Source organism: Primulina huaijiensis, chromosome 8 (assembly GCF_012295235.1).
Source record: "Primulina huaijiensis isolate GDHJ02 chromosome 8, ASM1229523v2, whole genome shotgun sequence".
Lineage (NCBI taxonomy): Eukaryota > Viridiplantae > Streptophyta > Magnoliopsida > Lamiales > Gesneriaceae > Primulina > Primulina huaijiensis.
This window is the reverse complement of record NC_133313.1, coordinates 14,282,695-14,343,941: the sequence shown is the minus strand read 5'-3', so window position 1 is coordinate 14,343,941 and position 61,247 is coordinate 14,282,695. Positions and strand designations below refer to the sequence as shown.

Sequence of the window (61,247 nt, the reverse complement as noted above, 5' to 3'; positions counted from 1 at the left end):
ATCAATCTTGTACCTTGGAGATGTGTCTTTTGGCTCAAAGCGCATTTACTTAAGTAAGATTTTGACAATTTCGAACTTCACATGTTGGTAGTATGGCGAGAGAAGAAATTTTTTCTCCATAGTGATAAGAAGAAATCGTTAGCAGCGAACGTTTCCTGGAGCTTATCGATACTACCCGATTGCCGCAAAGCCCATGCTAAAGAGAAAATAGCTAAAGCATTATCGAAGGGAACTACATAGAGGATATGGACGCCGCCTAGCTCTTGAGCACTAAAGCTTAATGTTGATGCATCTGTGAACGAGGAGAGAAAACAATTTAGCATCGGTGGTGTAGTACAAGATAACCAAGGCCGCTTGTTGCTGGTATTTGGTAAACAGATCAATCAACCCCTCTCAGTTGTACATGAAGAACTGTTGGCATTCCGAGAAGGAATTCTCATACTTTATGAAAAAAACTTTACTGATGTCCAAGTAGTATCTGATTCCATATTGACAGTGCAGGCAGTCACTAACAATTAAGATGATCTTGGGTAAATTGGACTTTGTGCAGCTGATATTAAAGAGTGTTTGATGAAACCTGTGATCTCCGAGTGCATTCATGTTTGTCGCTCATCGAATAAAGTTGCTCATAATATTGCTCGTTTTGCTTTTTCTTCCTCTTCATCATTTGTTTGGGTAAATGGTGAGTTTCCATTTTGGTTGGTTAGGCTTGTAATGGATTATTTTAATCAATAAATTTACGAGTTTTACTTTAAAAACAAATATTTAAAGGAAACTTCGAAGAAGTCACGTGCAACAAATAGTAATTAAATGTTAAACAAAAAACAAAGATTATTTCAAATTCAAATTAATATATAAACAAATTTTTTTCCGATGAGTAGTTCGTCTAAATAAGAGCAAATTATTAAAACTCCCATCCGTTTCAAAGACTATGTATTTGATGTTGATCCTCCCACATGATAATTACCTAAAAAGATTGACAAAATATTTCTCATAAATCGATTTTATATCTTTTATTTATCATATAATTACACATTATAAATTTTTATCTCGTGTACGTACTTAAAAATAATGTATGTAGCATCGAAGCAAGTGAGGAAAGTGAAACGAAACTTCCGTAAAAGGAAAAATGAATTGCTTTCCTTGTATATTAAAATAATATATCATACTCTATTTATACACTGTTGTTAAGGGCAAATAAAGAAATGCATAACAAGAGTTTGTTTTTGCTGTTACACTAAAAATCTATCCATAGATTCCTCTAGAATTATACTCATGTGTGAGTTCACATGTGCCACTCTTCCTGACACCATTGTTGATGTGGACCACCATTGCTGATGTGGATCTTTATTACTTAACTTTCCCCCGCAAGGTCACCGTGGGATTGAGTATAACGTTGAGCTTGGTCCGAAAGCAAGTAAATGAGACAGCTGATAGAGGCTTTGTAAGTACATCATCGATTTTATCACAAGAGGGTACATATTGAACTGTCATTTGATTGGAAATAAATATTTCTCGAATAAAGAATAAGTCAAGTTCAAAATGTTCAGTTCTTGAATGCAATATCGGATTTGCACTAAGAGCAATAGTACTGAGATTGTCACACCAGATAACTGGATTGTTAGCTGAACCAATGTTAAGTTCTGACAGAATCGATTTAAGCCAAAGGAGTTCAGCTGTTGCATTGGCTCAGCTGCGTTACTCAGCTTTCGTAATCAAGCGAGAAACAACAGTTCGCTTCTTAGAATGCCATGAGATAGGAGAGTTACCAAGAAACCAACAAAAACCAGAAGTAGATCGCCTACCATCAATTTCATTTTCCAAATCGGCATCGGAATATCCTGTCAATGTAAGCCGAGATGTTGCAGTGAGATAGATTCCATAATGCAGTGTGCCATTGAGATAACGATGTATTCTTTTGACAGCCGCCTAGTGCAAGTGAAGGGGATGATGAATAAACTGACTCACTTTATCCACACTATAAGAGATATCCGGTCTTGTGAATGTCAAGTATTGAAGTGCACCAAAAGTGCTGCGATAAAGAGTGACAGCTTCAAAGGGATCGCCTTCTCGAGTTGAGAGAAGAATTCATAGGAGTAGGAAGGGACTCGGCCTTGTCCATCTTTGTCTTAAAAAGTTGATCTTGAATATAATTCGCTTGAGAAAGAAACAAACTATCCCGAGTTGGCCGAGAGACTTCTATACCAAGAAAATATGAGAGATCACCAAGGTGTTCTAATGAGAACTCAGAATTCAGGCGATGAATAAGGGCCTGAATCTCTATAACATTGCTTCCTGTTACGACAATGTCATCCACATAAACCAAAATATAAATAATTGAGAGTGATTCAAATCGAACAAATAAATAAGAGTCGACCTTGGAAGCATGAAAGCCAATGTGCTGTAGAGTGGTCTCGAGTTTGTCAAACCAAGCACGAGGTGCCTGTTTTAACCCATAAATGGCCTTATGAAATTTGCAAACTGGCATGGTATTTCCCTGTCGTTGTTCAAAACCTGGAGGTTGCTGCATATGAGTGGTTTCATGAACGTTACCGTGAAGAAACACATTATTGGGCCATCCGGATGTTTCTTAAGCTTGTACACCCATTTGCAGCCAATAATGGGAGTGTTCGATGGAGAAGAGACCAAAAACCAGGTGTTGTTTTTGAGTAAAGCATGATACTCATCTTACATTGCATGCTTCCACTCATTATGAAGCAAAGCATCTTGAAATTTAGTGGGTTCAGTAGTAGAAAGATGAAGGGAATGATATACCTTGGGTTTAAAAACTCCAGCCTTGGATCTAGTGACCATAGAGTGAGTATTTCCTGGTATCAGATCTAATGTACTACCTGTGTCACATATAGGAGCAGATACAAATGGAGAAGAAGATAAGGAAGGTAATAAACAGGGGAACAAATTTTATGCGTATCTGGAGAAGTAGTGATTATAGGATAGGAAGAACTGGACTCAGGTGTAACACTCGTGACTAAAATGCATAATCAGTGCGGAAGCTTTTAAATATAATTTGGAGAAAAGATGTAATTTTAAAAAAATTTGGGCAGCATCTCCCCGCAATTAAGACATGCCACCTACCTCAGGCAACACATAAAACACATGCAAAAGATTTTCATATACATCAGATACCAGTTAATCTAGTATCTACACATATTTCTAATTCAAATACAAAAGAAGATTTTCAATGTTTCCCAAAATAACCAAAAGCTTAACACATCAAAAGTAATATCCAAGCACTATCTCCAAAGTTTGACATATGCCCTTCTCTCGCTTCGACAACTCAGGGATGATCAGTCTTTATTACCTATGCCTGCATCGCATGAACAACTCAGCAAATGGAATCAATACTAACAATATATATATATATAATATATATTGTTGTGAAAAAGTCAAAATTTACGGTAAAAAGTAAAAATCTCAAACTCTTAAAATTATCACACTACACACTTTATAATATTTTTCTCCCAACTCAATTGTGATTTTCTTCACAAATGAGAGATCTATTTATAGAAAATTTTTACAAATAATCCAAAAATAAAATACATCATTACCTACATCATCACACATTAATTTTCAATATTCAACACCTAATTTTACGTAATTTTCAACATTCAACATTAACATTTTCAACACAAATATTTTTCACATTTTTAAATAATTTTTCAACACTCCTCCTTGTGATGATGATCATAATGATTGTCTTCATTACGTGTTTTTATACTGCCTCGTTAAAAACCTTACTAGGAAAAACCCATTGGGATAAAAATCATAGTAAGGGAAAAAGAGTGCAGTCACGTAAACTCCCCCTCATGTTGACACGAACAATTCTTCACAGATTTCGTAGATTGCGCATCCCAATATTATATATGTGCTTTCTGAAGATTGTCGTAGGAAGTGCCTTTGTGAAGAGATCTGATGAGTTTTCACTTGATTGAAGGTGACGAACATCAACACATTTATTCTTCTCAAGCTCCTTGGTGAATGCGAAGAACTTAGGAGGAATATGTTTAGTTCTGTCGCTTTTTATGTATCCTTCTTTCATTTGAGCAACACATGCAGCATTATCTTCATATAGTATCACAGGCTTCTCGTCGAATGATAATCCGCATGAGATTTGGATATGTTGAGTCATTGATTTTAACCACACACATTCACGGCTTGCTTCATGTAGTGCAATAATCTCGGCATGATTTGATGAAGTTGTTACAAGTGTTTGTTTCTGTGAACGCCAAGAAATTGCAGTGCCTCCACGAGTAAATACATATCCAGTTTGAGAACGTGCTTTGTGTGGATCAGATAAGTATCCAGCATCGGCATAACCAATTATACTTGGATTAGCATCTTTTGAATACAAAAGTCCCAAGTCTGTCGTTCCTCGTAGATAACGGAATATATGTTTAATTCCGTTCCAATGTCTCTTTGTTGGATATGTGCTAAATCTTGCCAATAAATTTACGGCAAAAGATATATCAGGCCTTGTACAATTTGTAAGATACATAAGGGCACCGATAGCACTTAGATATGGTACTTCTGGACCAAGAATATCTTCATCATCTTCACATGGACGGAATGGATCCTTTTCTATGTTTAATGATCTAACAACCATTGGAGTACTTAAAGGATTTGATTTGTCCATATTAAAACGTTTAAGGATCTTTTCTGTATAATTTGTCTGGTGAACAAATATTCCACATTCTTTTTGTTCAATTTGTAAACCCAGACAATACTTGGTTTTTCCAAGATCCTTCATTTCAAATTCTTCTTTCAAGTATGACACAACTTCTTGAATTTCCTTATTTGTTCCAATGATGTTTAAATCATCAACATATACAGCAATAATTACGCATCCGGATGTTGTTTTCTTAATGAAAACACAAGGGCATATTGAATTATTTACATATCCCTTTTTCATCAAGTGATCACTTAGCCTATTATACCACATTCTGCCGGATTGCTTCAACCCATATAATGATCTTAGTAATTTCACAGAATAACATTCTCTGGGTTTTGAACTTTGTGCTTCAGGCATCTTAAATCCTTCAGGGATTTTCATATATATATTACTATCAAGTGATCCATATAAGTAGGCTGTAACAACATCCATAAGACGCATTTCTAAATTTTCAGATACTGCCAAGCTAATCAAATACCGAAACGTAATTGCATCCATCACAGGAGAATACGTTTCTTCATAATCAATTCCAGGCCTTTGAGAAAAACCTTGTGCAACAAGTCGAGCTTTATATCTTACTATTTCATTTTTCTCATTTCGCTTTCGAATAAAAACCCATTTGTATCCAACAGGTTTTACACCTTCAGGTGTAAGGACTATAGGTCCAAAAACATTACGTTTATTTAGCGAATCCAATTCAACCTGGATGGCATCTTTCCATTTTATCCAATCCTGCCGATTTTTACATTCACCAAAAGATTTTGGTTCATGATCTTCATTATCATTTATGATGTCGATTGCCACATTATAAGAAAATATATCATCAATTTCTTCTATATCTTTTCGGTTCCATATTTTTCCAGTATTAATATAATTGATAGAGATTTCATGATTCTCGTCAGTTTGTGGTTCTGACAAAACATTTTCATCATCATGTGTTTCTTCAGGAACATCATTCTCTATTTTGTGATCATTATGTGTTTCTTCAGGAACATCATTCTCTATTTTGTGATCATTGTGTTTCTCTATGAATTTTCTTTTTCGAGGATTTTTATCCTTGGAACCAACTGGCCTTCCACGCTTCAGGCGTTTAATGACATCATGACTATCTTCAATTTGTTTCTTCGGAATTTCAATTCGAGCAGGGGCATTTGCAGCATGTATATATGATTTAGTTACCCCTTTTGTGTCTGCAAATGCATCTGGTATTTGATTTGCTATTCTTTGCAAGTGCACAATTTGCTGTACATCTTTTTCACATTGTTTTGTTCTTGGATCCAGATGTAACAATGATGATACATACCATGTAATTTCTTTTTCGGTATGTTTCTGTTCTCCCCCTAACATTGGGAAGATTTCCTCATTAAAATGACAATCAGCAAAACGTGCTGTGAACACGTCGCCTGTCTGTGGTTCAAGATATCGAATGATCGATGGACTATCATAACCAATATAAATTCCAATCTTTCTTTGAGGTCCCATTTTCTTTCGTTGAGGTGGTGCAATAGGCACATACACCATACATCCAAAAATTCTCAGATGAGAAATGTCTGGTTCTTTACCAAATGCAAGCTGCAATGGGGAGTATTTATGATATGCACTTGGTCTGATGCGAATTAATGAAGCAGCATGTAAAATTGCATGTCCCCATATAGAAATAGGGAGCTTTGTTTTCATAATCATTGGTCTAGCAATCATTTGCAGACGTTTAATCAATGATTCAGCCAATCCATTTTGAGTATGTACATGAGCAACAGGATGCTCAACAATGATTCCCATAGACATACAATAATCATTGAAAGTCTGGGAAGTAAATTCACCAGCATTATCAAGTCTAATTTTCTTGATTGTATAATCGGGAAATTGATTCCTCAATTTTATTATTTGAGCAAGTAATCTTGCAAATGCAACATTTCGAGTTGACAATAAACATACATGTGACCATCTGCTGGAGGCATCAATCAATACCATAAAGTATCTGAATGGTCCACATGGTGGATGGATTGGTTCACAAATATCACCCTGAATACGTTCAAAAAACATTGGTGATTCAGTTTGGATTTTGGCTGGTGATGGTCTTATAATAAGTTTTCCAAGAGAACATGCTTTACATTGAAACTTATTATTTTGAAAGATCTTCTGGTCTTTCAACGGATGACCATGTGTATTTTCTATGATTCTTCGCATCATTGTTGAACCAGGAGACTTCAACATACTGGTTCATTGTAAACGTCTTCTTGACCGGAAGAAAATGAGCCGACTTGGTTAACCTATCAACAATCATCCAGATGAAGTTGTAACCCTTTGGTGTTCTTGGAAATCCCGTTACAAAGTGCATGGTGATGTGCTCCCACTTCCACTGAGGTATTGGGAGAGATTGCAAAGTTTCAGCATGTCTTTGATGCTCAATCTTTACCTGTTGACATGTTAGACATTCGGATATAAATTTTGCAATATCACTTTTCATACCTAGCCACCAGTATAGACGTCGGAGATCCTGATACATCTTGGTGCTACTTAGATGTATCGAGTATGGCGCGGTATGAGCATCTGTCAAAACATCCCATCGAATGTCATTACCACTAGGAACACATATCCGACCTCTCAACATTAACAAATCATCAGTGTTCACTACAAACTATGTATTTCCTTTCTCATCGGCTTTGGATCGCAATTCCATCAACTGATTGTCATTAGGCTGCTCTCGTCGTATCCTATCTGTCAACATAACAAAAGCTGAAAGTCTAGCAATGGTCCCTTGCTCTACCATAGCGATCTCACTCCTCTGAAGATCCAATAACAACGGCTTCTGAATCAATGAGCTCAAAGAAGAAACTGACTTGCGGCTCAAAGCATCTGCAACGACGTTTGCTTTATCTGGGTGGTAGCTAATGGTCACATCATAAACTTTAACAAGTTCTAACCACCTCTTCTGCCGCATATTGAGTTCCTTCTATGAGAATAGATATTTCAAGCTCTTGTGGTATGTGAAAACTTCACATTTCTCGCCATACAGATAATGCCTCCATATTTCAATGCGAAGACCAAAACCGCCAATTCAAGATCGTGGGTGGGATAATTCTTCCGTAGTCTTTCAACTAACGAGAAGCATAAGCGATTACTTTCCCACGCTGCATCAGTATAGATCCAAGTCCCATCTTTGACGCATTAGTGTATACAATAAAATCTTCAGTGCCGCACGGAAGTGCTAGGATAGGGGCTGATGTCAACTTGTCTTTCAACACTTGAAATCCGTGTTGGCATTCGTTTGTCCACTCAAACTTCACCCTCTTCTTCGTCAAATTGGTTAATGGCAGGGCTATTTTAAAGAAATTGACAATAAAACGTCGATAATAACTTGCCAAACCAAGAAAACTACGCACCTCGTAGACTGTCGTATGAATAGGCCATTGTTTAATCGCTTCAATCTTCATGGGATCCACTGCAATGGCATCTCTCGAAACGATATGGCCCAGAAATGATAATTGCTCTAACCAGAATTCACACTTTTCAACTTTGCGTATAACTGCTTTTCCCTCAATAACTGCAATACAATTCTGAGATGCTCGGCATGAAGTTCCCGAGTCTTAGAATAAATCAGGATATCGTCAATGAAAACGATAACAAAGCTATCTAGATATGGTTTGAAGTCTCGGTTCATTAGATCCATAAAGACTGACGAAACGTTCGTCAACCAAAATGACATGACTAAGAACTCATAATGACCATACCTGGTTCTGAATGCAATTTTTGGGACGTCGGCTTCCCTAAATTTTAGCTGATAATAACCAGAACGCATGTCGATCTTTGAAAACACTGTCGTTCCCTGTAGCTGATCAAAGAGATCGTAGATCCTCGACAATGGATATTTATTATTGATCTTGACTTTGTTGATCTCTCTATAATCAATGCACAACCGCAAAGATCCATCTTTCTTTTTGACAAATAGAACCGGAGCTCTCCACGGAGAAGAACTCGGACGAATAAAGCCTTTATCTAATAGATCCTGCAACTGATTCTTCAGCTCCTTCATTTCAGTCGGGGCCACTCGGTAAGGAGCTTTGGAAATTGGAGCAGTACCTAGAACCATGTCAATCACAAACTCAACTTCACAGTCAGGTGGCGATCCAGGCACATCATCTGCAAATAAGTCAGGAAAATCCAGAACTACCTCAATCTCATTTAACTTCATTGTCATCTCAGTATTCACATCTATCACAGCAGCTAAAAACCCCTGACACCCCTTTGATAACATTTCCTGAGCTTTGAGACAAGAAATACAAGGAGTGCCAAGCAAAATATCTGAACTCTAGAATATCCCGCTATCATCATCTTCTGCAGGAAATCGCACCTTCTTAGCCACGCAGTCAATAACGGCATGGTATGACGATAGCCAGTTCATTCTCAAAATAACATCAAACGCCACCATGAGAATAATAATAAGATCAACAAAATAGATTTTCTCATTTACTTGTACTATACATCCTTTAAGAATACTAGAAGGCCGTATTTCATCTCCTGATGGCAACAAAATACTATAGTGGAGGGGTTCATAAGATGGAACAACATTCAAGGAGCGCAAGAAAATTTCAAGCATAAAGCAATAGCAGCCTTACCTGAAATTAAGATAGCAGCCTTACCTGAAATTAAGATAGCAGCCTTACCTGATATAACAGAAGAATCAGGATTTACGCCTTCTTTGGTTATTGTGAAGATTCTGCCTTGAACCCTATCCTTCCCTTTCTCACCCTTTATTGGACAATTTCTGATGACATGTCCAACACCTCCACAACGAAAGCATCGATTACTTCCAACCAAACACTCACCTGTATGCATTTTGCCACATTTGGACATACAGGTCGATCATATGCAGGCGGTGACATATGAGCTTTTGGTCGATGCTCTTTTTTCTCTTAGCCTCTAAACTTGCCTTTACCTTTCCATCCAGATCATTGGCCTTTAGTAGAAAAATTTTGGTGCCTCAAATGTCTTTCTCGTCCTGATCGGCTATCCTTGATTTTTCAACAATCTCTTTATATGAAGTAGCTTTAGACATACGAACGTTTCTTTTAATTTCAGCCCGGACACCTCTCAGAAAATGCTTACCCTTTTCAATGTCATTACTGGCCAAATATTGGGCAAATTAACATATCTCTTCGAATTTGAGAATATACTCTTGCATTGTCATATTTCCTTGCCTCAGTTCTAGAAATTCCTTCACTTTCTGACTTCGAATATCTCGAGGAAAGTATTTGTCGTAGAATAAATCTTTAAACTCCTGCCACTTGAGTGCCGAGACATTATCTGATACTTCAGTGGCGTCCCACCAAATCCTCGCATTCTGGGTCAGTAGAAAAATGGCACAGCCGACTCGATTTTTATCGTCAAACTGAAGATAATCATAAATAGCCTCCAGAGCTTTGACCCATTCCAAGACGACCATGGGATAAGTGCTACCATCAAATTCTGGTGGCTTCATCTTACGAAATCTTTCGTATGCGACTTCACTATTGGGCTCGGGCCTTACTTGCGCTCTCTCTCTCCCTTGCCCTGCATTCAGCATCCTTAAGAGTTGCTGGATTTGCTCGCCGTGTGTACCTTGGCATGTTCTTTTAGTAACTTGCTAAATTCATCAACTACTCTAGATGATGAACTATCCCCCCTTCTGATGTTTTACGTTTAGGCGGAATGATCCTATAACACATATTAGTTTAAAACCATTTCCACACATAACATATCATAATTATTGAGGCTACACATCCATATTATATCAAATAATGCAGGTACATACCGAATTGTCGACAGCAGAGGAAGTCATATGCCAAATCATTGGTCCGAAAATCTAAGATCTGATACCAACAAATGTAACACTCGTGACTAAAATGCATAATCAGTACGGAATTGTTTAAATATAATTTAGGGAAAAGGTGTAATTTTAAAAAAATTTTGGCAGCATCACCCAGCAATTAAGACTTGCCACTATCTCAAGTAATACATAAAACACATGCAAAATATTTTCATATAAATCAGATACCAGCTAATCTAGTATCTACACATATTTGTAATTCAAATACAAAACAAGATTTTCAATGTTTTCCAAAATAACCAAAAGCTTAACACATCAAAAATAGCATCCAACCACTATCTCCAAAGTTTGGCACATGCCATTCTCTCGCTTTGACAACTCAGGGATGATCAGTCTTTCTAACCTATGCCTGCATCATATGAACATAACTGGAATGAGTATAAAACTCAGCAAATGAGATCAATACTAAAAATACACACACACACACACACACACACACACACACATATATATATTTATTGTAAAACATAAAATGTTGCCTCAATTTCATTTTGTTGAAAACATTATCCTCCTCATTTCATAAACGTCGAAACATCATTAAATATCATCCGTCAAGAATCATAATACAACATAAATAGGGATGTTATTCATTTTCATTGATTAACTGAAGAATTGATAGTTCTTACAAGATAGGTAATTCATTGCTAACCTTATGTGTTATAAAAACGAATCTTATAGGAGGGAAAAGTACCTCTGCATAAAATGCATCTTATAAGAGAACAAATATTTTCATCGTTAATTGGCCAATTATATTGAGGATTTAGAATTGCCAGAGGCAACATCACTACTATCACTATCAATCCAATCATTCAACCATATAAAATTTCATTCAGGCATTTTATCAAACACATTAGAGGCATCATTTTAAGTTTAACTCCTTCCATTAAAAAATGCATATAATTGCACTACCATATATACATATTTACACACATATATATATCATGAATAGAAATTGAAAGTAGTTAACGCCATAAAATCATCAAAACACATACATATAGGATCATGTGATGCATTTAAGAATCGATTCCACTTACAATACTTGGAGCAATTGGTTTCCTAAACCTTGACGATGATCCTACAACAATAAACCCAATAACTAACCATCAACACCCAAATAATAACCTTAAATGACCATTTAATCCAATACATCAATCACAACTATCATCCCCCAACTTTACCATCTATCAATAACTCAAGAACAAGAAGGAAAACCACTTACCTTTGCTCCTTTCACTAAAAAGGTGAAATTTTAACTCCGGATTGAAGATTAATTGCTTGGTTCAATTAGAGGCTAAGAAGAAGATGAAGAACCCTAGCCTTAACTCGATGGAGGAGAAAAGAAGAGAAAGAAAACGAGGAAAAGTAAGTCTCATTCGATTTTATGCTTTAAAATACCCAAAACACGCTTTTGCACTGTACAGGGTGCTGAGGCGGTCGAGTTTTACTGCCCTAACACGGACCTTACTGTCCAAAACCAAAAAATACAGATCCAGGCGTGATGGGGCGGTTATAAATTACTGCCCTAGCACGGCACTTTCTTTCACGACGCTCGCTTTGCGCACAGCTTCCCCAAAGATTGCTCTGTAAATGCCTCTTCCCTTCATAATTGGAAAATGTGGTAAACATGAAAGTTGTAGCTCTATGTCTTGGCTTGCATCTCCAATTTGTTTCATGTCATTTAAAGGTCTGAGTAAAACCTTATGCTCATTCCCCCAACATGTATCAGTGCAAGAACGACGAAACACACAATACATTTCGAGCCACTTTTGGATCATCTTCTCTAATGATTTGAACAAAACTCATAACATGAAAATTATAGCCTTATATTTTATCTTTCAAATGTAAGTGGCCTCAAACCATTTGGATCAATATACTAATCATTATGCCAAAAACCACAACTACTGCCATAGTTTTCATATCATTTCTGCATTTTCATTACCTATTTTAATCAAGATTAACTTTCTATTCTACCCATCCATCCTCTATGTATTCTATATCATTCATTACCATTCATATCATAACTTGAAGCCATAAACCATCACCATTACATCACATATCCCAAACGATCATCATAATAAACAATATAAGGAATAATGAACATACTTAATCATAATCATTACCTTACATCATATGGATACGAATGTCTGGGCGTTACATCAGGACAGGTTGGCATATGAAGACTAAGAAAGTAATATGAGGAGAGACAAGAGAAGAGGGAGGTGTACTGATGGATGATGAGGACGTAGTTAACGGACGTTGAGAAAGAAGTAAAGAGAATGAGTTTTCATGAAACTTAACATGTCGTGAAATATAAAGATGGTCATCTCCGCTGAGGCACTTATACCCTTTATATTTCGTGTTATAGCCAAGGAATGTACATGCCTTAGAGCAAAAAGAGAGCTTGTGAGAATTATACACGCGGAGATAAGGAAAGCATAAGCAACCAAAGACACAGAGAAAAGAATAATCATGAGTAATATTAAACAACCTGTGAAGGGGGATCTGTTTATGAAGAATGGAGGAAGGTAGTCAATTAATTAAGTAGATGGCTGTTGAGAAGGCATCATCCCAATAAGTAAGAGGCATATGCACATGAGCAAGTAAAGAAAGACCTGTGTCGACAATGTGCCTATGTTTTCGTTCCACAACACCATTTTTTTGGGAAGTATATGGACATGTTACACGGTGTTCGATTCCAAATTTTTGAAAGAAAAGAACAAATAAACGATATTCCCCACACCAATTTGTTTGAAGAGCTTTGATCTTGTGGTTGCATTGCAACTCTACATTAGTTTTAAACCTTTGAAAGACCTGGAAAACCTCGGATTTATGTTTAAGAAAGAAAATCCAGTTATATCTACTAAGCGTAACAACAAAGCTAACATAGTATTGAAACCCATTATTGGAAATTTGGTGAGTTGGACCCCAAACATCAGAAAAGACAAGTTGGAGTGGTGTAGAGTAGACTGTGTGAGATTTAGGAAATGGTAACTTATGATTCTTACCCAACTCACAAGCAGAGCAAAGAGCAATAGTGTCATTACTTTGAAAAGAGACATTACAACTGGTTAAAACTTGCTTTACAGTAGGAAAAATGGGATGACCCAACCTATAATGCCATCTAGCTAATGTGGATGATTCCACTTGGGGAGGATGGTGTGCCGACTGCACTTGATTTAAAGGAGAAGTGAGACTGAGGCAGGAAGCTTGAGTGGATGAGGAACGATCAAGTTTGCCAAGATGAAATCTGTATAGTCCTTCATGTAGGATGCCTTTGAGAAGCTGAACCTTGGTTGCTAGATCCTTCACAACACAAAATTGTGGGTGAAATTCAAAGAAAACATTGTTGTCTTGAGCAAATTTGCTTGCACTAACAAGGTTTTTGGTACGATGAAGAACTCAAATCAAATTATTTAGATGATATATGCGAGAGTTGCTATGTGAGCAAGAGTGAAAACACGTGATGCTCCTATATGTGAAATAGGTAAACAAGATCCATTATCCATGTAAACTTTACCTTCACCTGTGTGCTCAGACCCAATGGTGAGATTACCAAGATCATTTGTAAAATGATGAGATGCTCCATAGTCAGGGAACCACCAATCTTCATTGAGCATCTCTGGTTGTTTCATAGCTACTGCAGTAGAAGGAGGATATGATTCTCTCGATTTGGATTAGCAGTAGGTTGGAAGGGAGGACCTGAGTTCTTGTGTAGTGGAACAAAGACTTTATCAAACCAATAATAGCATTTTTCAGCAACATGTCCAAATTACCCACAGATTTTACATGTTGGGAGATTGTTGTTGTTCCAGCTCTTTCTTCCACCTCTAAAGAAACGGCCACGTCCACAAGGAGTGAAACTTTGAGTCGAAGTATCATGGTGAAACGTCCACTAAATTTAAAATCCTACTGAAATTTTTTTTTAAAAGGGTACGACCGAAAATACTCACACACAACAACATTTAAATAAGTTAAACATGCGTTTTAAAAAGTCATCCAGCCTCTGAATAAAAATAACTGCAGTTAATTAAATCTTAAACTGAAATCAATCTCCCAGTCTACTGATTTAAAAGAAAAACTCGAACAGATAACAAAAGCATGATGAATCGACATCGTATAACAAGATTCAAAAACATGATCAGGGCGCTGCCTGGACTGCTAACTCGACCCGGTGCAAAATGACAATTTTGTCCCTGGAAACCCTAGGTGATCGTTTTACTCCTGGACCTCAAACTTTTGACCCGAAGCCAACCAAACACCTTAAAACACCTCAAAACATATTTGTCATCATTTGCTAGACGTAAAATCGATCCCGTTTCATCACTTATACAATTCGTTTTAGAACCTGGATCGGGATCCTGATTTTAACCCGAATCAACCCAAACCATAAAAAAAACTTTCCCAAACTTATACCACACCTTAAACACACCTACTAGCCCCTAAACAACTTGTTTCTGACCACCTAGGACCCTCGTAAAATGCCATATAGCTGCTGGAAAATTCTTCCCTTAGCCACCATCAAACCCTAGTGCACATAATCCTCAAATATACAAACCTAGCCCACACTAAGCCGGAGCAGCCCCAAAAAAGACCACCCTAGGACCAAGACCAGGCCGTGGACCCTCTTTTGGACCAACCAACCCATGTATACAGCCCCCATACACGCGGCCGTGCATGATACTGCAACAACAACTCACTCGAGCCTTACACAAAGCACGCCTACTCGTTCCACTCTCGGCTCGCAACCAGCCATGCATGGACCTCCCTAGACCATGTCTTTGACCCACCAAGACCCGCACCATGGCTTGGTTCAACCCACACAGCCGAGCCGCTCTTTTTTTTCTCACCCGATCGTCTAAGCATCACCAAACACCCTAGGATTCGATCGGCTCTACCATGACTCGATTCAAATCAAACTCCAGCACCTAGACACCCTTGATCTTAATTTGCACAGCCCTTACAAGCTTTAACCTAGCAGCCCCTTTCATGCATAAAGAAAAACGTGAGCACCCATCCGAGTAAATGCATTCTTTCATGTAAAAATCTAGTAACACCATGTAATTCAATGGATCAACGTAATATCATGCAAAAACTATTAAAAATGCATATCATGATGTGATTGATGAATAAAAGAAGTTATAAGGAGTGCTTTTGCGTAAATACTCTCGACAACTTGGAGTTACTTGCGTAGAACGTGCACCAGAGAGACGAGGAAGAATTTTTCTTGAAAACCTTGGGGGATTTCGAGTTGCTGCTGCATTTTGAATGAAGTTTCTACCGGAAGAAAGGAGGGGGCGGCCAATATTAGGGTAGGAGATTAGGGTTTTAGGATGGTGGGTTTAATATAATAATTAATGAATAATGGTCTCTTAATTAAAAATAATGGGATAAAAAGGATTTTAGGCCCATTATGCAATAAAATAGTCCCATCAAGCCCAAAAACACTCCCGTAAAATATTTTGTTTATGTACGTTTTTGAAAATATTGACCGAGCCCTCAAAAAGTCCTCCGACTCGCTAAATTTTGCGTACCTGTTAAAATATGACCCGACGAGTAAAAATATGACACCAAGGCCCATTTTCAAAAATCACACTTAAATACACCATATATTAAATAACTAAAACTAATTATTTAATAAAAACATTTTTCCTTAATTATCTCCGGTCATTCCTCATTCGAAGGCGAAATTACTAAAAGCCATTATGCATGAAACTTTAATAAACCATGAATTAAAACACATATTCATGCAATAAACATGCATTTAATGCATTAAAACCATTTAATAAAACATACAAGAAGTTTGATAACTTGTATGCATGTGGTTCACGTGGACCTTCAAATTTTCGGGACGTTACACACGGCCTTTTGATTGAGAAAATGTAGTAGCATTGATGTTAGGAGTTCTTCTATCAGTATTGGATGTGTAAGATTCAATTCGTGCCTCATGTGACATTAGTAATGCACTGACATCTGCGGTTGAAAGAGCCTCGACTCTGGACGTAATATGAACCAAAACAACCTCATATTCCACCCCAACTCCACCAAAAATGTACAACACATGATCATCATCAGAAATTGAATGACCACACACGACTAGTAAATCAACATAGCCTTTCATTTTTCTAAGGAAGTCTTTCATGCTAAGACTTCCCTTCTTCAGTGTTTGTAATTGCAACTTATACTGCATCACGCGAACCTTAGATCTGGTGGCAAAGAGGTGCGTGATTCACGACCAGAGTTGAGTCGTGGTTGTACAACCGATCATCTGGGCTTGAATACTTTCGGCCATGGAACCAAGTAAAAAGGAGAATAGAAGCTGATCTTGACGACACCACAAGATGTTAGGATCGGTTGGGAGTGAAAACGTGTTTAGAAGTGGCGGTTGAATAAACACTTGAAAATTTTTACAACTTCTTCGATTGAAGAATCAGTTTAGTGATAAACTGAATTCGCGAATCTTGTTGTCAATGTCAATCAGTTAACTTAATGAAAGTGCGGAAATAATTGAAAGACAGATAGAATATAAATGATAAGAAAGAACACAAGATTTGTAGATGTTCGGAGATTTCAAATACTCCTACGCCACCCTTTCTATCTCGAAGATATGATATTAACTAAAAGACTTTGATCTATACAAAAAATTGTACAAACCCACTTCAGTTTTGACTTAACACTGTCAAGACTGAAACTCTTAGTATCAATAAAATTATCAGTACTCAACTGATATGTAATTTCTTAGCACAACTGATCTCTACAAGATCAAATAATAAAAAAATGAGTGTTTGTGCTTTAAGCTCAAAGTATAGCCTGAAAGATATGAATGTGTATAATAAGTGTGAGCTTTTGAGAGCTTTTAAATTTGAAAGAATATGTGCAGAGTTCTTGACTGTATTGCTTGATAACTTCGTAACTCTGTAACACTTGTTTGCAAAACTAGTAACTTCGTAACTCTGCTTCAGCCGATCTTCTCGGCTATTTATAGGCTTTGCTTCCAACGGTAACAATGAATGCATTTTGAATCTTTATATCCATTGTGTAGCCACATCAACATTCTTCTGACAATCGTACACTGTAGCTTTTCTGAAATGCGGCGTTCCCACTACATGTTGCAGTCTGCTCTTGTACAATTGTCACTTGATATCTACGTTCCTTAACCAATAACGCGTCAAACTGATTTATCAGTTGACATAGCTGATAGGATTAACTGATTGTTGTGTAACTGATCAGTCTTAACTGATCATTGTGTAATTGATCAGTCTCAACTGATCGTTCAGTTGACTACACAGTTCAGTTAGCTTTGCTCAGTTCAGTTGTCTTTTGATTATATATGCATTAATCTTCAGTTCGGACAACTATCAGTTTACGAATCTTCAATTCAGTTACTTTCAGTCTTCTTGATCAGTTGTTCAATATTTTCACGGTCAATTTGTCAAACTCCAAAATTAATTTTCCAACCATTTTTTCCTTTTAGATGTTTGACAAAAATTAGAATTTATGAACTGATCAGCCTGAACTCTTGTAGATAAAATAATCGTTTATTGATAACTCTTTCAATGTACAGATTCGTACAAAGAATGAAAGAATAAAAGATAATTCTTATCCTTGGAAGATGAATTGTCGAATATAACAAATGTGTCTCTTTAGAAGACTCGAAACTAATCTATAAATAAGAGTGAAATGGTTAGTCACAAGATCAGTTGAATATTTCAGCAGATATCACAAAATAAAGTAACAGCAAATGGATGCATCAAGCAGTTCACAGTAACCAGATTTTTCTGAGGAGTTAAAGCAATCCATTGAAGATGTTCGAAGGCTGAAAATAAAAGATCTTGTCTTTGAGAATACAATGTCAACATGGACTAAAATCTAGGAGCTGCAGTCCGTCGGAGAGAATGAACTGGTTGTCACTCGAAGGTGAGTGGCAACTGAAAATAAGTATATGTGGCGTCTTGGCATTGCTCGTGCTTCAGAAATCTTCACAGACGAATGTGTCTACCATCTAATGCTTCTCAAGGAGCAGAGGACTCTGAAAAACATTGCTTTTTCAGATGAGTTCACGAAAAATGCCACCAGCAAGTTATCCGCATGGATGAACTCTTGGCTGAATGCAGTAGAGAATGAAATAAACAATGTAATAGCTAGTCGTTTCAATCAATAAAAAGTTTATTTCAGCCAATGTGTGTGTATTCTTTAATGTTTTAATTTCTTCTGCATTCTAAATGATACTAACTTAAAAGATAATTAGTAACAGCTGAACAACTACGGATTGACACCAAAAACTGACATAACAATACAACTAATATCAAGAAAAATCAATTAAACCAAGAATATTACAAAAGTAAGAAAACTTAGTCTCGGGTAATGGCTTGTGAAAATGTCAGGGGCTTGTTGTTCAGTTGAGATGTACTCCAGCCTGATTGCCTTCTTTAGATCATGGTCTCTGATGAAATGTTGTCTGACGTCAATGTGTTTGGTTTTGGAATGAAGAACTAGATTATAGGTAATCACAATTGTGCTTGTATTATTACAGAAGATTGGTGATTCTTTTGCAAGGACTCCATAATCTTTCAGTTTTTGCTGAATCTAGAGCAGTTGAGCGCAGAAGCTTCTAGCAGCTAGATATTCTGCTTCAGCTGTGGAAGTTGCTATAGATGTTTGCTTCTTGCTGAACCATGAAATCAGTATGTCTTCTAGAAACTGACATGACCCATTGGTACTTTTTCTATCAAGCTTACATCCTACATAATCTGCATGCCAAATTTCTTAAGTAGTTCCTTAGTGTATTTAGTCTGACTGATAAAGGTACTAGTTTCCAGTTGCTTCACATGCAGACCGAGAAAGAACGTCAGTTCACACATTATACTCATCTCAAATTTTTCCTGCATTAACTTGGAAAATTTCTAACATAATTTGGGATTAGTTGACCCAAAAATAATATCATCAGCTTATATTTGCAAAAGTAAAATATGATCATTCTTAGTAAATTTGAACAAAGTCTTATCCACTGTTCCAACAGTGAAATCATAATCGGTTAAGTATTTTGATAAGGTCTCATACCAAGCTCTAAGAGCTTGTTTAAATCTATACAAAGCTTTGTTTAAGTAATGAACATGATCAGGAAGAGAGTGATTAACAAAACCTTGTAGTTGTTCAACCTATACTTTTTCCTGTAACTGACCATTCAGGAATGCACTCTTGACATCCATTTGATAGACCTTCAAGTCTTTGAATGAGGCATAAGCAAAGAACATTATGATCGCTTCTAGTCTTGCAACTGGTGCATATGTCTCAAAGTAATCAATTCCTTCTTCTTGCCTATATCTTTGTGCTACAAGCCTCGCTTTATTGCGCACGACTGAACCATCTTCGTTCAGTTTGTTCCTGTATAACCACTTTGTACCTATAATGATTTTAGAAACTGGTCTTGGAACTAAATTCCAGACATTGTAATGGGTAAACTTATTTAGCTCTTCATGCATAGCGTTTATCCAGTTAGGATCAGTAAGAGCTTCATTAGTTTTCTTTGGTTCCAGTTGGGAAACAAAAGCTGAATGAATAAATAAATTAATTATTTGATTTCGTGTTCTTAACAGATCAGATGAATTACCTATCACCAATTCTCGTGGATATGATTTCTTCCATCTGTATTCAGCATTGGTTAGATCAATATCAGCAACTGTTTCAGTTGGTAACTGAACGTTCTCTTCAGTTTCAGTTGGTATTTGATTGTCATCGTTTTGCTCTACCAACTGATTATCAGGAAAATTTTTATGTTCAACTGATTGATCTAGTATTTCTGGTTCTGGTGTTTGAAGGAGATTTTGATTGATATGAACTTCTTCACTACATCCTCCAAACTTATATCTGTAAAGCGTTCAACTAGCTCAACTGGATCAGTTGGCTTGTCAGTTAGTATTGATTCATCAAATACAACATGAATTGACTTTTCTTCATTTAAAGTGCATTTGTTAAATACTCTATAAGCCTTACTAACTGATGAATAACCCAGAAATATTTCTTCTGTAGATTTTGTATCAAATGCTTTCAAATGATTTTTGCCATTATCGTGAATATAACATCTGCAACCGAATATTCTGAAATAGGACACCACACTTTTATGTCCATGCCAGATCTCATACGGTGTTTTCAAATGATTTTTATTAATCATTGATCTGTTCTGAGTGTAACATGAAGTGCTTACTGCTTCTGCCCAAAATCTTTGAGAAATACCAGAATCAGCAAGCATTGTTCTAGCAGCTTCTTTAAGAGTTCGATATCTTCTCTCAGCTACACCATTTTGCTAAGGAGTTCTAGCTGCTGAGAGCTCATGTTTAATTCCAGTATTTTCTAAAAAATGAGAAAGATTTTGATTGACAAATTCAGTCCCTCGATCAGACATTATTCTGTCAATTCCAACTGATTTTTCATTTAATAATCTTTTGAAAAGCTTAATCAGTTGTGCAACAATTTAGTCTTTTGATTGAAGAAAGATAACCCAAGTAAATCTTGAAAAATCATCAACGACTACCAAGGTGTATTTCATTCTCTCTAAACTCATAACTGGTATTGGACCAAAAACATCCATATGCAACAGTTCTAAGCATCTGAAGGAAGATTTACTACCCTCATTTTTAAATAAAGATCTTACTTGTTTACCAAACTGACATGCTGAACAAATTTTATCTTTTGAAAAATCTATTTTAGGCAGACCAGTTACAAAATCATGGTTACTCAGATGAGCAATAGACTTAAAGTTTAAGTGGTTCAACCTTTTATGTCACAACCAGTTTTTGGAAGATTTTGAAGCTATAAAACAAACTGGTGCATTAGGTTGATCAGTCCAACTGACTTTATATGTGTTACCACAACGATTTCCAGTTATAATGATCTCATCAGTTGAGTTCTTAACTGGTCACGTGTGTTTGTTGAACTGGACTGAAAAATTATTGTCGCATAACTGACTAATGCTAATCAAGTTATACTTCAAATTATCAACAAATAAGATATCTTTAATAATAATGTTACCGTTGATAAGCTTACCCTTACCCACAATTTTACTTTTAGAGTTGTCTCCAAAACTGATGTTTGGACCAGTGTATTTGATCATTTGGGATAGCAAATTTGCATCCCCTATCATATGTCGCGAGCATCCACTATCCAAGTACCAAATTGATTCTTTTGTTGTACATGTTACCTACAATCACACACAGTATATAATATTGGTACCCACATCTATTTGGGTCCTAAACTGATTAGTCTTTTAGGAACCCAGACTTGGATTAGTCTAACTGACTTACCAGTTGATGTGTTCCAAATTATTTTCCTCGGATTGTGTGTGTTAGGTGTGTGATGCGTGGATGAAACAGTATGATTGTTAACCTTCTTCAACTTCTTGTTTACCCGATATCTCTATTGAACTGGCTTACAGTTGTAATAATTGTAATAGTCATCCTTAGAGTTTTGATTCTTGTAGCTGAACCTTTTAGGTGACCAGCTTTTTGAATTAGTTGATCTCTTCGGGTTTTAACTAATTCCAAATTGTTTTTCTTTGTTCATGTTTTCAATCGGTTGAACAGTAAGTTTACTTGGTTCAAAGATTTCATGTGTCACATTTGATTTCATAAAGGTAATCTACGTACTTTCCTTTGTGCTCATTCATCTTGGGCATTGTATAACTCACAGAGGTTTCTTTAATGCTATTGAAGCCTAAACTAGTTTTATCAGTAACTGATTTTTGTAAACTCTGCATTTAAGTCAACGTGACTGATGACTTATTCCAAGCTTGAATCAGATCAGTTTGTTTTGAAATTTCGTTTTTCAACTGATGAATCAATTAATGGCTCTCGATCATATCAGCCTTTGGCTTTGCAATCTTCCTTTTTAGACTCAATAATTCAACTAACTCATCAGTTTCAGTTTTGCTGTTTATGGGATTAGTTTGCTCAGTTTTGGCTTTTTCAAATGAGCGAGCAATTTTGTGATACTCATTCACCATGTAATATAAAGTGTCAATGAGTTCTTCCCGTGTAAAATCAGTAGAGCTGAATTCAAATATTTGTTTATTTGTAGACTTCAGTTATGTCTCATTTGCCATTAAGCATTTAACTTCTTCTTCGTCATCACTAGAGCTGACTGAGCTTTCTGAATCTGACTTTTCACTGTCAGTCTCTGCCCATTTAGATTTGCTCTCTTCAGCTAGAAGTACTTCATGTTTCTTCTTGAATGATCTTTTATCATTCATGTATCTTCTCTTGTATTCAACTGATTTCTTGCCTTTATCTGTTGAATGTCTGCTGTCCTTCTTTGATTTTGGACAGTAAGCAATTAAATGACCTTGCTTTCCACAGTTGAAGCAAGAGTTTGTTCTTCCTTGGAATTACTCTTCTGATAGTTTCGTTTGTAAGAACCTTGATTTCTCCTAATTAATTTTCCAAATTTGTTCACAAATAATGAAATTGCGTCATTACTTATCTGATATGTAGTTTTCTCAGCTGAACCAGTTGGTTCCAGTTTGTGAGCACTAAGAGCGGTTGTAGCTGCTGGTGTAGAATGTTCTCATTATCTTGTTTGCAACTCAAACTCATATGCTTTTAGATCAGCAAATAAATCATGTAGTTCGACCTTATTCAGGTCCTTTGATTCTCTCATGGCCATGGTCTTAACATCCCACTCTTTTGGAAGACATCGGACCACTTTCAGCGCAACTTCTTTGTTTGAATACACTTTTCCAAGTGCATTCATTTCATTTATGATGCCGCTGACTCTCTCATCATATTCGTTCATAGACTCTCCGGTCTTCATTTTAATATTGTCGAATTTCTGTGCAACAACTGAGAGTTTATTTTCTTTAGTCTATTCATTGCCCTCGCACAGCTGAATTAACTTCTCTCAGATTTCTTTTGCTGTTTTGTAGAGCTTGATTTTACTGAATGTAACTTTATCCAAGGTTTTGTACAAAATATCTTTAGCCACATTATCCAAATTGGCTTTCTTTTTATCTTCAGCTGTCAATTCTTCATGTGGTTTCTCGATGTGACGAGGAGCACCATAAGTTATGGCAATTACTGTATTTTCTTTTAGTATTTGCATTGGTCCGTCAGTTATGACGTACCGCATATCATCATCTTGTGCAGCTAGATGAGCCTGCATTCTAATCTTCTAATCGTCAAAGTCCTCTCTGGAAAACATTGAGATTTTATTGAAAGAAGACATGGTAATTAGATTTGTAGATATGGAATATTCAGAAACAAGATTCAACTGCTCTAATACCACTTGTTAGGATCAGTTGGAAGTGAAAAGTGTTTAGAAGAGGGGGTTAAATAAACACTTGAAGATTTTCACAACTTCTTCGATTGAAGAATCAGTTTAGTGATAAACTGAATTCGCGAAACTTTTGTCAATGTCAATCAGTTAACTTAATGAAAGTGCGAAAATAACTGAAAGACAGATATAATATAACTGATAAGAAAAAACACAAGATTTGTGGATGTTAAAAGATTTCAAATACTCATACGTCACCCCTTCTATCTCGAATATAGTATATTCATTAAAAGACTCTGATCTGCACAAAGAATTGTTCAAACCCACCTGTCAATACTGAAACTCTTAGTATCAATACAATTATCTATACTCAACTGATTTGTAATTTCTTAGCACAACTGATCTCTACAAGATCGAATAATACAACAATGAGTGTTTGTGCTTTAAGCTCAAAGTATAGCCTGAAAGCTATGAATATGTATAATAAGCGTGAGCTTTTGAGAGCTTTTAAATTTGAAAGAATATGTGAAAAGTTCTTGACTGTATTGCTTGATAACTTTGTAACTCTGTAACACTTGGTTGCAAAACTTGTAACTTCGTAACTTTGCTTTAGCCGAACGCCGATCTTCTCGGCTATTTATAGGCTTTGCTTCCAACGGTAACAATGAATGCATTTTGAATCTTTATATCTGTCGTATAGCCACGTCAACATTCTTCTGACAATCGTACACTGTAGCTTTTCTGAAATGCGGAGTTCCCACTACATGTTGCAGTCTGCTCTTGTACAATTGTCGGTTGATAGCTACGTTCCTTAACCGATGACGCGTCAAAATGATTTATCAGTTGACATAGCTGATAGGATTAACTGATTGTTGTGTAACTGATCATTGTGTAACTGATTAGTCTCAACTAATCGTTCAGTTGACTACACAGTTCAGTTAGCTTTCCTCAGTTCAGTTGCCTTTTGATTATATACGACTTAATCTTCAATTCAGGCAACTATCAGTTTATGAATCTTCAGTTCAGTTACTTTCAGTACTCTTGATCAGTTGTTCATTCTTTTCATGGTGAATTTTTCAAACTCCGAAATTAAGTTTCCAACACATGATGTAGAGAAGATTCATTGTTTAAGCCATATACACTGTAATCAAAAATTTATGTGAGTGGGAGTTTCTTTCGTAAGCAAATATTCCACACTCAAACCATTAATTCATGAAGAAATTTGACGCTGCCAAAGAAGAAAATTATCATCACCAAGTTTTACATAGGTGATCTGATTTGCTGGGTTAACGAATTGGAGGTGGTGGCGAAATTATTTTGGGAGATGTTGCTGGAATTATTGAATGAGGTATGGCGAGCACTGATACCAAGCGAGGAAAGTGAAGAAAACTTCCTTAAAAGAGAAAGATAAATTGCTTTCTTTGTATAATAAAATAATATATCCTACTCTATTTATACCTAGTTGTTAAGGGCAAATAAAGAAATGCATAACAAGAGTTTGTTTACACTAAAAATCTATCCATAGATTCCTCTTAAATAATACTCATTTGTGAGTTCTCATGTGTCATTCTTGCTGACACCATTGCTGATGTGGACCACCATTGCTGATGTGGATCTTTATTACTTAACTAAGCATAATATAATTTAGATTATATACATTCTGATCGGAAATATAATTTGTATGTATATATCATGTATATATACGAATACGAGAATCGGGTATCCGACCCGTGCCCAACCCTAGTTATAAATGAAAATTTAGGTTAATTGAAAGAATTTTTGTTGCTAAAACAACTTACCATTTGCAAGAAAAGCTCGGATATGTGGATCCATAGGAAGACCAATTTCTTCATACTTATTATCATAAACAGTGTACCTGAGAAAGTCCCATTTGCAATCCACGAAATAATTAGTAATGAAAATTAACATATTAATTATTAGGAAAAATAATAAAAAATAGATTATATAATGTTCCAGTACTATATTTTTGTATTCACCTTTCACCAGAAGTATAGAATACCATGAGATTTCACTACAAGAAAATACACATTCAACAACACATCAAAGGCGACCGTTTTATTAAAACCGTTGTCTTTTTACTTTTAACAATGGTTTTAACAAAAACCGTTGTCGTAGCCTAAAAAAATCCGCTCATAGACAACAGTCTATTTAAAATCGTTGTCTTTGATATATCTACGACCACGGTTTTTATATCAAAGACAACAGTTTTTAAAAATCGTTGTCTATGAGCGTTTTTTTGGGCTACGACAACGGTTTTTAAAAACCGTTGTCTATGAGCGATTTTTTTAAGGCTATGACAACGGTTTTTAAAACCGTTGTCTATATGTGTTTTATAATGGGTCAAAGACAACGGTTTATTTAAACCGTTGTCTTTCAACTGGTTTTTTTAGTTCTATGACAAAGATTTTTGTAAACCGTTGTCTTTTTTTATTGTTTATATATGTTAAAACACAACGGTTTTAAACTGTTGTCTTCGAATTTTTTTTATATAAAATTTGTAGTTAATATTAAATTTTGCAATAGTTTTGCAAACCTGTCGCTAAATTTAGCGACAGTTGTTTACCCAGCTAATGATCACCTATGATCATTAGCGACGGTTTTGGCCAAACCGTCGCTAATTTTAAAATTGCGACGGTTATACAAAACCATCGCAATTTTTAAATTAGCGATGGTGTTTTTTAGAAGAAAATTTATTTGGGATCAAGAGGACAAAAGGACATTTTTAGAACTTAAGTATTATCAGAGTAGCGTAGCGGAAGCGTGGATTTCTGGGGTACTAGAACTAAGTCTAAACTTTGGGTTATTAAGGATAAACAAATTTCGATGACGAAATTCAATTTAAGGGGGGAAGATTGTAAAGCCCCGAAAATTTTAAGTCCACGCAAACCACATGCACGCAATTATTAAATTCTCTTGTATTTTAAGTAATTGTTTTAATTGCATGAATTAATTATGTTGTGCATATTTGCATGTTTAAAACATATTTTTCTACATGATTGCATTAAATGTGATTTTTAAAGGTTATTCAAGTTGCGATCGAGGAACGGAGACCTATGGCTGAAAAAAAAATAGAAAATATTTTTATTAAATAGTTGTTTTTAATTATTTAAAATATGAGTGTTGCTTTTTCATATTTTTGAAAATATGGGGTTTTGAGGTGATTTTATACGCCGGGACGTAAATTTTATCGGTGTTGGTTTTTCAACAAAAATACGAACGTTTTGGCAACACGGCTAATAAATTAACAAAGTTTATTAATCAAAATTATTTTAAATATTTTAATTAAGTACTAATGGACTTATTGGACCTAATTAACCTTGTTAGTGGGCCTAAGCTACCATTAGCCTTTTAATTAGTATTTAAGGTGCAATTTACCCCTTTATTTTACAAAAAACTCACGCCCCACTTTGCCACAACAAATCAAACTCTTCCTTTGCACTCCAAATTACACGGCACACACATCATGTTTTGAAGAGAAAGTGTTCAAAAATTCAAGGGGAAAAGCATCAAGAAAATTCAAGCCGTCGTCTCCTCGTCGTCGTTCTTCGGTTCGTCAACATTTTCGTGCGTTTAAAACGCAAAGGCACGCCATATTCTCTTTTTTCTCATCATCACACCATATTATGTTTTTATGCATCAGAAAATATGGAAAACAAGTGACACTTTGTGTATTTTCGTTTTTGTGTGTCTCATGAAATTTTCAAGCAAAATTTTGATTCCCAAATCATGTTTTTGTATGGTAAAACGGCTGCCATGATTTAAGGTATTATCACACACTGTTTTACACAAGTTTAGACTCCTAAAACACACTAAAAACGTTTGAAATCAAAAAGAGAACAAAGCTGGACCCAAGTGCTACGTTGTGGGGGCTGTGTGTTCGGATAATGGGAAAAGTGATGCATGGCTTGGCGTTGGCTGGACCATGCTGAGCTAGGGTCATGTGTAGGTCAGTGGAAGAGTCCTAGCCACACTAGGACTCGAGACCAGGGGCTGGGGAGGAGTCCTAGCAACCCGAGAGCTTCAAGGGTAGCGCAGGTTTGCTGTGGTACAGGAAGAAGGAGGCTCGGCCAGGGGGCTTTGGGCTGGGCTAGGCTAGGTCCTTAGGGTCCTAATAGGATGCACAAGGGTCTGGGCAGGGGCTGATGCAGCCTGGTTGGTTGCTGGTCGTGTGGGTTCATGAAGGAAGCATGGCAGCTGTGCTACGCGTGAGGATGCTGTCATGGGCAGTGCTTCGGGCATGAGTTCAAGGGCTAGGGCTGGTCTGGGCGTGGTCCATGGTGGTTAGGGTCAGGTTGGGTCGGGGCTTAACCAGCTGGAGGTATCCTAGTTGGCTAGGAGTCTTGGTGATAGGTAGAAGTCTCAACCACACACACACGCACAGAATTGGGGCGAGTTTCCAGGAGGTTTTTGAGCATTCCAGGGCTGGTATTTCTGGCTGGGCTTGGTCAGTATGGTCCCTAGGTGGGTTGGCTAGGTTTTGGCTCAAGGTGGCTTGGACGTGGCTCGAGTAAATTAGGAGATGGCTCGGTGTGTTCGATAAGGTGTCCATTTCAAAAATTCAAAGGCTAAAAATGAACCCATGGGTCCACAGGGGTGGCTCATGACTTGGAAGGGTAGAATAAATCTTAAAAATGTTATATTAAAAATTTGGGATCAAAATAACGAGTTTTGGATTTATTCGTGATTTAATCGCCGCACGAAACGCTAAATAACGAGTTAATTTAAAAGTCTAGTTTTATGCCTTATAAAATTATGAAAAATTAGGTTTAAGCTTAAATAATTATTATAAGTCTAAGTTTTGAATTTGGGAATTTTATATTAAGGTTTGGTTTAATTCGAGATTAAAACGCATTAATACGTCACATTTAAAGATTAATTTAAAAGTTCTCGATTTAGGCTAAATGAAAATATGAGAAAATTCATGTAAGCTTAAATAATTATTTGGGACACATTAGAGTCATGAAATCAAGAAAAAAGTCAAAATCGAAAAATGTCGAGTCTAGGGGTAAAACAGTCTTTTTGCACCTAAAAATTTATAGAGGTCATGGCAGTGCACTAAATGCTATTTTTATGATATCATGATTATTTTTAAATGTTTATGAAATGTTCATGCTTTAATTATGATTTTTAAATGTCCATGGGATTTTTATGATTTAAAGAAGACATTTAAAAGACATGTTGCATGCTTGATTTCAAAAACAAAATGTTATGTTATGCATGATTTTTTTTATAAAGTGATGAGAATATAAATGTTGAAGGAAGTGAAGTAATTGTGACTAATTCGATAATGTTGGAGATGTCGTGAGGGTTATGGTCCCAGTGGGAGCCCGACGATCGTATTTTCATCATTACAAATATGTGGTAACTGTTATGTGGTAACGGTTTTGTGGTAACGGTAAGAATGGGAATATCGTGAGGGGAAAAGGCCCCAGAGGGAACCCATTTATGGGAAAAGGCCCCCGAGGGAACCCTGACGTTCGTATTTTTATTCGATTATGAAAGGCCAGGGCCCAGTTGACCGGTGAGAGTGTTGCTGGTGTCTCCCGCCGCCCAGTACTGTGGTTTTATGTAGATGGATCCATCGATCATGTCATGTCATGTCAGGAAAGTCACAATTAACGATCTCAATTCAACAAAAGAAAAGGAAAATGTTTATGATCATGATAAAATGTTTTATGTCATGTTTTGAGGAAAAGAAAAAGGTTAAGGTTTATGTTATGCATGTCATGAAAATGTTTATGTTTAAAGTTGATACATCATTATGAAAATGTTTTTATGCATCATAAAAAGGTTTACGAAAATGTTCATGTTTGAAGTTTATGCATCTTCATGAAACGATATTTTAAGTACGAGTATTTTTCACGGTTGCGTGTGGTTTTATACGTATTACTTGTTATCAAGAATATGACGTGTTGAGTCTTTAGACTCACTAGGTGTGATTGATGCAGGTGATTATGATAATGATGTTTATGGAGGTCTTGATGGTTGATCTGACTGGACTGAAGGTGCACATAACTTGAGGACCGACGCTAGTTTTCCGCACTAGTTATTATTTATGATTTTAAGTTATGTTAAGAATATTTTTATGACTTTTATTTATTTATGAGTGGTTTTTGAGAGGTAATAGTATGGGCTATACTTTTCAAATGTTATTTATAGATTTAGTAAAATGTTAGTGGGTTGAATTATTTTAAAATGAGGTCAAAAATATTTTATGGTTCGGCCGAATGCTAAGTGAGGTTTGAAAAAAAAAATTCTAGTACTTTTTAAGAAAACGAATAGCAGACGTTTCAGCAGTCCTCTTGGATGTTCTATATGCCCACAAAGTTTCTGATAATAGCCGTGGCCAATCCCTGGGATTCTCTTCCATCATTTTCTGCAGAATCTTTATCAAAACTTTGTTCGATGCTTCGGCTTGTATGCTGGATTGTGGATAATGAGGGGGCGAGTTTATCAACTTGATTCCATAGTCTGCTGCAAATTCTCTCATATCTGAGCCCGTGAACATAGTTCCCTGATCCATGGTTAGTGACTCTGGAATTCCAAATCTATGGGTAATATTCTCTTTCACAAAGTTAATGGCGTCCCCTTGTTCCGCTTTCTTCAAAGGCACTGCTTCTACCTATTTGGTGAAAAAATCTGTGGCCACAAGGATGAACAAGTGGCCTTTGGATGATGCTGGGTAGATTTTCTCTATTAAGTCCATGGTCCAGCCCTTGAACGGCCATGGTTTGACAATGTTGTGGAGTTCATCCGCCAGAATTCTTTGAATGTTCCCATGTTTCTGACATGGCTGGCATCCCTTAGCATATTTGATGCAATCTTTCAGGATGGATGGCCAATAGTAGCCATACCCCTTATCAACCATCTCATCTTTATTCCAGATTGATGAGCTCCACACATTCCCTCATGAACTTGCTTCATGATCTCCAAAGCCTCTGGGAAGCCTATGCATCTGAGGAGCAGACCATCTAACCTTTTTCTGTACAAATCTCCCTCCACTAGAACGTAATTAAGAGCTCTCATTTTTAAACCATGTGGAATATCTCTCCCGGCTGATTCTAGCACCTGCTTCATGTCATCCCTCCAGTCTCCAACTAAGTTTATATCCAAGTTGAGTGTGTCTACCTGAATCCCTCTTTGCTGAATTGAAGGGTGGTTTTTCTTCTGAATCAACACTAGCCTATGTGTAAGTTCTGGAGATATCTTCAATCCCGAAGCAACCTATGCTAACTCGTCTGCCTCCCAATTTTCTTGTCTTGGGACGTGTACCAGCGACACTTCTTCAAAATCATCTAGAAGTTGGGATGCAGCAGTATATTATGGAGCCAATGACAAACTTGTGCATTTAAACTCCCCTGATAGCTGTTTGAGTATCAGCTGAGAATCCACTGATATTAACAATTCTTTCGCCCCTAAATCTTTCAGAATTTCCAATCCAATGACCAGTGCTACGTATTCCGCCTGATTGTTTGTGGGGACCCGGGCTCTAACTCGATTATCTTGGGATTAATTGGATCGTTACTAGAAATTGTGGGTCAAAATTTTTGCTTTTAACATTTATTCAAATGTATATAAACAGGCACAAGACATCAGATAAAAATACTGTCATCTTATTTAACTCCAATTAACATTCACATGGTCAACTACAATTAACATACTAATGTTTAGAAATGCAGTACATGTCTAGTAAGAAACAACTAGTGATCTTCTACGCCCGAAATCTCCACGCTATCTCGATCTCTCATCCTCTGCGTGACCTTGATCATGCCCCACCTGTTGTTATGCACACATACAGACACAACAACAGCCGGAAACTCCGGTGAGAACAAATCCCAGTATAAGACATGTATACATGCATGTCATGCAATTCAATACATAATCATAAAACATGCCATCATGAATAAAATTCAATAACAATATGTTCCAGTCTATGATACAAGATCAATGCAACATAACTCAAACTCATGTCTTGACTCAACTCGACTCTAACTCTAGGGATCCCAGTATGAATAAGACGTCACAGTCTGCCACCTACCCTCCCAATCGGGGTGACGGTACGTCTTATTTCTAGACTTCGGTCCTGTCTGTATCGAATGTCTACAATCGGAGGAAATTTGCTCCTATGCGTCGATACCACCGAACATCTAGAAATTTGACAATTCTACCAATGACTCTCCTATCTTAATTGCTTGAATATAATTCAATAGACAAAGCGTAAACATATAAAAAGGTAAACAATCTAGTATGTGATTTTGGGAAACTCAAATCAAGTCTAATTCGAGTTGTATCTTCCCGCATTCACATGAATTATACCTTTCATTGTACAGTATTTGTCGTAGTCGAAGTCTCGATGTCAAATCTGATAATATCAACTCTGAAATGGCAATGTATAGATATAATATATCAAGACACAACTCAAAGCAAATCTTGTACAACTCATTATTCAATCTCAATACAATTCGACGGCATAACGGCGTGATTTCTCAATACCGATCAACTCAAATCGCAACATAATCCATATTACAACTCACAACCATCACAATCTATATATCAAGATCTCAAAATCTGCATAATTTCCACCCAATACATGCTGGAATTTCATATAAATTGCATACGATATCATTTCTTCGATCCGGTATCGAATATAAGATTACCACTATCATACCAACACATAATAGGAATCATATCACAATTTCCCCAACATCTAAACTTCAAACCATGCTGAAATGTAAAGAAACTTACATCTTTTGATAGCTCTTAAGGTGAGGAACAAGAATCTAAACTCGGATCGAAAATCGGATGGTTGGATTCTTCACAATCAAATGTCTAATATGTGAGGATCTTGAGCTTTTTTGAATGCTTCTCTCGGTGGTGCTGGTTGCAAGGTGGTGGAGAATGAGAGTAAATAACATATATTTATTGCATGCAAATCTCGTACGTGGCTTCTTCAGAATTTTTTTTTTGTATTTCAGGCGGCGCTCGGGCGGTTGAAATATACCGCTTGGGCACGGCATTCTCTGTCCGGATATCAACTTTGTTCTACCCTGGCGCTCGAGCGATTACAAACTACCGCTCGGGCGCGGAATGTTCTGTCCAAGTATTCTTCTTGTGGTGCATTGGCGCTCGGGCGGCCCTTTTTCACCGCTCGGGCGCCACTAGTTCTGTACAACATCTTGCATAATCCACATACTTCGCCCCATTTAGTCCCGGAGAAGTCCGTTTATTCCCTAATCACATCCATGCATATTTAATGATCTCAGATTAACAAAATACAATTTTCGGGCATTACAATTCTCCCCCTCTTAGATATGAGTTCGTCCTCGAACTCGCAAGTAATCATTAAATCAAGTAAAGGAGTAATATAATCAAAACTGAATAAGTACTCACTTCATAAAAATAACTTGGGATATCTCTGTCTCATCTCTGCTTCTGTCTCCCAAGTGGCTTCTTCAATGCCATGCCGATTCCATTGGACTTTCACTAACGGAATAGTCTTTGTTCTGAGCTGTTTCTCTTTGCGATCCAGAATCTGCAATGGTTGCTCAATATAACTTAGTGTATCGTCAAACTCGGCTTCGTCAGGCTGAATGACATGAGAAGCATCAGGCATATATCTACGCAACATTGATATATGAAAGACGTCATGTATCCCATATAAAGAGGGAGAAAGAGCAAGTCTATACGCACGATCGCCAATCTTTTCAAGAATCTCGTACGGACCGATGCATCGAGGAGACAATTTCCCACGTTTGCCAAATCTGACAACGCCTCTGAAAGGAGAAATCTTCAAGAATGCTCTGTCTCCCTGCTCAAACACCAACGGTCTACGTCTGATGTTCGCGTACTTCGCCTGTGTATCTTGTGCCGTCTTCATTCGCTTCTGAATTATCTTTACTTTCTCAGTCATCTCACGAATCATATCAGGCCCAAGTTCTGGTACCTCTGAGATGTCATCCCAGTACAACGGAGATCTGCATTTCTTTCCATATAAAGCTTCGAACGGTGCCATCTCGATGCTAGTCTGGTAGCTGTTGTTGTATGAGAATTCACAAAGAGCTAGTGAATCTTGCCAACTAGTACCAAAATCTAGTACTACAGCTCTCAGCATATCTTCTAAAGTCTGGATAGTCCGCTCTGACTGTCCGTCTGTCTGGGGATGGTAAGCAGTACTCAAGTGTAAAGTCGTACCTAGAGCCTACTGTAGACTGTGCCAAAAGTGTGAAGTGAATCGTGGATCACGATCTGATACGATCATCTTCGGCACACCATGTAATCTGACCACCTCTCGGACATATATCTCAGCCATCTGATCATATCTGTACGTCATCTTGTACGGAATGAAGCATGCGGATTTGGTCAATCTATCTATCACAACCCAAATCGCATCGCCGCCTCGGAATGATCGTGGTAACTTCGTGACGAAATCCATGGAAATGTGATCCCATTTCCATTCAGGAATAGCTAAACTCTGAAGTAACCCTCCGGGCTTCTTTCTTTCGGCCTTCACCTGTTGGCAATTCAAGCACTTAGACACAAACTCTGCAATATCTGTCTTCATCTGTTTCCACCAGAATTGTGTTTTCAGATCATTGTACATCTTCCTGCCACCAGGATGAATACTGAACCGACTACAGTGCGCTTCTGACAATATCTGTTGTTTCAAATCTGAAACATCTGGCACTACAAGATGGTTATTCACATACAAAACATGATCACGTACCTGATACTCAGAAATATGTCCTGATCTGACCATATCAATCGACTTTTGAACACTCTGATCGGTTCTTTGTGCCTCTTTGATGCGAACAATCAAATCTGGTTCACACTGAATATTGGCAAGTCGCAACGGTCTACTATCTGTATCAAATGCTAATCTAGAAAAGCAACAATCTTCTATCATATTCGAAACACCTATCGTCGACAAGGATAAGGAACATACCTTTTGACTCAAAGCATCCGCCGCTGCATTCGACTTCCCTGGATAATACTTGATCTCGCAATAAAAGTCTTTCAGCAGATCAAGCCATCGTCGATGTCTCATATTCAACTCTGACTGAGAAAACAGATACTTCAGGCTTTTGTGATCAGGGTAGATCTCAAATTTCTCCCCATACAGATAGTGACGCCAGATCTTCAATGCAAAAACGATAGCCGCCAATATAAGATCATGAATTGGGTATCGACTCTCGTGTGGCTTCAGCTGTCTCGAAGCGTATGCAATCACATGTCCTCGCTGCATAAGAACACATCCTAGTCCTCTGTGAGATGCATCACAATATACAACGAAATCACCCGTACTTGAAGGTATCGTCAGGACTGGACNCATTCGATTTCCCTGGATAGTATTTGATTTCACAATCGAAATCCTTTAATAAATCGAGCCATCTACGCTGTCTCATATTCAACTCTGACTGAGAAAACAGATACTTCAGGCTTTTGTGATCAGAGTAGATCTCAAATTTCTCCCCATACAGATAGTGACGCCAGATCTTCAATGCAAATACGATAGCTGCCAATTCAAGATCATGAATTGGGTATCGAGTCTCGTGTGGCTTCAACTGTCTCGAAGCATAGGCAATAACATGCTGTCGCTGCTTAAGAACACCTCCTAACCCTCTGTGCGATGCATCACAATATACAACGAAATCACCTGTACCTGAAGGTATCGTCAACACTGGAGCACTAGTTAGTCGTCTCTTCAACTCTAAGAAGCTAGACTCACATGCTTCTGACCAGATAAAAGGCGCATTCTTCTGAATCAACTGAGTGATTGACTTCGCAATACTGGAGAAATCTTTAATAAATCGTCGATAGTACCCTGCTAGACCCATGAAACTGCGTATCTCTGGCACAGAAGTCGGTCTAGGCCAACTAATCACTGCCTCGACTTTGCTCGGATCGACAGATATACCGTCTCCAGATATAATATGCCCCAAAAACACCACCTATCTCAACCAAAACTCACACTTTGACAGTTTAGCATACAATTTCTCTAATTTCAGAATTCTCAATACAGCTCTCAAATGATCAGCATCCTCAATCAGACTCTTGGAATACACCAAAATATCATCTATAAAAACAATTACAAACTCATCCAAGTACCTCTGAAAGACACGGTTCATCAAACCCATAAACACTGCTGGCACATTCGTTAAACCAAAAGGCATGACAATAAACTCGAAATGTCCATACCTGGTTCGGAATGCAGTCTTCGGTATATCTGAATCTCTGACGCGCAGCTGATGATATCCAGATCGCAAGTCGATCTTGGAATGGACAGAGGATCCCTGCAACTGATCAAACAAATCGTCGATGCGAGGCAATGGGTACTTGTTCTTTACTGTTGCCTTGTTCAATAGCCGGTAATCGATACACAATCTCATCGAACCGTCTTTCTTTCGCACGAATAGCACTGGTGCGCCTCAAAGACATACACTCGATCTGATATATCCCTTGTCCAGCAAATCTTCAAGCTGTTCTTTCAATTCTTTCAACTCTATCGGTGCCATTCTATAAGGAGCTCGAGAAATAGGAACCGTACCTGGTACTAGGTCGATGCTAAAATCTACCTCTCTGACTGGATGCAATCCCGGAATCTCATCGGAGAACACATCTGCAAACTCGCAAACCACTGGCACATCTGCCAAGGTAGGACTCGATTTCTGTAAATCAACTGAATAGACAAGGAATCCCTCTGCTCCTTTCTGTAGTAATCGAGTCATAGACAATACTGAAATCAAAGGAATCCTAGCTCTAGACCCTTTGCCGTAGAACTTCCACTCTTCAGCCATCTCTGGTCTGAATCTAACAATCTTGTGGAAACAGTCTACTGTCGCTCTGTACTTGGTTAGCATGTCGATACCAATAATACAATAAAAATCCGATAACCCAAGTACAATACAGTCTAAATCTATCTCATTTCCATCATACTGTAGTAAACACGATCAAACAGATGTCACTGATATCAACCCTATCCCCAAAGGAGAAGAGACGGACACTACAGTAGACAACGACTCAATAGGCAATGCATATGTCAATGCAAAACGCTCAGATAAGAACGTATGTGATGCACCTGTGTGTATCAGTACATAAGCAGGATAACCGCAAATAGAACAGTTACCTGCTACAACGTCATCAAGGGCATCCTGAGCCTGCTCTTCTGTCAGCGCAAACACTCGAGCCTGCTGTCTCGACGGCTGGCTCACTGTCTGGCTACCCCGAGTTCTGGGCTGTGTCGATGTAGGGGCTGGTTGGAATGAATGAACAGATGACGCCTGCCTCTCTGGCTGAGATACAGGGCCAGATGCTCCTACACTCTGAGTCTGCTGTACACCTCTCGGTGGCATGTCTACCTCCACAAGAACTACAGTAAACCCCTGTATACTCTGATCTCTGGCCCGACCCTGTCTGTCTCGGCCCACTGGAGCTCGACGAACTGCTCCCTGATTTCTTGAACTGCTTCCCCTTCGCTTTCAAAATGTCTTTCCTACCGCTGCTGCTACCACCACTCTCGAATCTGGGAGGTGGTTGCTGATACTGACCCGAGAGCTGGGGTGGTCTAGGAGTCTGAGCGGCATAAGAAGTGCTTCGTTGCCTAAGCAACCCAGCTTCTGCTCCCTTCGCCATGTTCAAGGCATCAGAAAAATTGTCGGGTCGTCCCGTGTTCACCAAGGTGAATATCTCCTGATTCAGGCCATTGATAAACTGATCCGCAACGGCCTCGTCATTCCCAGCAACGTGGGGAGCAAATCGGAGCAATGTGGAGAAATTAGCGACATATTCTTCGACGTTCAGCTGTCCCTGTCTCAAGTTGGCAAATTCAGCACCTTTGTCTTTTCGGTTGGATACGGGAAAGAATCGCTGATAGAACTCTGTCTTGAACACCTTCCAAGTGACCTCTGTACCAAGATGTTCCAAGGCTCTCTTCGTGGTAATCCACCAGTTCTTGGCAACCTATTGCAGTTGGTGCCCAATCAACTTCACTCGCCACTCATCAGTATAATCAAGGGACTCAAATAACATCTCAATGTCATCTAACCAGCTTTCACACTCAACTGAATTTTCCGTACCCTTCAATGTCGGTGGTCGGAACGACTGAAACCGTTTCAGCTGAGTCTCCATCGGGGTTGCAGTAACATCCATAGGGTCATTCGAAGTACTGCCCTGTTCTGATGCCCGACCTGCTACTGGTTGCGGTACTCGTCGAGGAGGCATAATCTGATTATCACACAGATTAGTAAACAATCGATACAGTCTGTCTCAATCCTCCTCTGATCATATACCTCTGATCCAGACTCGGTTCTGATTCAGTCTTTGTAAAGGCATGCTGTAATTAACTCAGATAACAACACAACATGTAATAAGGACATCAATAAATCATGCTAACACACAAAAGCAAGGAAGAAGATTTATCTACCCCGCTCAATCTATTCTATCTCAGTCTACAGAACCTACTGCTCTGATACCACCTGTTGTGGGGACCCGGGCTCTAACTCGATTATCTTGGGATTAATTGGATCGTTACTAGAAATTATAGGTCAAAATTTTTGCTTTTAACATTTATTCAAATATATATAAACAGGCACAAGACATCAGATAAAAATACTGTCATCTTATTTAACTCCAATTAACATTCACATGGTCAACTACAATTAACATACTAATGTTTAGAAATGCAGTACATGTCTAGTAAGAAACAACTAGTGATCTTCTACGCCCGAAATCTCCACGCTATCTCGATCTCTCATCCTCTGCGTGACCCTGATCCTGCCCCACCTGTTGTTATGCACACATACAGACACAACAACAGCCGGAAACTCCGGTGAGAACAAATTCCAGTATAAGACATGTATACATGCATGTCATGCAATTCAATACATAATCATAAACATGCCATCATGAATAAAATTCAATAACAATATGTTCCATAGTCTATGAAACAAGATCAATGCAACATAACTCAAACTCATGTCTTGACTCAACTCGACTCTAACTCTAGGGATCCCAGTATGAATAAGACGTCACAGTCTGCCACCTACCCTCCCAATCGGGGTGACGGTACGTCTTATTTCTAGACTTCGGTCCTGTCTGTATCGAATGTCTACAATCGGAGGAAATCTGCTCCTATGCGTCGATACCACCGAACATCCAGAAATTTGACAATTCTACCAATGACTCTCCTATCTTAATTGCTTGAATATAATTCAATAGACAAAGCGTAAACATATAAAAAGGTAAACAATCTAGTATGTGATTTTGGGAAACTCAAATCAAGTCTAATTCGAGTTGTATCTTCCCGCATTCACATGAATTATACCTTTCGTTGTACAGTATTTGTCGTAGTCGAAGTCTCGATGTCGAATCTGATAATAACAACTCTGAAATGGCAATGTATAGATATAATCTATCAAGACACAACTCAAAACAAATCTTGTACAACTCATTATTCAATCTCAATACAATTCGACGGCATAACGGCGTGATTTCTCAATACCGATCAACTCAAATCGCAACATAATCCATATTACAACTCACAACCATCACAATCTATATATCAAGATCTCAAAATATGCATAATTTCCACCCAATACATGCTGGAATTTCATATAAATTGCATACGATATCATTTTTTCGATCCGGTATCGAATATAAGATTACCACTATCATACCAACACATAATAGGAATCATATCACAATTTCCCCAACATCTAAACTTCAAACCATGCTGAAATGTAAAGAAACTTACATCCTTTGATAGCTCTTAAGGCGAGGAACATGAATCTAAACTCGGATCGAAAATCGGATGGTTGGATTCTTCACAATCAAATGTCTAATATGTGAGGATCTTGAGCTTTCTTGAATGCTTCTCTCGGTGGTGCTGGTTGCAAGGTGGAGGAGAATGAGAGTGAATAACATATATATATTGCATGCAAATCTCGTACGTGGCTTCTTCAGAATTTTTTTTTGTATTTCAGGAGGCTCTCGGGCGGTTGAAATATACCGCTCGGGCGCGGCATTCTCTGTCCGGATATCAACTTTGTTCTACCCTGGCGCTCGAGCGGTTACAAACTACCGCTCGGGCGCGAAATGTTCTGTCCAAGTATTCTTCTTGTGGTGCATTGGCGCTCGGGCGGCCCTTTTTCACCGCTTGGGCGCCACTAGTTCTGTGCAAAATCTTGCATAATCCACACACTTCGCCCCATTTAGTCCCGGAGAAGTCCTTCTATTCCCTAATCACATCCATGCATATTTAATGATCTCAGATTAACAAAATACAATTCTCGGACATTACATTGTTGGTGCATGGAAAATCCAAATTAAAAGATAGAGCAGTTTTCACACCTCTTGGGGAGGTGATCACAATACCAGCTCCAGCTGTTGTTTCTGTACTCGATCCATCGAACTTCAACTCCCACTCCAAAAATTGGAAAGCCAACCTGCTCTCCAATAAACTCATCAAGTGAGGGATGGTCAGCTAAAAAATCAGCTATAGCTTGGCCTTTTACTGATTTTTGGGGGTAGTAAGTTAATGTAAACTCGACTAATGCTAAAGACCATTTACAAATCCGCCCAGAGAGCATGGGTCTATTAAGCATGTACTTAATCAAATCGGTTTTAGCCATCACAAATATTCTTGATTGAATCAAATAGTGTCTTAACTTAGTACATGCATGATACAATGTCAAGCATAGCTTCTCAATTACAGAGTATTTCACCTCTACTGGAGTAAGGAATCTACTCAAATAATAGATAGCTTGCTCATTTCCTTCGTGATTATTTTGAACTAGTAGACATCCAATTGATTCATGAGCAGCAGAGATATATAATTTAAGGGGCATTCCATACCTCGGAGGCATAAGAACATGTGAATTAGATAAATATCTCTTGATCACATCACAAGCTTTCTGATGCGACTCTTCCCATTTGAACTCCCTGGTGTCTTTGAGCTGCAACAACTGTGAGAACTCTTTTGTTTCCCCTGCAAGATTAGAGATAAAACGCCTCAAGTAATTTACTTGCCCAAGAAAACGTTGCAACTCTTTCTTGTTTTTGGATGGGTTTGCTTCCATAATAGCTTTGGCTTTGTTTTTATCCACTTCAACTCCCCTCTGATGAACAAGAAATCCCAAAATGTTTCCCGCTTTCACACCAAAGGCACATTTCAATGGATTTAACTTTAACTCATGTTGCCTCATTCTTTGGAAGCTTTTCCTCAAGTGTTCAATGTGATCAGCAGCTTGTTTGGATTTCACAACAATATCGTCTATATACACTTCAATATGATGTCCTATCATATCATGAAAGATCGAGTTCATAGCTCTTTGATACGTGGCTCCTGCGTTTTGTAGCCCGAATGTCATGACAAGCCACTCAAACGTACCAACAGCTCCTGGGCACCTGAATGCTATTTTGTGAGTGTCTGTTTCTGCTATTTTGATCTGATTGTAGCCCGAGAATCCATCCATGAAAGATAACAACTCATGTCTAACCACTGAATCAATCAACATATCAGGTATCGGCATCACATATGCATCTTTGGGAGTTGCACAGTTCAAGTCTCGGAAGTCGATGCATATTCTGACCTTGCCATTCTTTTTCATGACTGGCACAATGTTTGAAAGCCATTCGGTATATCTGATCGGTTTTATAAACTTGGCCTTTAACAATTTCTCAACTTCTTCTTTCACTTTCAACTCGACTTCTTTTGACATGCGACGAGATGGCTGTTGAAATGGTTTAAAACCTTCTTTGAGTGGAAGTCGGTGTTCGACCAATTTTCGGTCCAACCCTAGCATGTCATCATAACTCCATGCAAAACAATCTTTGTATTCTTTCAGCACATTGATCAAATATTACTTCAACTGCTATTCCAGTAACTTACTCACATATATCACTTTTGGATTCTCAAGCTCCCCCAACTTTATTTCTTCCAACGGGTCTTGTACTTCGTGTTGGCCATCTTCCATTTGAGATGGCGCCATCAACAATTCATCAACTTGGAGTTCATTCTCTTCGTATTCTTCTTCTTGGACAACCTCAGTTCCATAGGTGCCCCATGCTTCCTCTTCTTCTAGTTTGTCCAGTACTTGTTGCACATGCGCCTTCCATGTAGAGGTTGCAGCTTTTCTTTTTGGTTCATTTCAATCATCAACCTCCTCAATCAGCGGTTGAATCATCGGCATAGGCGGCACGATAACAGTAGGCTTGAGGACTCTTTCCAACACCGAGCTTGGAGTTGGTGTTTGCATGTACAGTGGGCTTTCTTTCTTGTTATTGCTACGAATTTTGATAGGCCCAAAATCCCCGTTGTAATATTTGGCCTCCACTGCACTTGTACTTGTTTGAAACGGCTGCCCATCTGCCTCTACAACCTCCACGTTATGCCCTTTCCAAAATAGCAACAGTTGGTGCATTGAAGATGGGATGCACTGGTTTGCATTGATCCAATCTCTGCCCAACAACGCTTGGAAGTTGGTGGAGGAGTTTACCACAAAAAATGCACATAAAGACGACATGCTCCCCACAGTAATATCAGCGGGGAATACTCCAATGGTTTTGGTGGTTTCCCCTGTAAATGCATCAACCAAAACTTCCGAAGGCATCAAGTCTTCTTCAGTTTTGCCTAGACTTTTTAACATTCTTACTGGAAGAACATTCACAGCTGAATCATTGTCAATCAACACCCTAGACACTGGCTTCCCATTCAAGTGGGCTTTGATGTACAACAGCCTTATGTGCTTGGTCATGGCCGGTGTAGGATTCTCAAGTATCACTTGTTTAGGCTTATTTGGGTGATCTTTCTTTATAATCACTCTTGAACTCCCTTCAGGGAGTTTGTCTGCATGCTCTTTCTTTTGCACTGATTCCTGGGGCATCAACTCCCCATCCTCTTCTTCCATCATCTTAAATCTCTCAGGTAGTATCACCACTCCTGTGGCACAATTCACAGTGATGTTAAACTCTCACACGCGAAAATTGATTGTTTTTCCTCTTCGATCATCCTCTTCACTTAACAGATCATCATCATCATCATCGTCTACGAACTTATCCTCAGTAGCCGATCTTCCAAACTTGAACTTACTCACCACCTGATCTTCCATTACTAGACTGTCAATTGTGGGTTCCTTTCTCAATTTATCTGACTCTTCTCTCCTTGCAATAGTTCTTTCTCTCAACAGCCGTCTCTTCTGAGTCCTAGACAGTGGCCTAGGGAACTTCTTGTGCTTGGCCACTCTCCAAGACTCACTGAACTCCCCTCTAGCTGGAAGGACATACCTGGGCTTTGCTCTCCTGCTCTCAACCATTTTTCCTTTTGAGATTTCATATGCACCCCGCTCTCTACCTTGATCAGCTGATACTTTCCTGGTTTCCACCCTTCGTGACTCAACTTCATATGCATTTCTCATGTCTGAATACCTTTGGCGCTGATTGCGAGATGACTCCCCTCTAAACCATTGATTATCCACCACTGATCTTTCAAGGAAATGTTGGTTCCTCGGCCTAGAGGCCACGGATTTGCCAATATTTATGGTTACACGCTGCTGAAATGTTCTTATTCGATCGGTATTATACCTTCCAGTGGCTATATACAATTGACCCTTAGGGATCTAGCATTTCTTGATTATTCGGTCTTTCTCTTCAAAGGATCGGCTTTTTTTCTCATTGAGAAGATCTCTCAAATCTGTCACATTCACATTGACCAAAGCTACTGGGAGAAAAGGATCATCATCCACCGCCATAGACTCCTGTTTGTTAGGGAACTTCGCGACTCCCTTGTTAATCATGTCTTGCAAAATGTTCTTGAACGCCCTACAAGATTTGGTAGCATGATTGTAGGAGTTGTGGTACTTACAATATTCTCGACCTTTCAGCTCTTCTGCGGGTGGCATCCTGTGATCAGGTGGAAAGGTGATGAATTTTTCTTTTACCAAGAAATCAAAAACTTCCTCGGTCTTTGACACATCAAATGTATACTGCATGTCTTTGGGGAGTTGGGAGCTGTTCTTCTTTTCAGGTTCTGCTGGCTTTTTTTTAGCAGGGGAACGGTGCAAGAACCAGCTGATCGAATCTCTGCCAATGCCACATCTTCCACCTCCTGATAATAAGACCCCATAGAAGTTTTCTTCTTGTACGACTCTTCCCGCAATAGTTCTTCGTATTCAGCCACTTTGGCAGCTAGCTCAAAGAAATCCGTGAACTCCATTCCCTGGAATTTCTTCCTTAATTCAAAATCCAGTCCTTTTTGTGCAATCTTCACGAACTCGGTCTTAGGTAGGAACACCTTGCATCTATTCTTCATCTTTTTGAACCTGTTGATAAAAGACTCCACAGATTCTCCTTTCTTTTGGGTTACTCTGGACAAATCGGTAATACACACTTCTGGCTCTGTTCTATAGAATTGGATGTGAAATTGTCTTTCCATCTCTTGCTAACTCATCACTGAATTTCTAGGGAGTGAGGCATACCATGCAAATGCAGGCCCTGTGAGAGAATTTGGGAATAGCCGCAACTTTAAATTGTTGAAATTCTCCAGGTTGGCTAATTCCCCGCACTGGATGGTAAACCTGGCTATGTGTTCCATGCTGGACTGGCCATCTTCCCCGGAGAATAAACTGAAATCATGAACTCTATAACCCCTTGGGTACGGGTTATTGACTTCTATGTAGCCTGGATAATATTTGAAATTTGCGGGCGTGCCAGGTGCGAAAATGCACTGATTTGTGTGAAAATGATAAAATCTAACTTCTAAATATTCAAGCGACGTGAATTTTAAATTCGACCGTCAGTTATAGTCTTCTGAAACAAATGCAATGCCAAAATAAATAAAACTATTGGAAATTGATGCCAATGAACCCCTGACATGATTTTGAATTTAAAAAACTGTAGGAATTTATCAAAACTTGAAAAATACAATAACTTGTTGCTGAAATCTAAAACGAGAACACGTAGAGTGCTAAAAATATACTGGAAAAACTTGAAGACTATTGCTTGAAGATTGGAAATTTAGTAGAGAGCTTTTTGCATATTTTGTCTGTGTAGAGAGTTGTGTGTTGAGTTGTGTAGCCGATGTCCCCTTTTTCTTCCCAACGCCTATACGGTTTCTCTCCACTCCCCCATGAACACATGATCTTTCTTACTACTCTCTCACGATCTGTTCCAGTCTTCCCACGATCTTTTCTATCATCAGCGCTTTGTGGTTGGTTGGTCTTGATAGAAATTAGGTCGCTCATTTGACGGGCCATAATTTAATTGGGCTTGTAATTAAATTGGGCTTCCATAATTAATTATTTTTAGCCCAAACACTATTACAAACAACTATAATCACCATTTCAAAAAAAAATCACATATATGGAAATAAAATTTATTAAATTTCAAATACCTCGACTTGTACTAGCACTCCTCCCTTCTCAAACTAAAATTCTTCAAAACTGCAACAATAAAATGGAAACGATAGATATAAAAACAAAAGAATTTAAGGATGAATAGATGAGAAGAATAGTGAGTAGTACTTTTGTAAAAGACTTCCCAATAAAATGAATTTTATGTTAGATTCCTCAGAATAATTTATATAGTGATTAATATCAGCTTAATTAGGTTAAAAAATAAATTGAGATTTAATAATTTATATTGACATTTAATTTTGCATTTCTGGTACTCGTTAGGCGTGATCTGTCTGTCAGATAAGCGCCCAAGCAAAAGCACAAAATTATTTATTGCGCCATTAATATAAAATTCAAAATTATGCAAGGAAAATATGCCATTAATTCCAATAATTTAAAATTAATTTCAAAGGTGAATGCATTAATGTTTCCAACCATAATATTGCTTCATACAAATAGTTTGTTTTTTGTTACTAATTATTACCTACTTTAAGTGTAAATGAATACATTGAACTAAGATTATTTGTAATATTTCGTATAGTGTTAGAATGTGTGCTCAACAAGTTAACTTGTGGTTTGAATTTTATTGATTCTAATTTAAAAACAATATTTATTTAATAATATTTTACGATTTTATCAAATTATAATACTACCCTTAATTGTATACCCATGCAAGCTTCATAATAGTATCATGAGGTCTATCTTGCAATGTAGATCATGAAATTCATTAAGAAACATGATGTCTATTCTAAAGAAGTTCATAGTCGAATCAGCCACATAAAATAATGATAAAGGTTGTTCTAGCTCGATACTAGTATATGTGATGTAAACTTTATGTTTCATTGGTAAGCGTATGAAGATGTCCATCCATACAGATAGGTGCTCATTTTATGAAGCACTGAACAACTCTCCCTCATACTTTCTAAGTGGTTATCACTTATCGAGTGAGTTAGTACGTGGTTATGGTTGTACACAATTAATCTTTAGACCCAAGACAACATGGAGATTCTGTGTACTAGCTTGCACTTTGACTTGTTTACCAACTCCATTGGAGGTCATCGGGTGACGCTATTGAGTGTAGTTTCGAAATACGTAGGACCCAATATATTGTAGTCGGGGATTCACCACTCTCCTACGAGTGAAGATATCATTAGTGATATGATGAGTTAATAATGCAAGAAATCATTGGCCAGAGTAAGACATGTGTGTTATGGAAATGTGTTTCATTAGTTGCACATAACATGTCACTATTATTACTCAAAAATACGTAACACCATTATCGAATTCATTTGCAACTCTCGATGTACCAAAGATTGCAGATTTGATCCGGATATATGAGTTGAAGAGACTGTATTGTACACTAACTATAACTTACTTATTTTTGCAGGCAATCTCAGTTATACCTAAGGGATCATATAGCAATACTACTTGACGCTCTTACCATGATTCGATGTGTACAATCAGACTTGAGTTCTGACGTTCTTTATCAAGAAGTTGATGAAAATAATAAGGCTAAATAGGGTAATCTCGAATAAGAACAAACATTGTTTTGAATCACATGAAATTGTGAATTCACGACTAGTTGTATCTTTGAACCATTAAGGGTCACACAAATATTAGACTATGTGTTCCCGTTGAGATAGTTAAACTCAATGAGTTGAATTTGACGATTGTAGTTTGATGTAAATCAAACATATTGATTATGAATGAGTTTATAATAGTTTTCATATTATGAAGTTGTTGAAGTTAGCATAACTGCTAATTTTGTAAGAAGAGTGCAACTGGCTCTTTTAGCGAAGGAGTTCCAAAATAGACAGCTGCAAAAAATGAGTCAGTAAAAAATTTTAACATTCGATATTTTCATTTTTCATTATCATAACAAGATTTATACCCTCGTCACATTGACGTTATCTGATTGTCCATCGATATTATAATAAAATCACGATCATTTAATTAGTACATTGAGAATTTGATAAATAAATATTTATCAAGTATTTTGACTACTATGTAAGAATCCTATGAAATATTATAGAAGGATGTAGAATTAATTGATTAATTAATTATATTATGATTGTCAAATGTTGAAAAATACTACATGATAATGACTCATGCATGGATTTAATGAAAGGATTGAAGAATCCTGATACAACTCTAACTAGTAGGATCAGTAATAATTAGATTATAAAACCTAATAGAGTTTTCGACAAGAAAAATACACAACTTAAGAGTTTAATATTATTCTAATTAAAGAGTTCTCGTAGGATTCTAATTTATTTCAAGAAATCCATAAATATAACACTGGATATCATATTTAGATGTTAGAATTTTTACTCTCCCTCACACAATAAAAATTGGCCCACTTGTTCTTAGAGACCTTACTCTCGGCCAAGCACAACTTCTACCCTGTCGAGTGTCGTTGCATGTTTCTATCGTGATCCTGCCACTTCCAGCGATCTCGTCTCAACATGAATTTCTTATATATTCTAAAGTTCAAATTAAAAGAGGAATTTAGTCTTCAATCATGGACCTAATTTGGATATTGAAGAACAATTGTTAATCTAGTGGATCGTTTGTATGATTTACAAAAAGGAATATATCCACTAATTTCGGATTAGTTTGGTGCAATTGTTTTTCAATGCCAACGTAATTAAACACTAAACACCATATATATGAGATTTGAATCATACGATGCAAAAAAAAAATTTGATTGTCAAATTACATTTCTTTGAAAAATTTTAATTATACGAATTTACAGAACATTTTCTTACTAGTTCTTTGAATTTTTAAGAAGAAAACTTTGGTATCCAAGGATCCATAATTATAGTCATTTCTCTTTTGCTATAAATTTTTTTTGGTTAATGATGTTGGAATACCAATTTCTCATACCTAAACATAGCGAAATTTTTAAATTTTCCAAAAAAAAAAAAATTTGACAATCGAAATATTTTTGAGCGTCATATGATTCAAAGTTATACATACAAAGTTTATAGTTATTTAATTTTGCATGCTAAACTTTGTACATCAAACTATTCCATGATTAACGGAAATGAATTTTATTGCTACGAACGATCTACTTCTCCAAATTGAATCCACGATCGAAGACTGAGTTCCTCGTCTAATTCGCACGAGAAAATTATACGAAGTTTTGCTTTGAGATTAATCACTGGAAGATGGCAATCACCGATGGCAGCGGTGGCAAGCGGTGAAGACGGCGGTGTGGAGGTGGTGGCTCGGCCGTGAATCACAAAGACTAAGCCGGTCGAGTATATAAGTGTTATGAGAAGAGACAAAAAGTCCAGCATGTAAATTTGACATGTGTTGTCATATTTATAATTTTCATGGATTAACGTAGAACCTTATTAGGACTCTTAAGTTAGAATCCTAGGACTCTTACTTGGGAATCTTCACTTTGTCAAAAATCTTCACTAAGTTTTATAGCTAATTAGGACTACTACTAGTTAAGTTAGAGTTGTATTATGATTTCAAGCATATTAATCAAATATTTCATGGATGAGTCATGATCCTACTAGAACTCTTCTATATCAAGTGTCTATCTCTTGTCAAATATTCTGTGTAGTATTTTAAACTTTTGACAATATATGATATTCCATGATAATTTTTACAACTTCATGGAATTCAAGAAAACAATTGTTTTTATTTGGGCTTACTCTAATTGGGCACATTATTTTTATCAACCTCTGATCAAGAACGGCATAACTCAATTCTGATTGCACTCATCATATCATGTTAAAAGAGTATAGTAGCATCTCCCCATGGTCATTTAGGTACCACTTATAATGTCTGCAAGAACAAGTATGTTATGGTTATTGTACAATACGGTCATTCATCTCATATATTTCGATCGAATCTGCAACCATTGGTATATAGACACTTACAAATGGATTCGATAACTATGTGACATATCTTCGTGTGATTGTAGTGGTATCGTGTGTGCAACTGAAAAAACAATTTTTCTTAAATAACAACTCACACATTGGCTAGAGATTTATTATACTATTAATTCATTATATCACATAGGATATCCACACTCATAGGTCAGCGGTGAATCTCCGACTACAATGCATTGTCTCCTAAATATATCAAAACTACACTCAATCTCGCCACCTGATGCACTTCGTGGAGTCGTTAAACGAGTCAAAGTGCAGAATTAGTACGTAGAGCCTTTATGTTGTCTTGGGTCAAAGGACTGATTGTGTACAAATATAATAGTGGACTTAATCTATTTGATAAGTGATAACCACTTGAAAAGACAAAATAATATAAAATAAAATTGGTACAAGATCAAGGCTAAATGCAGAAAAAAAAATTCATAGAAAAATACCACCATGATTAAATTGATTACTTAAGAACACAAAATAATAATAATAATAATAATAATAATAATAATAATAATAATAATAATAATAATAATAATAATAATAATAATAATAAACCCAAAATGAATTGGGAAACAAAAAAGGCATACAATTAGCCATAAACAGGAAGTAGATGATAGCCGATGGTGAAATTAAACGAAGTTGTAATATGCAAATCTGTAAAATGCAAAACACCGATTAGTAATCTGAACAGGCAAAGAACCTATTTGATTGAGAAGAACCGATTTGTAATATGAAAATATTGAAAGGCAAAGCACTTACTTGAGAACAAACATTTTTAGTATAAATAATATATATTAATTTAATTAAATTGAGTATTCGGGTGGGGTATAAGTAGGATTATTTAATACGTGCCTCTATCTCCATACCGATTACTCAATTATTTCATCGGGTAAAAAAATCCCCTTCATTCGAGTCGAGTATCGGATTCTTTGCCGGGTTCAGAGGAAATTGTCATCCCTAATAAAAACAATAATTGATTCATAATATGATAATATCTGGGGATGTGTTAGTCCCCTGATTTGCTTCAAGATCGTGGAGATCCCTCGTCCAAATTTGGTGATCGACAGTTCACAGAAAGAGACAATCTATTTTAATGTATTCTCTTGACAACGACGACTTACACAATATCACAAGAGTATGTCTTCTCAATTCATATTGGAACTCAAAAAATAAAGATGAAATTCTTACGTGGAATTGAAAGTCCAAATAAGTTGTGCAAGATGAACGACATGGGAGGTCAATGCAAACTGATGATTATATTCATTGGTATGAGCAAATAATTATACACATTATATTGCATATAATTCATGGACATTATTTCCGGACATATCCACACGATATGTTTGTTTTCGAATAACATCATCCTCAACAAAATTTTAGTACGCCTTCTCTTGATTTGCATTAGCCATCCAATGGATTTGATATTATTAGACCATCGTGTGGGTTTGATACTACTGGTTCATTGTTAGAGTAGATGCCCTGCAAGCCAACTGTTGGCTAGAGATTTTATTGACTCAGTTGTAATAAACAATCTTTATTTTAATATAATTCATTATTTCATGGTTTGTTATTTCTTTATATGTATACCCATGTGAACAACATAGATAAAAACCTTGATTGTACTTTAATACAAATGAATCGTAATTCGATGCTGAAACTCATTTGTAAACACTGTATGATCTAAATTCGTTCCTAGTCGATTCAGCCGCCTAAAACATGGATAAAGGTCGCTTGAGCTCGAGACTAGCATCTGTGATGTTGTGTACCGCGTTTCTAGGTAAGGGCATAGAGATGTCCAAACATGCAAATGGGTAGTCATATGATGATTATACCGAACAACACTCCCTCGGACTTTCCAAGTGGTTATCATTCATCGAGAGGATAAGTCTGTGGCTATGATTGTACATCATTAGTCCTTACGACCCGGGAAAATATTGAGGCTCTATATGCTAGGGCTGTGCTTTGACTCGTTTACCGGCTCCAGGAGAGTCATCAGGTGGCGAGATTGAGTACAGTTGCGACACATATAAGAGCCAGTGCATTGTAGTCGGAGATTCACCGCTCATCTATGGGTGTGGATATCTTATGTGATGTAATGCCTGAGAAATTGATTATCGTAATCTAATATGATTTATTGATCATGAATTGATGTGAGTATAGTTGGACCACTCCGAGACCAAATTGGTTAAAACATATGAGTTATGTGATTTTCAGGCAGAACCTGTGGCGCCCGAGCGGTAGAAGACGACCGCCCGAGCGCCAATGCATTACAAGCGCATGTTTTGGACAGAACGTCTGGCGCCNTATATATACAAATCCCTTCATCCTTTTGCAAATGGAAACGGGAGAAGGCCGAGGAAAGCTACGAGGAAAGCTCAGAAAAATCCTTACGCCTTTATATTTCGATCCGTCCGTCTGATTTTGAATCTGACTTCAGTACTGTGTTCCTATCCACGCAGGCTTCAACTGGACGTAAGTTTTGCTACGTTTTGATATGTTTTGACATTATGATATTGTCAGAAGTGGATAGGATTCATTTATGATGTTCTTGGCATGTTAGACATCGTAGAATCGAAGTCAGATTGAGAAACGGACTGATTATGGAATCGTTATGAATTTCGGGGGATATTGATTTATACCGGATAGAGTTGAATTGTGACTGGATTATAGATTGTATTGGATATTGGTTATGGTTTGTAACTGTTATCTAGTACTGTTGTAGTGACGGGGATATGGAGATTTTACCGTATGCCGTGGATTTTGAATTAAATCCAGAATAATCAGATTCAGTGTTAAATGGAGAATGGAATAGTGATATTATGATTCTCGATATATCGTTTCAGATATACAGAGACAGTCTTGAGTTCAGAACGGATATTACTTCAGACCGAGACTACAAACGGAAGGTATAAGTCAATGTGGTATTGGGAGATCGACTTGAGTCGGTTTAGACTTGAGTTTCCCTAAATCACATACTTTACTTTATTGCATTGATATTTGCATGGATTTGGTTGATGTACCTGTTCTCTTGATTTATAGATAGCAGGTATTAGACGAGTAATCTTGTGACAGAAGGGCCTGATAGTGGCGGGATCGCCACGGGCACATTGCACGATGTCACAAGATAGTGTATTGGCGAAAGTGCCAAAGTCTGTCACCGGATGATTGGCTATCGATGTGGATAGAATTGTAGCTTCTTCTATTACTGGTGATCGGTACCGTATCGATGTGGATAGAATCGTAACTTCTTCTATTACTGATGATCGATATCATATCGATGTGGATAGAATCGGATTTTTTTTTATTACTGGTGATCGATACTATATCGATGTGGATAGAATCAGAGCTTCTTCTATTACTGGTGATCGATACCATATCGATGTGGATAGAATCGGAATTTCTTCCATTACTGGTGATCGATATGGAATGCCAACTTCTGGAAACCGGGATCCATAGACTAGGATTGAGTCTAGTCTGAAAGTGTAACGTTACGAGCATTGTCGACAGCCTGATATTGATTATGTTTCAGATTTGGATACATATTGCTGTTATCTGTTACATGCTTTATATTTGTTTATATGATTGCATGTTTCGTTGATTTATACTGGGATTATATTCTCACCGGAATTATCCGGCTGTTGTCGTGTTTGTATGTGTGCATGACAACAGGTGGGACAGGTTCAGGGTTGAGGAGATGAAGAGAGATCGTGATTAGAGTGGAGGCTCCGGACTTGGATTAGAGATAGAGTTGGACACTTGATATTAGCTGTTAAACCGTAGTTGAATAAATGTATGTGATACAGGACTTGTATTTTTATATTGAGATGTATATAAGTTCTATTCCACTACGTTCCGCATTTAAAAAAAAAAAAATTTAGACCCTGTTTTAGAATTGATTAAATAGTCCCAATGATGATTAAGAACATGATTAGCGTCCGGATCCCCACAACAGGTGGTATCAGAGCAATAGATCCTTTAGACTGAGAAAGGAGCAAGTGAGCGGGGTAGAATGGGTGTTCTTTCCTGCTTGTGATTGCTAGCATGATTTACTGATTTATAATGCATGTTTATCTGTTTATCTGACTTGATTTGAAAACATGTGTTATTGAGAATGAATCAGCACAGATTCTGGATCAGCAGTAAGATGATCGGAGGAGGACTGAAACATATTTGTGTATTGGGATTACTAATCCTTTTGATTATCAGATATGCCTCCGAGAAGAGTACCTGAACAGGGTAGTACTTCAAATCCTCCAATGGATGTTACGGCCACTCCAATGGAGACTTTGTTGAAAAGGTTTCAGTCTTTCCATCCACCGACTTTGAAGGGTACGGAGAATTCCGTGGAGTGTGAGAGTTGGTTGGACGATATTGAAATGATGTTCGAGTCTTTAGAGTATAGTGATGAACGGAGGGTGAAATTGATAGGACACCAGTTACAAGACGTTGCTAAACACTGGTGGATCACAACAAAACAGGCATTGGAACACCGAGGTACAGTTATTACCTGGAATGTGTTTAGAACTGAATTTTATCAAAGGTTCTTCCCAGTGTCGTATCGGAAGGACAAGGGAGCCGAGTTCGCAAACTTGAGACAGGGCCAGCTAAATATTGAGGAATATGTGGCCAAATTCTCTACACTGCTCCGATTTGCTCCCCACATTGCTGAACATGATGAGGCCGTTGCGGACCAGTTCATAAATGGCCTAAATCCTTAAATCTTTACCTTGGTGAATACCGGGAGGCCAAACAATTTCACTGATGCCTTGAACAGAACCAAGGGAGCCGAAGCCGGTCTGATGAGACAGAAAGAGGCTTCGTTTGTGCTTTCAGCACCGAGATTACAGATGCCTCCACCATCTTCTCGATTTGAGAGCGGCAGTGGTAGTGGGAAGAAAGATTTCCTGAAAGCTAAGAGAAAGCAATTCAAGAAATCTGGAAGTAGCTCCACCAATTCTAGTGGCTCGAGACAGACTAGTCAAGGCCAGAGTTATACAGGATCTTACTGTAGCACTTGTGGAGGGAAGCATTCCACAGAGCAGTGCCGAGGAGTGTTCGGCAACTGCCGCATTTGTAAACAGCATGGACACTTTGCACGAGTATGTCCCCAGAGAGGTGCACAGGGATCCCAGGCCGCTGAGTCATCTGGATCAGTGGCTCAGACAGGAAGACGATCTTATGCCGTTCATTCCTTCCAGTCAGCACCGCCTACCCAGTCACAGCCGAGGCCAGGAGGGAGCCAGACAGCGAGCCAGCCTCCTAGACAGCAGGCCCGAGTGTTCGCTTTGACTGAGGAGCAGGCACAGGATGCACCTGACGATGTTGTTGCAGGTAACTGTTTTATTTCTGGTTATCCTGCATATGTATTGATTGATACTGGTGCGTCGCATACATTTATATCTGAGAGATTTGCATTGAGTCATGCATTACCTGTTGAGTCCCTATTTGTTGTAGTGTCTGTCTCTTCTCCTTTGGGGAAAGGTTTGATATCCGTGACTTCAGTTAAATATAGTATGCTACAGTATGAAGGGCATGAGGTTGAGTTAGACTGTATTGTTCTTGGGTTATCTGATTTTGATTGTATTATCGGTATCGATATATTAACCAAGTACAAAGCTACAGTTGATTGTTTCCACAAGATTGTTCGATTCAGACCTGAGATGGCTTAGGAGTGGAAATTTTATGGTAAAGGTTCTCGATCTAGAATTCCTTTGATATCTGCTATGAATATGACTCGATTGTTGCAGAAAGGAGCGGATGGATTCCTGGTTTATTCAGTTGATTTACTGAAATCGAGCCCATCATTGGCGGATTTGCCAGTGGTGTGCGAGTTGGCTGATGTATTTCCAGATGAGATTCCTGGATTGCCTCCGATGTGAGAGATAGACTTCAGCATTGAGTTGATGCCAGTACAGTTCCGATTTCGAGGGCTCCATACCGAATGGCCCCGATTGAGTTGAAAGAATTGAAAGAACAGTTGGAGGATTTACTGGCCAAGGGGTATATCAGAACGAGTGTATCTCCTTGGGGTGCTCCTGTACTGTTCCTAAGGAAGAAAGATGGTTCGATGAGGCTTTGTATCGACTATCGGCAACTGAATAAGGCAACGGTAAAGAATAAATATCCCTTGCCTCGCATTGACGATTTGCTTGATCAGTTGCAGGGTTCGTCAGTGTATTCCAAGATCGATCTGAGGTCTGGATACCATCAACTGAGAGTCAAGGACTCTGATATCTCTAAGACAGCATTCAGAACCAGGTATGGACACTATGAATTTATTATCATGCCGTTTGGTTTGACGAATGCACCGGCGATATTTATGGGGTTGATGAACCGTATCTTTCAGAGATATTTGGATGATTTCGTTATCATATTCATTGATGATATTTTGATTTATTCAAAGAATATGATTGAGCATGCTGGTCATCTGAGAACTGTGTTGAAAATTTTGAGGGCTGAGAAGTTATATGCTAAACTGTTGAAATGTGAGTTTTGGTTGAGACAGGTAGTATTTCTGGGTCATATTATATCTGGAGACGAGATATCAGTTGATCCCAGCAAGGTTCGAAACAGTATTTGTACGTGAACAATCGTATTGTTGTGCCGAATGTTTCGGAGTTGAGCCAACGTATACTAGCTGAAGCGCACAACAGTCGTTTTAGCATTCATCCTGGTGGCAGGAAAATGTATAATGATCTGAAGACACAATATTGCTGGAAGCAAATGAAATAAGATGTTACTGAATTTGTAGCCGAATGTCTGAATTGCCAACAGGTGAAAGCTGAAAGAAAGAAACCTGGAGGACTATTACAGAGTTTGCCTATTCCTGAATGGAAATGGGATCACATTTCCATGGATTTTGTGACGCAGTTACCAAGATCCTCCCGAGGTTGTGATGCGATTTGGGTCGTGATTGATCGATTGACCAAATCTGCATGTTTTATTCCATACAAGATGACGTACAGATATGACCAGATGACCAATATTTATGTTAAGGAAGTGGTTAGATTGCATGGAGTGCCAAAGTCGATTGTATCAGACCGTGATCCTCGGTTTACTTCGCACTTCTGGCAGAATTTACAGCAGGCCTTAGGTACGAAGTTACATCTGAGTACCGCATATCATCCACAGACCGATGGACAGTCAGAGCGGACTATCCAGACTTTGAAAGATATGCTGAGAGCTATAGTTCTTGATTTTAACACTAAATGGCAAGATGCATTGCCACTTTGTGAGTTTTCGTACAACAACAGCTATCAGACGAGTATTGAGATGGCTCCTTTTGAAGCGTTGTACGGAAAGAAGTGTCGATCCCCTCTTTATTGGGATGATATCTCTGAGGTTCCTGAGATTGGACCTGACATGATCAGAGATATGATTGAAAAAGTGAAGCTAATTCAGAAAAGAATGAAGGCAGCTCAAGATAGATAGGCCAAATATGCTAATGTTCGACGTAGACCGTTGGTATTTGAGGCAGGAGACCGAGTATTTTTGAAGATTTCACCTTTCAGAGGAGTTGTCAGCTTTGGCAAGAAAGGGAAACTGTCTCCACGCTATATTGGGCCGTATGAGATTCTTGAGAAGATAGGAGATCGTGCCTATCGACTCGCCTTACCTCCTTCATTATCTGGGATACATGATGTTTTTCCTGTATCGTTATTGCGAAGATATTTACCTGATGCTTCACATATTATTCAGCCAGATGAGGCCGAAATGGATGAGACATTAAGCAATGTCGAGAAACCGATTCGGATTATCGATCGTAAAGAAAAACAGCTCCGGACAAAGACTATTCCGCTTGTGAAAGTTCAGTGGAATCGTCATGGCATTGAAGAAGCTACCTGGGAGACTGAGTCTGATATGAGGCAGAAATTCCCAGAGTTATTTCGTTGATATGGATTCCTATTTAGATTCTGTTATACCTTCTTATTGATATGATTAATTGCTTGTGATTTCGAGGACGAAATCATATCTTAGGGGGGAGAAATGTAATGCCCGAGAAATTGATTATCGTAATCTGATATGATTTATTGATCATGCATTGATGTGAGTATAGTTGGACCACTCCGAGACCAAATTGGTTAAAACGTATGAGTTATGTGATTTTCAGGCAGAACCTGTGGCGCCCGAGCGGTAGAAGACGACCGCCCGAGCGCNATATACAAATCCCTTCATCCTTTTGCAAATGGAAACGGGAGAAGGCCGAGGAAAGCTACGAGGAAAGCTCAGAAAAATCCTTACGCCTTTATATTTCGATCCGTCCATCTGATTTTGAATCTGACTTCAGTACTGTGTTCCTATCGACGAAGGCTTCAACTGGACGTAATTTTTGCTACGTTTTGATATGTTTTGACATTATGCTATTGTCAGAAGTGGATAGGATTCATATATGATGTTCTTGGCATGTTAGAAATCGTAGAATCGAAGTCAGATTGAGAAACGGACTGATTATGGAATTGTTATGAATTTCGGGGGATATTGATTTATACCGGATAGAGTTGAATTGTGACTGGATTATAGATTGTATTGGATATTGGTTATGGTTTGTAACTGTTATCTAGTACTGTTTTAGTGACGGGGATATGGAGATTTTACCGTTATGCCGTGGATTTTGAATTAAATCCAGAATAATCAGATTCAGTGTTAAATGGAGAATGGAATATTGATATTATGATTCTCGATATATCGTTTCAGATTTACAGAGACAGTCTTGAGTTCAGAATGGATATTGATTCAGACCGAGACTACAAACGGAAGGTATAAGTCAATGTGATATTGGGAGATCGACTTGAGTCGGTTTAGACTTGAGTTTCCCTAAATCACATACTTTACTTTATTGCATTGATATTTGCATGGATTTGGTTGATGTACTTGTTCTCTTGATTTATAGATAGCAGGTATTAGACGAGTAATCTTGTGACAGAATAGCCTGATAGTGGCGGGATCGCCACGGGCACATTGCACGATGTCACAAGATAGTGTATTGGAGAAAGTGCCAAAGTCTGTCACCGGATGATTGGCTATCGATGTGAATAGAATTGTAGCTTCTTCTATTACTGGTGATCGGTACCGTTTCGATGTGGATAGAGTCGTAACTTCTTCTATTACTGATGATCGATATCATATCGATGTGGATAGAATCGGAGTTTTTTCTATTACTGGTGATCGATACTATATCGATGTGGATAGAATCAGAGCTTCTTCTATTACTGGTGATCGATACCATATCGATGTGGATAGAATCGGAATTTCTTCTATTACTGGTGATCGATATGGAATGCCAACTTCTGGAAACCGGGATCCCTAGACTAGGATTGAGTCTAGTCTGAAAGTGTAACGTTACGAGCATTGTCGACAGCCTGATATTGATTATGTTTCAGATTTGGATACATATTGCTGTTATCTGTTACATGCTTTATATTTGTTTATATGATTGCATGTTTCGTTGATTTATACTGGGATTATATTCTCACCGGAATTATCCGGCTGTTGTCGTGTTTGTATGTGTGCATGACAACAGGTGGGACAGGTTCAGGGTTGAGGAGATGAAGAGAGATCGTGATTAGAGTGGAGGCTCCGGACTTGGATTAGAGATAGAGTTGGACACTTGATATTAGCTGTTAAACCTTAGTTGAATAAATGTATGTGATACAGGACTTGTATTTTTATATTGAGATGTATATAAGTTCTATTCCACTACGTTCCGCATTTTAAAAAAAAAATTTAGACCCTGTTTTAGAATTGATTAAATAGTCCCAATGATGATTAAGAACATGATTAGCGTCCGGGTCCCCACATGTGATCTTATAAAATAATAGTGCATGAAATCTCTAGCCAGAGTATGAGATGTACGTTGGAGAAGTTCTCCAGTAGTACATGTGATGCCACTATTTATATGTGTCACATAGTTATCGAATTATTATGCAACCCTCGATGAACCAATGGTTGTAGATTCGATCGAGATATATGAGATGAAGGGACCATACTATATGTTAATCATAATCGACTGGTTCTTGCAGGCACTATCAGTGATACCTAGGGAATCATGGAGCGATGCTACTAGACGTTCGTACCATGATTCGATGGGTTTAATCAGAAATATGATTTCTGACATTCTCATGATCAATTGTTGATACATAGAATGGGGTAAATAAGGGTAAGCCCGAATAAAGGATTATGTCCTGAATCACAAGGAGTTGTGAACCCACGGCTAGCTGTATCCCTGAACCATTGAGGGTTACACAAGCACTGGATTATTTGTTCCTGTGGAGAGAATAATTCAAGAAGTTGAATTTATATAATGATATAGTAAATTCAAGGAATTGAATTTATGAGATAGTAAATTCAAGAAATACAATTTATGAAATTTGGAGATAATAAATTCAAGGAGTTGAATTTATAAAATTTATGATGAATTTAATTGATTAAGCTCAAAAGTTGAGTTTATTAAATATTAAATTTTAGAGGTGATAAATTCAAGGAGTTGAATTTATAATTTAAATATTAAATTCAAATGTTGAATTTATAAGTGATTTATATTAAATGTAATGAGTATATGTATAATGGGCTTGTAGAAGTACAAGACCAACATACATATTATTAAGGTTCTTAATTGGACTTTAAAAGATTAATTAATTAATTAAACTAGTTGGACTAGAATAATTAATTGATTAAGCTCATTAAGTATTTAATTTATTAATGGGCCTTAAGCTTATATATATATATATATATGTATATTAGGCTTAAGGTTAAATTTAATTCATTCACAATTTTTCGAAAAACCCTAGCCTCCACTAGACTCCAATTTTCGAAAATCTCTTCCCTTCTCCTCTCAAAATTTCGGCCTCCATCAAAAGGGTTTTGGTTGAGTCGTATCTCGTTTTTAATCTCCTTAAAACTTCTTCCAAATATTCTAGTGTTATTTGGAAGAGGAACAAATCTTCTAGTCGTGGACCTGATTAGGAGGATTAAAAAGGGAGATTTGAATAAATTTCGTAGAGAATTCATCAAGAGCTAATTCTGCTAACCTTGGAATAGTTGGAGCCATGTGAATCTATCACCAAAGGTATATAAATTCTAACGACCTTTGAATGTTTAATCATAAAACCATACGAGTGCTCAAACATATATATTTTGATTGTCAAAATAAAATAAAAATTTTAAACTTTCGCTGCGTTTTGGGCACGAGAAAACCGAGATCCAACATTCATATGGTGGGTTTTGTGCTATTGGTTTATGTCGTGGGCTTGATATTTCAAGGCTATCTAGTGGGTCGATACTATAAGGTCATCCAGTAGGGTTTATCCGGCTGGAGTAACAACTGCACCGGAACATGTTGCCTACAATTCGTTTGTTGACCAGGGTTACCAAACTCCATTTTGCTCAAATTTCTCAAGTTTTAAGGAGCTTCTGAGTTATGGCCGCCAACAACATATGCGTGAAATGAACCCGAGAGAAATGTTGTATTATTTGTCCCTTTTCTAAAATATTCAAATAGACAAGTCTACAATGAAGATGATGATGTTGTTTCCATAAGTGCTCTAATTAGATGACAAGCAAATAATTCTCGTAGTATTGAATTGCGTAAAGGGGAGCAACAATGTCGGCCACCTGATTGTGTAAAGTAATAAAATACCGAATTGAATAACAAAAAAAATTATTATTTCCCTATTTGTGGTGATATTCTTTCAATCGGTCGAAGCTGCGGAAGGGAGAGAAGATATAATACAATAATAAAGTAATAGTATCAACAAAATAATATAAGTAGGAGGGTAGTAATGGGTTTTAATCAAATATGAGGGTAATTCGGTATTTTCCTCTTCATTGGGGAGTTTAAACATACAAATACAATTTGTCAGGCATTGAATATAAATATATTAACGATTGGGTACTGACCGTAAAGTTCAGAACTCAAATAGGAATTTATGGGCAATTTACTATCATTATAATTAAAATTTTATTTATGAAAATAATAAATATTATTTATAACTGTATATAGTTATACTTATTATTTTATTTGTAATAGTTCTAATAATAATATTTTTATCAATATAATAATTTTTATTTATTTATTTATTATTATTATTATAGATTTGAGACGTGATAAAATTAATAAAGATAAATTGATC

At 37.6% G+C, this 61,247-nt stretch overlaps 2 protein-coding genes across 2 annotated transcripts; both read right to left on the bottom strand.

Annotated features, from left to right (window-relative positions):
* Positions 1 to 9,671: 9,671 nt before the first annotated feature.
* Positions 9,672 to 10,253, bottom strand: LOC140982090 (uncharacterized). Its single transcript, XM_073448505.1, has 2 exons — positions 9,865 to 10,253; positions 9,672 to 9,813 (listed from the first exon to the last, which is right to left on the bottom strand). The coding sequence occupies exons 1-2, from the start codon at positions 10,251 to 10,253 to the stop codon at positions 9,672 to 9,674; spliced, it is 531 nt and encodes a 176-aa protein (XP_073304606.1).
* Positions 10,254 to 25,506: 15,253 nt separating this feature from the next.
* LOC140982089 (uncharacterized) lies at positions 25,507 to 30,705 on the bottom strand. Its single transcript, XM_073448504.1, has 4 exons — positions 30,574 to 30,705; positions 30,125 to 30,459; positions 25,616 to 25,692; positions 25,507 to 25,556 (listed from the first exon to the last, which is right to left on the bottom strand). The coding sequence occupies exons 1-4, from the start codon at positions 30,703 to 30,705 to the stop codon at positions 25,507 to 25,509; spliced, it is 594 nt and encodes a 197-aa protein (XP_073304605.1).
* Between the last annotated feature and the right edge of the window lie 30,542 nt (positions 30,706 to 61,247).

What these genes read in the sequence shown, in the direction of transcription:
- LOC140982090 (XM_073448505.1), bottom strand. Translation starts at nt 10,253, where the DNA reads ATGCTGAATGCAGGGCAAGGGAGAGAGAGAGCGCAAGTAAGGCCCGAG. An exon ending in GGAAATATGACAATGCAAGA is followed by an intron (nt 9,814 to 9,864) that starts GTATATTCTCAA and finishes ATATTTGGCCAG; the next exon opens with TAATGACATTGAAAAGGGTA.
- LOC140982089 (XM_073448504.1), bottom strand. Translation starts at nt 30,705, where the DNA reads ATGGTTGATAAGGGGTATGGCTACTATTGGCCATCCATCCTGAAAGAT. An exon ending in TCCAAGAGGACTGCTGAAAC is followed by an intron (nt 25,693 to 30,124) that starts GTCTGCTATTCG and finishes GGACTTTCTCAG; the next exon opens with GTACACTGTTTATGATAATA. An exon ending in CCGAGCTTTTCTTGCAAATG is followed by an intron (nt 25,557 to 25,615) that starts GTAAGTTGTTTT and finishes ATTTATAACTAG; the next exon opens with GGTTGGGCACGGGTCGGATA.